This window comes from Amphiprion ocellaris, chromosome 21, assembly GCF_022539595.1.
Source record: "Amphiprion ocellaris isolate individual 3 ecotype Okinawa chromosome 21, ASM2253959v1, whole genome shotgun sequence".
NCBI lineage: Eukaryota > Metazoa > Chordata > Actinopteri > Pomacentridae > Amphiprion > Amphiprion ocellaris.
Window position 1 is genome coordinate 3047631 of NC_072786.1, and position 72089 is coordinate 3119719.

The 72089-nt window shown below is 38.7% G+C and overlaps 2 protein-coding genes across 2 annotated transcripts in view; one reads left to right on the forward strand and one right to left on the reverse strand.

The window, feature by feature from the left end:
• Positions 1 to 4614: 4614 nt before the first annotated feature.
• On the forward strand, positions 4615 to 49034 carry nrip2 (nuclear receptor interacting protein 2). The gene is made up of 6 exons (XM_023270959.3): positions 4615 to 5123; positions 26309 to 26623; positions 37090 to 37172; positions 37753 to 37850; positions 41339 to 41391; positions 43653 to 49034. Exons 1-6 carry the CDS (start codon positions 4968 to 4970, stop codon positions 43767 to 43769), a joined length of 822 nt encoding a protein of 273 aa, XP_023126727.1. The 5' UTR covers positions 4615 to 4967; the 3' UTR covers positions 43770 to 49034.
• Positions 49035 to 63040: 14006 nt separating this feature from the next.
• Positions 63041 to 72089, reverse strand: part of itfg2 (integrin alpha FG-GAP repeat containing 2) — an 11928-nt gene continuing 2879 nt past the window's right edge. The window contains exons 6-12 of the mRNA XM_023270960.3: positions 71263 to 71411; positions 71084 to 71178; positions 70586 to 70639; positions 69579 to 69670; positions 68611 to 68728; positions 65539 to 65712; positions 63041 to 64040 (exon numbers count right to left, since the gene is read on the reverse strand). Of these exons, the coding sequence (XP_023126728.1) occupies positions 63973 to 64040; positions 65539 to 65712; positions 68611 to 68728; positions 69579 to 69670; positions 70586 to 70639; positions 71084 to 71178; positions 71263 to 71411 (750 nt within the window). The 3' untranslated portion in view covers positions 63041 to 63972. The remainder of the gene's footprint in view (positions 64041 to 65538; positions 65713 to 68610; positions 68729 to 69578; positions 69671 to 70585; positions 70640 to 71083; positions 71179 to 71262; positions 71412 to 72089) is intronic.

Here is a 72089-nt window from a genome sequence, read left to right on the forward strand (position 1 = left end):
TGATCAGAAATTCTACATTAGTTGAAAGGACGTGATGTGAAATCTAAATATCCACATTAACATTATGTCTACACTGAATATATGTTATCTTCACTGGAAAAAAATGCTTTTCTTTCAAAAATAAGGACATTCCTAAGTGACCCCAACCTTTTGAACGGTAATATACATGAATTTAATATTACAAAAACGAGACAAAATGACAGCAATGAGAACAAAACGACAAAAAACGGGACAAACAGCACAAAACAAAACAGAAGAGACAAAAAAAATGTACAAATGAAAAAAAACAAGACAAAAAAATTACACAGATTACACAAACGACAAAAAGCAGCCAAAAGTGGTCCTCCAGAGGGTCCAATCCGGCCCTCAAAGAGTAAAAATTCCAGAGAAGACATTAACTGCAGATTGTAAATTAGTAAAACTATACATTTAAAATCATTTCTAGACCATGACAAGTTGTTTGGATCAGAAAGTAAAATACTAGATTGTTCTTTTGTCATTTTGTGTCTCATTTTTGTCATTTTTTCTTGTTAATGTGTTTTTTTGCTGCACGTCTGACAGACAGGAACACCAGCGTCCTCTGCTACTGCCCCACCTCTGACACCTGGACGGTCTTCCGGTCCTGCTCGGCCCACATCCGCAAGCAGCAGATGCTGTCGGTGGAGGACACCATCTACCTGGTGGGCGGCTACACCCACGAGCTGGAGATGGGCCGGCGGCAGCGGCGTCCCAGCCAGACGGAGGACGTCCTGACGGTGCAGTCCTACAACGTCACCACGGGGGAGTGGATCCAGCTGAAGGAGAACACGTCCAAGTCGGGCCTGAACCTGACGTGCACGCTGCACAACGACGGCATCTACATCATGAGCCGGGACGTCAGCCTGCCCACCAGCCTGGAGCACCGCGTCTTCCTCAAGTACAACATCTTCTCGGACGCGTGGGAGGCGTTCAGGCGCTTCCCAGCCCTGGGGCAGAACATGCTGCTGTGTTCGCTGTACCTCCCCAACGTGCTCTGATGGACAGGATGGGACAGGATGGGACAGGACGATGGACAGGACGATGGACAGGATGATGGACAGGACGATGGACAGGACGGGAAGGAGGGACCTGAGCGGCTTCAACAGGCCAGCGATTGGTGGTTTATTGTTGCATTGTTGTGGCATTAACGGGAACAGCGTGTGGTGGTTGCCAGGTCGATCGCCTCGTGACCTCTGTGCCTCAAAACAAACGCACTACATTGTACATACTGCTGTGGATGCAAACACAAAAAGCTCAGATGATGAGAATGAAAGCGATGCAGCACCGCAGGCCGTAGGTTCCCCATCTCATTTTGGTCATTCTGTGTCTCAATTTTGTCGTTTCGTGCCTCACTTTTGTCATTTTTTTTTCTCGGTTTTGTCATTTTGTGTCTCGCTTTTGTCATTTTTTGTCTCACTTTTGTCATTTTGTGTCTTGTTTTTGTCATTTTTGTTATTTTGTGCCACATTTTTGTCATTTTGTCTCTTGTTTTTGTCATTTTCTGTCTCGTTTGTCATTTCGTGTCTCAGTTTTGTCATTTTGTGTCTTGTCATTTTGTATCTCGGTTTTGTCGTTTCCTGTCTTCTTTTTTGTCATTTTGTATCTCGGTTTTGTCGTTTTATGTCTCAGTTTTGTCGTTTTGTGTCTTTTGTCATTTTGTGTCTCGTTTTTGTAGTTTTGTCTCTCGTTTTTGTCATTTTGTCTCTCGTTTTTGTCATTTTGTCTCTCGGTGTTGTCATTTTGCGTCTCGGTGTTGTCATTTTGTGTCTCAGTCTTGTTGTTTCCTTCCCATTTCTCTAAAAGATCCCCTGAAACTATACACTGGATCTTTAAAGTAGTCTCGTACAGTTCGCTGGTGTTCTACTTTCAGAGCAGCTGTGGATGTTTTTCAGGACTTTCTGGATAAAGAGGAACATGAGAGGCACTAACGAGGGCGACATAACGGCATGCTTTCCAATCTATGGGCCACAATATTCCTGAAGTTTACACTCCAAATATGGCATCGGCGTACATGTTTATCCATAATTCACTACTAACCTTAAAATATCTCAGACACTAAACACATTTGCTGTCTTTCTGTACTGTACATAGCAGATAATCATAAAAATGGCTTTGGTTTTACACTGCCAGGTTTATGGGGACTGAAGCGGCTCAGAGGGTGCTTCATGTGTCGTACGTACACTCGCACACTTGTCTTATTTCATCGGAGAAACACTAAGCAAAGCTTAAAGCGCAATTCCATGAACTGAACGATGCACATGTGCCTTCTGCAACCTCAGATAATAGGAGAAAAAAAGCACAAAATGCAAGACTTTGTTACTTTGCCAGCAACTGACCAAAACTGCTGTGTTTGATTTTATTGTTTTTCTTTCTGCTAAAGCAGAGTTTGTTTTGATGAAGGTACTTTTGGGTTCCTTGAGAAATGAGCCGATGATGATAAAATTAATTCCTTGAAGTGCTGGGTAAACACGGTACTTGTGGTGTTTGATTTGGTGGATTTCAGCTTCTCTCTGCATTACTTGTTTGTTTGACGGTTTGGAAATTTAAATCATGACAATAAAGATGATGTTCAGGGGTCCAAAGATGTCCTGTCTGTTGAATTTACTTGTTTATGCAGCGTTATCGCTCCATTCTGTGCTTGTTTAGCCTAATTTTTGATCAGAAATTCTACATTAGTTGAAAGGACGTGATGTGAAATCTAAATATCCACATTAACATTATGTCTACACTGAATATATGTTATCTTCACTGGAAAAAAATGCTTTTCTTTCAAAAATAAGGACATTCCTAAGTGACCCCAACCTTTTGAACGGTAATATACATGAATTTAAGTTGCTCTATATTAACAAAAGTTGCTCTATATTAGTTAAAGTTGCTCTAAAATAAGTTAAAGTTGCCCTAAAATGAGTCAAAGTGGCTCTATATTAGTTAAAGTTGCACTATATTAATCAAAGTTGCACTATATTAATCAAAGTTGCTCTAAAATGAGTTAAAGTTGCTCTATATTAGTTAAAGTTGCTCTAAAATTAGTTAAAGTTGCTCTATATTAGCTAAAGTTGCTCTGAAATGAGTTAAAGTTGCTCTATATTGGTTAACGTTGCTCTAAAATGAGTCAAAGTTGCTCTAAAATGAGTCAAAGTTGCTCTAAAATGAGTTGAAGTTGCTTTAAAATGAGTTAAAGTTGCTCTAGAATGAGTCAAAGTTGCTCTATATTAGTTAAAGTTGCTCTAAAAGGAGTTGAAGTTGCTCTAAAATGAGTTAAAGTTGCTCTAGAATGAGTCAAAGTTGCTCTATATTAGTTAAAGTTGCTCTAAAGGAGTTAAAGTTGACCTACTCTACCGTTGAAACGTTTGAGGTCAATGTGACAACTCCATGTTTTCTATGAAAACTCCCACTTTCAGTCATGTGCTAACATAACTGCAGAAGAGTTTTCTTTCTTTATGGGAAGAAAATGAGATCCGAATTCACCGTACAGCGTGTTGGACAGAGTTGGAATACAGATGCAGAGAACACCCAGAGGAGGAGGAGGCAGCCAGCAGGGGGCAGCACCAGCATTTCAAACAGCAAACACCTCATCAGGCTCTCAGTTTTTTCCACCTCACCTTCACAAGGTCTCCCTGGTTCTGATAAATATTGTGTATTTTAAAAAGCGCTCCATCTTTTGGTACCAACATGCATCTTCTGCAAGAACCCGCCCACTGAGCAGCGTGATGGATGGGAACAGTTTACGGAATCTCATGACACCTTCCACACCTGTGGGTCGAATCATCGCTGCTGTAAAAACGTGTCACCGTCTAGAGGTCACGAACACAGATGGATGGGGTATTTATAGCTGTAGATGGGAGAGATTGGATTCTTTGATTCACAGCAGCCGACATGGGGGAGGAGAGGAATCGATGGGTACCATCAGTGGTCCAGATTGATCCCCTGTGTGGGGTCAGATCACCCTGATCTCTCCCACACCTCCACAGGCTGATCGCTGCTCAAGGGGCTAACATTGGAAACAGTGTGGGGTTTAGTGTGTCACTTTTAGTGTGTCACTTTAAGGGCTATAGAACAGAGAATGAAAGCAATGCAGCACCACGGGCTGGAGGTTCCCTGTCTCATTCTGGTCATTTTGTGTCTTGTTTTTGTCATTTTGTCTCGTGATTTTGTCGTTTTCTTTTCGTTTTTGTCATTTTGTGTCTCGGTTTTGTCGTTTCCTGTCTTGTTTTTGTCATTTGTCACTTATTGCTCCATTCTGTGCTTGTTTAGCCTAATTTCCAACCAGAAATTCCACATTAGTTGAAAGGATGTGATGTGAAATCTAAATATCTGCTCTCGTGACCTTTTTCTCTGTTGGTCTCTGTTTCCTTTAACAATGTCTAGACTGGATTTATGATTCATTTAATGTTATTTTCATGGGTAAAAAATGCTTTTCTTCCAAAAATAAGAACATTTCTAACTGACCCTACATGAATTAAAGGTTTGATACGCAGCATAAATAGAGTCCTTTTCTCATTCTTCATTCAGGGTGAGCATGCGTTTGTGTCGTGTGTGTGACGAACGAGAGAAGAGAGAGAGAAAACACAACTGAAAGCAGAGATGTAACAGAGAGAGAGAGAGAGAGAAGGACAGACGGCACTGAGGGGAGGGGAGGAAACACTGGGCTCAGTCACACCTTCCACTGCCTCTCCGACACGCTGAGCAGATCTAGTCATCGCGAGGAAGATGCACGTCTACACCAGACCCCGGACAGGACAATAGCTGCTAAAGCCGCCGAGACAAATACATGCCAAGGACTAGAGGGGGAGAGAGAGAGCAGAGGGAAGGACAGCAGCAGCCTTTCAGAGAGGGCAGGAAGAGGCTACGTTTGCGGGGTTTATTCTGAGGATTTCTGCTCTTCGTCCACTCTGCCTCCCAGTGCTGCTGCTGCCGAGAGGCTACAGTCAGTTTTGCAGTCCGAGACCATGAGCGAGGCGAAGAAAGGTGAACTAGCCATCCGGGATAAAGCCATCCTGCACCAGCAGAGGCGTCTGAAGCAGGCGACCCAGTTCACGCACAAGGACTCGGCTGACCTCCTGCCCCTGGACGGGCTGAAGAGGCTGGGCACGTCCAAAGACCTGGTGAGTGGACTGGATCCGAACGAGTGTTTGAATGGTTGTATGGGATGTCAGGCGCTCGGCAGCTGCTAAACACCCCCTCGAGGGAAAATCGTTAAATTAATCAACACCTTTGGGCAGTTATGTTAGCACATGGATAAAAGTGGGAGTTTCCATGGAAAACATGAAACTGTCTGGGTGACCTCTAACTTTTCAATGGTAGCGTACGTACGCACAGAAAAAAAAGACAAATATGGGATGATCAAGCATGAACTTTTTAAAAAATTTGTTGAAGTGAGGTGGAATGACATGACATTCCAGGGTTATCTTCTGCTGCGTCAGTCTCATTTAAATTATGTCTTTTCTTACTGTTTTGATTCAGAGTGGGAGAAATTACACACTTGAATCCCCTCAATCACATAAAATTGATGCATTGGCCTTATGAATTAGAATCGCTTCGGAAAGAAAACATTTTTTTATATAATTAATTGAGCCTGGAACTGTAATTTCTAACATTAACTGAGTCACATTTTAGTTGAAAAACATCTTGGAAAGTGCAGCTAGAATAACTGAGTGTCATCTGCAAAGAAACAAACCGATATGCAAACAACTAACAGACATTTAATGTTTTACAAGGCAAAGTTGATGCATCTACCAAGACAAACTGCAGTGTGTGTGGTAAATGACTATTCTAGCTGGAAACAGCTGATTTTTAATGGAATATCTCCATAGGGGTACAGAAGAACATTTCCAGCAACCATCACTCCTGTGTTCTAATGCTACATTGTGTTAGCTAATGGTGCTGAAAGGCTCATTTATGATTAGAAAATCCTCTCCCTGACAGAGTGTGGACCACCATTTTCTTTAAACACTGAGTCGACTGTATCACCATAAAGTGCAACTTAAAACAGAAATTCATCATCAGAGTCATGAAAGATGCAGAGTCTTGCATACAGGGAAGGTCTTGTCAAATCCGGTTACAGTTCTCTGTGCAGTGGCGCTCCAACACACACCGATGCATGTACACACTCAGAAACACACACGTCTTCAGGTTGACATACAGGATGGAGGATGTAAAGTGGGATGTGTCCAACCTCATCCCCCAGAAGCCTCTAAACCACAGCTGTTCTGTGCACTCTGGAGGAACTCCCTGTAATAATCTTAACAATTTATTACTCCAGCTCTCCTCTGACACAGTTCTGGTTTGATGGCGGCTTCCCAGATTCCCCAGAGCTCTCCAGGAACCTCGACACAATCACTCTGGCAGTGGGAAGCAGCACTAGCAGTGCTCTGTGCTCTGCAAATATCACACTGTGCTGCATTTATGTCTGCCAGATTTTAATACCAACACTTGCTGCTAGAAGAACATTCCACCCGCCGTCTCCTCTGTCAGTGACTGAGCTGCATTTATTGGGATCTAATGATAGACATGCTTTCACTCTGTTCCCTCCCATCTTAGCCCTGTTTTTCTGAGGTAACAAGTGGTGCAATAATAAGTAAAAGAAATTTAAGTTGCGAAGACATTTTACTGTTAGTATATCTTAACAACTATTGTATATAGAGGTACATCTGTGGTCCCCAAAGAATGAACCCTGCTCATATTATTATTATTATTATTATTATTATTATTATTATTATTATTATTATTATTATTATTATTATTATTATTATTATTATTATTATTATTATCTCACTTTTCCTCTAGCATCCTCATCAAGTTAGGACAGAAATTTTTATTTGTGCAGCGTTTTGATTTATGACCAAATACCTGCAAAATGCTAACAAGAAAAGCACTCAGAGGGCGCAGTACCTCGCCAAGGCTGCTCAGTCATATCATTTCTGACAGATGAAATCTTGAAAAAAATTCGTGGCAGAAATCACGGCAACATAGAATGTGGTCATTTAATATTAAACATAGATGTACCCATAAACAAATGACCTGAGGACAGGCGTGTGTTATGCATGTGTACATTATGTACAGATACCGAATTGCGTGACCTAAATATGTAGCCTGTTTATGATGCATAAGCTGCTAGGGTTAGGTACCTTGGGTTGCTGGGGGACTTTGGGTTGCTGTGGTACCTTTGTATCCTTGGGTTCGGGGCACCTTGGGTTGGTGGGGGACCTTGAGCACCTTGGGTTGCTGGGGAATCTTGGGTTGCTGTGGTACCTTTGTATCCTTGGGTTGGGGGCACCTTGGCTTGTTGAGGGACCTTGGGCACCTTGGGTTGCTGTGGTACCTTTGTATCCTTGGGTTCGGGGCACCTTGGGTTGGTGGGAGACCTTGAGCACCTTGGGTTGCTGTGAATCTTGGGCTGCTGTGGTACCTTTGGATCCTTGGGTTGCTGGGTTAGGGTTTTGTAGCGGGTGGTGGGAATTGATGGGACTCAGAAACACCCCCACAACTTAATCGATTGTTCCTTGTATCATTTCCGACACATAAGTCCTGATAAGTCCACAGAGGTCGATTTGTAGAAGGATCACAATCATGTGATCATCAGCAGGCAGCTGACGGAGCGTTCACTTGTTGTCATGGTTACAGTGCCGCTATCTATTGATACAGAAATCTTTAACAAATCCGTGGATCCAGACTACAAGCCCCATCACTGCCAAAATCTAACCACTTGGTCCTTAAAGTTACGTTCGGTGTGTCAGGTTTAAATTAGCTCTAAGTGTCTCTCTTACCAGTTCTTTTCCTGATGAAATTCATTAGAAGTGATACAGATGCTCAGCTGAGGTTATATCTCCAGTTAGTGATAAAGGAAAGGCAAAAAATATGCTTTTATATTTGATCCTGAGTCCATCATTTAATCTCGAGGCTCTCTGATATAACAACATCGATGAGGAGGCGCAGCTCGGTTTTGTTAAGCCAGCTAACATAAAGAAAGTCAGGCTTGATTCTGCAGTCAAAGCTGGTAGATTCCACACTAAAATGGAAACAGAAAAGCTAAAAGGGTCGATAATGGAGCCATTTCTGTAAACATTCACCACACCTTGTGCCTGCAATGGAAAGCTGCCTCCTAAGGTTTACAACTGCTCCTATTATGACGTTCTGGAAGCTTCTTGTTGGCAGCACAATAAACAATAAATCCACTAAAGTTCTTAGTGTAGACCACATAGAAAAACCTTCACACTCACCAGTGTTTCTTCAACTCACAACTGAACGAGTGATCAAAACATCGTGTGACATGTCGGTGTTGTAACTGCACTTTAACTGGTTGGAAAGAGACAGAAAAAGAGGTTTTATCTTCTCAGAGCATTCCTGAGCCTCTCAGAGCTGCGAGCATAGCTGCAGGCTCCTGTTGTGTTATTCCAGAGTTTCTCAGGCAACACAGACAACTACAATACAACAACACATCGGAAACACGACAAAAGATTGAACAAAACAAAGAAAAAAAATCCAAGTTCAGTTAAGATTGCCCCAGAACTCTATTAGGTTCAAAGAGCTAAATGCACAAGTCTTCCCTGTGATTCAACATCACCTGCAGCGGCCTGAAAACCCTCTTATCATAACACCAATTATCTGCTCCTTAATAACAGAATGGAGCTCATCTCAGGAGTTATCAGAGACCCAGTCTGTGCTGCAGCAATGGCAGCCCAGCACCGTTTACACAGCGACTAAATCAAGTGATTTTTGATGTAAGAAAAGCTCTGGCAGATCGAGGAAGGAGCTGAAACCCTCGCAGCAGATAATCGACTCATTCAGACGTTGGATATGTGGACTATAAATGAAGAGAAAGCCTGGTGTGTTTCTGAGGTGGCTCGCATCCCAAACCTTCACAGACAAAAGATGACATCATCAGCTGTCAGATCCAACTGTTTGACTGCAGACTATCGACAATTCTTCCCGTCTTTCCCATTTTCCTGCATATATCCACATATTTTATAGACTCTTTTGAGCTGTATCCTTCAAAAACAAATCATATCTTTGACAGTAAAGGGTTTAGAGCCAGGGTGTCCAACATGCGGCCCATGGGCCAAAACCAGTCCTCCAGAGGGTCCAATCCGGTCCTCAAAGTGTAAAAATTACAGAGAAGACATTAACTGCAGATTGTAAATTAGTAAAACTATAAATTTAAAATAATTTCTAGACCATGACAAGTTGTTTTGATCATAAAGTAAAATACTAGATTGCTCTTTTGTCATTTTGTGTCTCATTTTTATAATATTTTGTTTTGTTTTTGGTGTTTTGTCTCTCTTTTGTTGTTTTGATTATAAAGTAAATACTACATCATTCAGTTCCAGATACCTGTGACTAAATGTTGTTTCTTTGTAGACACTCTGTGATCTGGAAGTTGTAATGTGGAAATGATAAACTGAGGCTGAATGTTGTTGAAATTGAATTCATTTTTCTTCAGAAGTTTCAGGTTTTCATAATGTTTTGTAAAAAGATAACTCCTTAAATGTGTAGCTTTTTGCACTAAATTAATGGAAAAATTTGGAGTTGTGGTTATTTGTAGGTTATTATGCTGTGATTTTACTGGTCCGGATCACTTGCGATGAAATTGGGCTGAATGAGGAACCTGAACTAAATGTGTTCCAGTATGGGCAACACTTGTGGGAAATGCTGGACATGTTGACCTCAGAATTTTAGGGGATTTTTGCATAAAAAACAATCAAAGAAATCCAACTTTTCTTTGTAGTGATTCATTGTAATATAACTGCGTCATGCTGCACAGAAGACAGTGCAGAGCTCTTTGCTTTTAACCATGGCTGTGAAAGACTTATGGTGCAAGACAGCGACTATTTATTCTTTAAATACAGCAACAAAAAACACCCAGAAACAGCCTGGGGTTTAGATGATTAATCAGTCTAAAAACCAAAGTGTAAGAGCACTTTTATCTTCTCATCATTGCCAGACTGTTCCTTTATATTATACTCCATTATACTTCTGCTCTGCCGCTACACATTATTCTTACTAAAAATCAAAGAAATGGTTCCATAATCTTGTTTTTTTTGCTGTACCCTCGTGCATCTTTAATTTCTGCTGGCTGGCCTGTCCTGTCCTGTCTGCTGTGTAATTCAGCAGCAGAGCCGGTTATGTAAGAGTGAATTTGTTTTGCTGCTCTGTAGCCTGAGGTCCTCTCAGCAGCAGCAGCAGCAGCAGCAGCAGCAGCAGCAGCAGCAGCAGCAGCAGCAGCAGCAGCAGCAGCAGCAGCAGCAGCAGCAGCAGCAGCAGCAGCAGCAGCAGCAGCAGCAGCAGCTGCAGCAGCTGCAGCAGCTGCAGCAGCTGCAGCAGCTGCAGCAGCTGCAGCAGCAGCAGCAGCACTCCAGCCATGTTGTGCTGCAGAGTCAGGGAAGCAGCAAGCATGAAAAGGGCAAAATCCACCTCTAACACAAGAGCGACATTAGAGACGAGGTCGGGGAGGACACACGCTTTAGCAGGGCCATTTTATATAAGGCTTCGAGTAGATATATGAATATGACGTGAGGAGAGTCAACAAGAGAGCGTGTGACTGGGTGTGTGTGTGTTGGGTTGGAAACAGTCGAGTGTAGTTATATTAACACCTGAGCTGAGTTATTGTGTAACCACTGTGTAACCTTCATGTTTTCTACTGTATGCACACAACATGTGCTCCTCACAGCATGCTACCAGGCTTCCAGCAACCTCTTTAAGCTAGTTTAAAGCAGCTATGCATTAAACCGAATTACATAAATGCTTAACTTTGTCAGTATGGACACGCTGGTTAGACTGAGAAAGATTCTGCACAATATGACACTTCAGTTCATTAACCCTCCTGCTGTACTCATTTACGGGCACCATAATATTAAAATATATAAAAAAAAATATTGTTTCCGTGTCTGAAAAAAATCCAAAAAATCAGCAAAAAAATTCCCCAAATTTCTGAAAATTTGCAAAACCTTCAGAAAGAAAATTACAATAATTCCTTAAAAATTTCCATTAAAAGCATTATTTTAAAAAAAAAAAAATCCCCAAATTTGGCAAGAAAATTCTTGTAAATATTTTCAAAAAATGAGCAAAAATCTTCCAAAAAAATTCCTAAAAATATCTAAAGTGATTCCATATATATCAGTAAAACTTCTAATATTTTCTTTAAGAACATTCACATAAAAATCAACCAAAATCCAATGAAATTCGCTGGATTTTGATTGATTTTTATGTGAATGTTCTTAAGAAACATTTTTAACATTTCCTTTTTTCCCACCAAAAAATGTTCAAAGATTTCCCAGAAATGTTGAAAATGTGGACATCAGAAGTTTCACTGTGAAAATTCATATTTTTTCCCACATTTTCAAACTTTAAAACGGATCAATTTTGATCCGCAGGACGACATGAGGGTTAAATGGAAAGTCAGCAGCTCCAACTCGGCTGTATGACGATGGAGGCAAAAATTAGATCTCAAAACTTGGGACCAACTGAGCTTGGCTAAAGTAAGAAAATATAAGTTTTTTTCTGGGATAATCAGTCCTTCAGATATGGTCAGTTTAGTAGCTCATTTTTACCATTTTGTTTTAAAAAAAAAAAAAAAAACACAGAATGCAAAGCAGATTACTTCAGAAAAATACCGATGCACTTATTCCATTTCCTAGGAATCAGTCTTTGTGGCAGACGGCTGTCTTCAGGATTGACGCTATAATCCAGCACCTCCTTATTTTAAAATCAGCTCATTTGTATGGAGAGGTGTACATGTCACAGTTTGGAAAAGGCTTTTCTCTCATAAACAAACAAAAAACATTTGGTTTTGTCCACATATCTGCCTCGAAAATGCAGTTAAGCTGAAAATCCTTTAAAATCTCATATTGGTGATTTTAGTGCACAAGATCTGGCTGCTCCTGCAAAGCTTCCCTGTTCTGCTCCCTGCAGCTTAACTGTCTGTTTGCTCATGTCCTTCTTACAGATGAGCGTGTGTGTGTGTGTGTGTGTGTGTGTGTGTGTGTGTGTGTGTGTGTGTGTGTGTGTGTGTGTGTGTGTGTGTGTGTGTGTGTGTGTGTGTGTGTGTGTGTGAGTGTGTGTGAAGGCCTATCTGATGGAGAGATCGCAGTCTCCAGGTATGTGCGAGGATGATCAAAAGCTACAGAACTGGGATTGGATGTAGAACTGCTGCATAGAAGGAGCTTATACAGGGTTCCTGCAGATACCAACCAGTCACATTTAATGCTTTTTAATGCCATTTTAATGCTATACTGTAAAAATTTTAATGCCACAACCACAAATTCAATAAATTACATGGGTTTGTTTTGTTGTAAAAGATGATTTTTATATGAAAACTGTCCCTACATTTCACTATTTCTGAATCCAGAAACCACCCCTGACCACCAACGGGCTGTAGTCATTCTCTGAAATCCACGTTTTCTAGCTATTTTTGCTGGAATTAGGTAAACGAGACACAAAATGACAAAAATGAGATGCAAAGCGACAAAAACAAGACACAAAATGACAAACAAGACACAAAATGAAAGAAATGAGACACAAAATGACAAAAACAAGATGCAAAGTGACAAAAACGAGACACAAAATGAAAAAAACGAGACAAAAATGACAAAAATGAGACACAAAATGACAAAAACAAGACACAAAATGACAAAAATGAGATGCAAACTGGCAAAAATGAGACACAAAATGACAAAAACGAGACGCAAAATGACAAAAATGAGACACGAAATGACAAAAACTAGATATAAAATGACAAAAACAAGACACAAAGTGACAAAAACGAGACACAAAACGACAAAAAAACCCCACCCCTGACCAAACATGCAGATGCACATATCTGACGAATCGCAGTCTATAATTATATATTATGATTGTAAAATAGTTTTCTTGAAAACTGCAGAAAGAATTTTTAACGCCACTGAGAATCAAATGTAATTATTTTTAACGCCATTTAAGGCCTTAATTTTTGCAAAATCAACTTAATGACTATTAATGCTTTTTAATGCACTGCAGAAACCCTGTTATAGATGGAAAAACATGAGCAAGTACCTTTGGTGTGAGCATTAAATCCAGCTCAGTTTTAGCCAATGAATGGTGCCATTTAAAGACACCATCGTGGAGGCGTTACGCCGTCCTCACAGCAACATTTGTGGACTTCCTGATCTCTTGAATCATGAATTTGTACGAGCAGATGGTGCAGCCGGCATCAGGTTTTTATATTCATGCACTTCCTGATTCACTCGCCAATTCCAACTCTCAATTGTTTGTTTTCCCCAGAAGGCAAAGTAGCACTTCAGAAGTGAAGAGCAAACATGACAACGTCACTCAGAGTGATCGTGGAAGCTTTCAGGACTTTGCCTCTTTCTGCACCAAAACATACCGTGGCAAATCGGTTCACATCGAGGCTTTATTATTAGCTCTGGGACAATTAAGTGGGCTGGAGAGAGGTTAGCGTGAACCCGTCTCTCTCTCTGACATCTGGAGCTGTGGATAGGCGGCAACACTCCCTCAGCTGCTGCCTCGGAGCTGTTTAGGAAGACAGGAGGCTAAAAATACCAGACAAAAACAAAATCCACACAACAACCCCGACAACAGGGGGACAGGAGGCACTAGAAGGAGATGTTTGTTGAGGATGGCAAAGTGTGACATGTGACACCTCTGCCTCTAAGTGCAGTTTTGATATTTATAATCATATTCGTTTATAGAAAAAGTTCCTGCTTTTGTGAATATGTAATGTTTTTGTGGATATGCTTCTGTGAGACATGCATGTGAGCATACACAAATTAGCTGAACGGGGTGTTGAAAGTAAAATGTATAAAGAGGGCAGCAATCAATTTTTAAAAATGTCTTTTTCAGGACTGACTGATCATTCACGGTTGTAAAAAAAAAAAAAAAAAAAAAAAAATATATATATATATATATATATATATATATATATATAAAAATAAATAAATATATATATATATATATATATATATATATATATATATATATATATATATATATATATATATATATATATATAAAAAAAAATATATATATATATATATATATATATATATATATATATATATATATCCATCCATCCATCCATTATCTATACACCGCTTAATCCTCACTGCAATTTGCAATTTTTCAGAAATTTGTGGGATTTTTCTGCTGAATTTTTGGATTTTTTTCACTCAAAGAAACAATATTTTTTGGTGCCTGCAAACGAGGACAACAGGAGAGTTAAAGCAAAAAACATGTTTCCAAATTGGCATCCAATGGCTTTTTCATCATCTGCCGAAACTATAACACACATTTACCTCACCTATAAATATGTATAAAAGCTCTAATTTAAAAAAGATAGACTAATCAATTGATCAGGTTAGTTGGTAAGTGGACAAATAGACTGATGAGCCTATTCAGCCCTTTAACAAATGTGTTTCCAAATGAGATCAAATCATCCAGCAGACCCTCAGCAGCACTACTGAGACCACATCTGAGCTCGAGCGTTGGCTGTAAATAGTTTTGCATGAAGAATTTCAGAACCTTATGAAGAGCAGAAGAGAAGAGACGTAAAGGAGTATGAAGAGGAGGGTCATGGAGGCAGCAGATGTGAAGCTGCTGGAGCCTCCTTACAGTGTAACAGGAAGCTAGCCGCCGGGGACGTCCATCAGAATGAGAAACAGGACATTAGGAAGCTCACGTGACCGAGAGACGAGCCTGTTGCTCTCAGATAATTAGTCCACATGGCAATCAGCCTCGAATCTGACTCACAGAGAGAGAAATGCAGAGGAAAAGAAAGTGAGGAAGAGGAGGAAGAAGAGGTGGAGGAGCAGCTCTGGTGTCATTTATTAACAGTGGTGTTGGTGGCTAGGAGGCCGGTTTGGACTGGTTCGTGTTCAGGGGTCACCACAGGACTCACATCAGCAAAATCAGCAGCAGGCCACGTATGAATGGACACAAAGGAACACTGTGTCTGGGAGACGGTCGACCACTTTTAGTCTGTACTGTGCCCTTTATACCCGACCACACACCGAATACATGTGTATCCTGCACTGTAAAACATCACAGAGGAACTCAGTCAAATCAACTCATCTTTCCTTATTCACTTAATGGAAATATACGGATTTTGATCATTTGTTGCTAATTGAATCTAAGGGTCAATATGTAATTGCAGGACTTTTTGTATCATAGTTGACATTTTTGCTGTTTTCAGGTCTAAAATCAACATGGCCGCCTATAACCAAACACCACATGGCATTTTTACAGAAACATTCTTCTAAATATTATATATATAAAATTGAGGAGAACTGAAATTGAAAGCTATTTCTAAACATATTGTAGTAAACCTGTTGACATGCCATAAATCCACACTTGACTCACACACTACTTTATATTAAATAACTCAGAAAGCCTTGGAGCCTGGCCAGTCTTTTCTTCATTTTTGTAATGGGTAACTTAGTTGAAAGTGATTTCTGAGACACAAAACAACAAAAATGAAACAGGAAACAACTAAATCAAGACAGAAAATGAGAAAGGGGGGCAGTAGGCAGTAATGGTGACGACAAGGTGTTTCAGATTGGAAAGATGAGATATGTCAATGTCAGAGACTTCAAGAATAAATCAAGATGGGGAGATGAAGCCGAAGGAAAGGGCATCTCCTCGAGTCCTGAGCAATGGAACCAAGCGAAGGACCAGATTTCAGAAATTGACGATGCCATTAAGAGAGCATAAGCATTCCTGCCAGCGTTATCTGTTGAACTAATTGAACATATTGTCTCATTAGCTTTATCCAGAAGGTTTTGCTTGTAGTTTTTAGTCTACGATAGTCTTGATGGAGCAATCCAAGACATTTTACAAACCGATGGCTCAACTACAAAGCCTAGGAGCCCCTTTTACCAAACTGTGTGTAGAAATATAGCTCTAAATCTGTGCAGTGCAAACAAGATTACTGGTATTTTTGCAAATGAAATCCACTGATCGATGACTCATCGCTCTCTGCAAGAAGATCTTTTACATTATTCACATTCACGCACAAGCTAATGCTGATAAATCCAGTTCTGTGCATTGAAACCTGCAAAGTGTGGCCTATAAAGCTGCGTAGTAAGCGCAGTCATACTGTAAAAAACATGAAGGAAGCTTGGGGGTAAAGGTAAAGGTATTGGTATGTTATGGATAGCTGCATTTTTTAGTTACAGACTCCAACTTGGGGAGATGAAAATGGTGCATTTGTTGGGGACTATTTTCAGCTGCGGATTTATACACAGTCGCTGCTCTGTGAGTTAAAAAAAAATGTGTTAATCGATTTGTTTCTGGTCTTTTTGTTAGATTTATTCAATATAAGACGACTACAAAATATCACCCGACTGATCTTTTAAGCTCAATTGTTCATGTATTTTTCAGAATTGCATAAAATCAACCAATTGGAAGGTCATTTCTAAACCAGATGAAAGAAGAGTGATGGGTTTGGTGTTAAATGGATGCCATTAAGTCTCTGTTAACCCCAACAAACACCATAAAACTATTCTTCATCTGCCACAATATCTGTGACACATCTTACGATCAGGAACAACGAATGTCCAGAATCCAAAATCTCAGACCCTGCTGTGGCAAAAGAACAAACAGATCACACCTCAGCCTTGCCAATTCTCCTTCAGCTGCTTCGACAATGAGAAGAAAAAAAACGCTGTCCAACGAAGCTGAACAGCAGGCTGCATAGTGTGTAACAGATAAACTCTTTATGGGATACCGCTGCCTGTTGACTTCATTAAATTTCATGACATTAAATCCACAAGGAGGCCGTATGATTGATGCCGACGCACATATTCTCAGCCTGTTAGCAAGCAGCCAGAGATGTGTCACATGACAGTTTATGAAGAGATGGAACCCACACAGCTAGAAACAAGAATATGGGGTCCAGAATCTGACACTGGGAGCTCCTCACACAGCAAAATCAAAAACATATTGATCGTACAGCACTTCAGTTAGGAGACTAATGATCCTTTTCATGATGCTCGGGGAAATGCAAAGAGAGAGAGAATAATGTTGCCACCAGTGAGCTGTCTTCTTCCCTACAACTATTGATTCCTGTAGATTTCACCCAATTATCACCATTAAAAGTTTTCTGAATGAGCTATTAGAAGTACATGTTTGCATCTTATCCATCGATAGGCAGACAGCTCTCAATGGGTGACTGTAATACTGAAGAAACATTGAAAATCTAACGTTTCTCAGTGGATTTAGAGAAAGCATAATTCACACTAAATCTAAACACATCTGTAGCTTTGGTTCCATCTAAATGTAACACAAATTTTTGGCAAATTTTGACAAAACCAGTAGAAGAAAATCAACGTATTTCCATCCACGACCGTTTTGCTCATTTTAGCCGTTTGATCTTCTAGATAAACAGCTAGCTGGCGATGCTAATTGTATTCACAAGCAGACCAAGTCCTCCACCTCTCCTCTTACTCCAGATGTTTTCACTCAAAACGTGCATAAAAACAGGTGGACTGAAACACATCTTGAGTCAGTACATATGTCAAGATGCTCCACTTTATCTCCCTCTGCAGCAGAAGTCCTGTGGATGTTTTCCTGCTGCAGGTCTCAGGTTTAGGACCAAACCATGCACAGAATCATCTCTGACTGCTGCATGAGGAACTGTTGTGTTCTGACGCTTTAGGGAGAATGGAAGCTTGGAAATGAAGGGAAACAGCTTAAGCTCTTTGTAGACATGATGAGGAAGAGCCTTGAGGAAAAAGAAGAGCAGCTGTTTGTTTTCTCTTCATCAGGGTCTGTTCAAGTTGACTGAATTATGGGTTGAGTGCAGTTTTCCAGATCAGTTTGGGTCGGGTCTGACTGTAACCCTGTAAAACTCACTCTATCTATCTATCTATCTATCTATCTATCTATAGTCTCTATCTATAGTCTATCTATCTATCTATCTATCTATCTATCTATCTATCTATCTATCTATCTATCTATCTATAGTCTCTATCTATAGTCTATCTATCTATCTATCTATCTATCTATCTATAGTCTCTATCTATCTATCTATCTATCTATCTATCTATCTATCTATCTATCTATCTATCTATAGTCTCTATCTATAGTCTATCTATCTATCTATCTATCTATAGTCTCTATCTATAGTCTATCTATCTATCTATCTATCTATCTATCTATCTATCTATCTATAGTCTCTATCTATAGTCTATCTATCTATCTATCTATCTATAGTCTCTATCTATCTATCTATCTATCTATAGTCTCTATCTATCTATCTATCTATCTATCTATCTATAGTCTATCTATCTATCTATCTATCTATCCATCTATCCATCTATCCATCTATCCATCTATCTATCTATCTGCAGGGTTAAATTGAGTCTCTTCTTTCCACTTTAATTCATCGTACAGTTTTAATACAACTTTGCCTTACTGCTGAACTGTAAAACACATCCGGCACATACGCAACAACAAACGCTGGCTGCTGGCAGCGAGCTGTTATTAACATGATTTGCTCATGATCTGACCCCAGAGCGGTCAGGCTCAACAGAAACAGATGCCAACCATCAAAGGACATGTAGAGAAGCTAATAGCTGGAATCACATTATGTTCTTTGTCTATCAGAGTCAGCCTTTGCTTCCCTGCAGTCTGATGATAATCTCAAACAACCAACACTTGGTCAAACTCTCTCTTTGGACCTTGACATGATTTTTTCCATTTAATTCTTTCCCCACAGACGTAAAAATACTCTCTTGCCTCCAGACTCAGTAAGGAATTACTTTAAAATAATATTTTCTGTGCTTTAGCTGGTTCACACATTCCTTTAAGCAGCTGTGCGTTGTGTGATTGTAAAGGAGGATAATTGCTTTTAATAAGTGTGTGATTTATCGGTGAGTGTTGAGGTGGAGAAAAGGTAAATTGAATTGTAGATCATTAAAGAACAAACGCACAGAGAGCAGGCCAGCAGGCCAGAAGAAGAAGAGGACAATGTCAAGAGCACATCAACAGAGAGAAAAAACCGTGAATCTGATTCATTTGGAGGAGTTTAATGTGAAGGATGCTATTTGAGTGGAGCCTCCACAGAGAGGAGAGGATTAGGACTCAGGGTTTGGGCCGGTTTAGATAATTAATACAATCAATAGAGGGCAGATGTTGTCTTGATTTCTATTGATTGCAATGACAGACGGAAGGTTGAGAAAGAAGGAAAAGATGAGAGGGTGAAGGAAGGAAGAAAAGAGGAGGGAAAGAAAGGCGAAGGAAGTAAACAAGGAGAAATAAAATGAGGAAAGGAAGTGGAGGGTAATGAGAGTAGGAGAGGAATGTGAACATTATATTGTAAATCATATCGTAATCTTAAAAAAAATAAAACTAAAAAAATAGCCCCACTATAAACTCAACAATCTGCTTAATGGTTGACAAAAGTGGGAAGAAAAAAAATGTTTTTAACAGGATTTAAACTGGCATGTGAAGAAAGGAAAAGAAACAAGAAGACAAAAAGTTCAGCTCTTTTCACACAGCCGCTCTTTCAGCTTTTGGCTCCTAATTTATTATTATTTGTAGCCTCATATTTCAGCCTAACCTGGCAAATATGAATGATTTGTGCTTTGACAAACCCTTTTGCATTCAGTGTTTTTATGTGAAGCCTCATGATTGCCTCATTTTGTGCATTTGTTCTGTTACAAAAGCATCCATTCTTACTTTTGTCTAATATTTAAATGAAACTTTTTTTGCACAAAAACAAATGAAAAAAACACCGCATACAAACCCAGAACAGAACCAGAACCAAACCGGGTTTTCAAACAGTATAAATGTCAGTGAGACTGTCCCCAACATAGAGACAGGATACTTCAGAATCTATCAGTGAGTCATGATGTGAACTTTTCCTGACATCAGACAGCAGAACATTAAATGAAGCTGTGAGGAATATCAACAGAAAAGTGTCAAATATTGTCTTAATGTCAGAATGCTGTACTTTAGCTTTAACTTTTGCACACCAAATGTAAGAAAAATGGTCCCTCATTGAATGCAAAACCTGATCTCCTGGGTAAAAGTCCTGCTGCTGATTTATCCATTTGTTCCATAAAGCACATGTAGGAGTCTTTCTATATGGAAATGAGAACACAGTTTCCATCCATAATAAAAGGAACGAGACATTTAACTGTATGAGGAGGAGAGCTGCTGAGGTAAGAAGGGAAGAAGAGGGTAGAGATCATCAGCACCTGCTCAGCTGGAGCTCAGAGAGAACGACCAGGCTGAGCTGAACTCAGTGACATGCTGCTGATTACCAGACTGAAGTGGACCGATGGAGGCCGATCAGTGAATACACTGCAAAAACTCTAAATCTTACCAAGTCTGTTTGTCTTATTTTTAGTCAAAATGTCTCATCCCACTTGATTTAAGATAAATTCACTTAACAAGAGACATTTCAGCAGATGGAGGGACTTGTTTTAAGACAATGCATCTTAAATATCTTGTTAAGTCAAACAATCTTGAAATTATCTTGTTTTGAGTTGAATTTTACAAGAAAACTCAAAATAAGTTTAACCCTCGTGTCTCCTGTGGGTCAAAATTGACCCGTTTTAAAGGTTGAAAATGTGGAAAAAAATCTATTTTCACAGTTAAACTTCTGATGTACACATTTTCAACATTTTTGGGAACTCTTTGAACATTTTTTGGTGGAAAAAAAGAAATGTTAAAAATGTTTCTTAAGAACATTCACACACAAAAAAAAAAATCAACCAAAATCCAGCGAAATTCACTGCATTTTGGTTGATTTTTATGTAAATGTTCTTAAGAGAAAATATTAGAAGTTTTACTGATATATATGGAATCACTAGATATTTTTAGGATTTTTTTGGAACATTTTTACTCATTTTTTGAAAATATTTACAAGAATTTTCTTGTCAAATTTGTGGGATTTTTTAAAAATAAAACTTTTAAGGAATTACTGGAATTTTCTTCCTGAAGGTTTTGCAAATTTTCTGAAATTTGGGGAATTTTTTTGCTGAACTTTTGGATTTTTTTCAGACAAAGAAACAATATTTTTTGGTGTGCATACATGAAGACAACAGGAGGGTTAAAGATGACCACAGCCTTTGTGATATCACACAATGCTCTCACATCCAGTCTTATTCACAGTCCTCTGAAAAATATCCAAAAAATGAGGAATCTCCCACAAGCTGTGATGGGAGTCGGAGGTTAAGAGTAACTGAAGGAAATCATCACTTACAATAAGAGCAGCAACAACAAAGACACTTAAATGGCTGTTTTCTCTAATAGGAACACCGTGAAGTGGACAAACATCACTTTCTTTATTCGCGTAGCGACTGCAGGCTTGTTAGCTGCGATAAGAACGAGGTGAAAGATGCCCAGAGGGAAGAGGACAACAAGTTGTACAGATCCAAGGCTGTTTGACAGAGTAATATAGTGCGTTTGACAACAACAGCCAGACAGCTGGCGATGTGCTTTATAAGCCTGGCACTCGCCCAAGATCCTCAAACTGTGACTTTACGGCTCTACAGATGCCACTGTCTGCCAGCGAGGCGGTTATTTAGTCAGTTGGTCCAACACACTTTGGCAATCTCATGACTTTTCACAGATAAAGACGTCCATTCTGAATGCTTCAGGATGTCTCTGGAAGTAAATACAGAATCCCAAAGTCCACTCATTCAATATTTAGTCTGTTTTAGCTGCTGTCATCTCCACTAATTTGTAAAGAAAATACTGTATATGGTTCTTTATTTTCTTGCCAAATTTGGGGGATTTTTTTAAAATAATACTTTTCAGGGAAACCTTTTTTTTGATGATGATATATTTTCACAGTGAAAACTTCCACATTTTTGGGAAATTTTTGAACATTTTTTGGTGTAAAAAAACATCTTTAAAAAAATGTTTCTTTAAGAACATTGAGAAAAAAATCAACCAAAATCCAGCGGAAAATATTAGAAGTTTTACTGATATATATGAAATCACTTTAGATATTTTTAGGATTTGTTTGGGAAGATTTTTATTAATTTTTAAAAAATATTTACAAGAATTTTCTTGTCAAATTTGTGGGATTTTTTTTTTTTTTTTAAATAAAACTTTTAAGGGAAACTTTGAAGGAATTATTGGAATTTTCTTCCTGAAGGTTTTGCAAATTTTCAGACATTTTTCGGGGGATCTTTTTCAGACAAGGGAACAATATTTTTTGGTGCCCATAAATGAAGACAACAGGAGGATTAATATGTAAATGTTCAACAAACAGATCTGGACACAACAAGCTGTTTGACTGTGAACTTGATTCTTCTTTGTTGCACAAAAACCCTATTTTTTTTTATCCTGGTCTACAACGTTTGCAGACAGAACTGAGGATAGTACATTTAAATATCTGACTTTCGTTTGGCATTTTAGTGACATTTAGTCTTTAAAATCTGTTCTGGATAGTCGTTCATTATGAGTAATACTGTAGAGTTCAGTTTCTGTAACTTGCTCTGTTGAATTTGGCACATTTTTTGTCCATTAATGCATGTTTCTACAGATAAAAACACTATTTTTAAAATTTTGACTGTATTCTACAGAGGATAACGTGGTGTATAGAGAATGGATGGAGGGACATTTTAACTGTGACATATTTAATATTATTTGGGTTTATAGTTTACAAGGTTTGGCCCATTTTACACTTGGAATAATGACTAATTAAATATTTTATTTCGTGATACATGTTCGTTTTTTTTTAACATATCCTGGTGATTTCAGTGTTCAGAAAACCTTGAGGAGAGAAAAGGCCTTTGTGTTTTATTAATGCAGCGCTTCTGTTGCTCTTTTCAAAGTCTGAACCCAGACTCTGTGCTGGAAGAACAGCAATGTGATTACAGAGGAACAGACAGCTGAAATACAATTTACTTTTTATATAATCCACAAAGAATAGCCAGTGGCCGGCAACATGCTGGTTGGAAACAGCAGAAACCTGATCCAGATCAAAAAAGCATCGATTATTTACAGTAAAACTCTTTCTGTAGACATAAAAAAAGCACTTTTATTCCACTTTTAGTGCTTTGTGCTGTGGGTGTACGGCTCCTTTTGTCTGTTAAAGGCCACAAAAATCTAAATGTGGTAATGTACCAGATGTGTGCAGAAAGAAAAGCCCCTCCAGAAAGCCTTTTATGTCTGCCGACAGTGATGACCTGAAAGCGTTAACCTTGAATTGGCTTTCATGACATGATAATGTGACCTTCCTTTCAGCTGGCTGGGATAGATTCTCACTTTTTCACTGAAGCTAAAGTTAGAAATTTAAATAAATCTGCCTGTCTGATTTCATGTTGGGGGGAAAAATGCCACAGCTCTGGATTCTACAGTTAAATGGCTTCCACTCGTGGCAAATATTTACCCCATAAGCCTCATTTATGTTCTTCCAAAACATTACATCGGGGGTGTCCAACATGCGGCCTGTGGGCCAAAAGCGGCCCTCATGAGGGTCCAATCCGGCCCTCAAAGTATAAAAATTCCAGAGAAGACATTAACTGCAGATTGTAAATTAGTAAAACTATAAATTTAAACTCATTTCTAGACCATGACAAGTTGTTTTGATCATCAAGTAAAATACTAGATTACTAGTTGTTCTTTTGGGTTTTTTGGTCTGGCTTTTGTTGTTTTGTTTCTCGTTTTTGTCATTTTGTGTTTCCTTTTGTAATTTTTTGCCTCCTTTCTGTTATTTGTGTAGTTTCTTGTCTTGTTTTTGTCCATTTTTGGGGGAAATTTTTTGTCTCATTTTGTTTGGTGTCGTTTGTCTCATTTTTTGTTGTTTTGTTTCCCACGTTTGTCGTTTTGCATATCATTTTTGTAATATTTTGTCTTTTTTTGTCAAACTTTTGTCAATTTCTTTTGTCATTTTGTTTCTCATTTTTGTCATTTTGTGTAATTTCTTGTCTCGTTTTTGTCGTTTGTCCATTTTTTTGTTGATTTGTAATTTTTTTGTTAATTTTTTTGGCTCTTGTTTCTTGCTTTTGTCATAAGATAAGATAGTCCTTTATTTATCCCCATGCCAGGGGAAATTCACAATGTTACAGCAGCTTATGTAGCAATAAACATAGTAATAGTAATAAAATAATAATAAAATAGTAGTAATAATATTTACAATATGTACAGGGATGAGAAATGAGATGAAATAGTGCAGTACTGACACACTGTAAACAACACAATATAAAGTGGCTTGAAAAAATAAGTTTAAAAAGTGCAAAGATGCAGCAGTGCAAGAATTGCTGTGCATTTTTTTTATGGTTTGGGGTGATATGAGTCCAGTTATTTTATGTCTCATGTAATATTTTGTCTTGTTTTTGTCTTTTTTGTCTGACTTTTGTTGTTTTGATCATAAAGTAAAATACTACATCATTCAGTTCCAGATAGCTGTGACTAAATGTTGTGTTCCTTTGTAGACACTCTGATCTGGAAGTTGTAATGTGGAAATGATAAACTGAGGCTGAATGTTGCTCATGAATCAAATTTGTTTTTCTTATCAATTTTCAGGTTGTTCATAATGTTTCATAAAAAGATAATTCCTTAAACATGAACATTTTCAGAATGTCCCTTTTTGCACTAAAACAAAGGAAAATGTGAAGTTGTTGTTATTTACAGGTTATTATGCTGTGATTTTACTGGTTACTGGAGATCAGATTGGTCTGAATGTGGAACTGAACTAAAATGAGTTTGACAATCCTGCATTAGATTGTTGTTCATAGTTACAGCATCTCTCTAGTTGCTGACTAAACCCCTAAAAACTCATCTGTTTGTGTGTCAATCTTGCATGTTTACATTTTTTCCACCATTAAAATAATCCTTTCCTGCCCTGATTTAACTCCGTTGCTTCAGAACGTGCATCTATCTTATAGTAAACACTTCCAAACTTCGCTTGTATCTACTTGTACATGCTAAAACATACTGTGATCCACCAAAAATGACACTATCTTTGCAATCTGTATTTCTAATTGAGAAGAACTACACCGTATATTGCAGGTTGTAATCTTAAAGTCCCACATTCTGTATGCTGTTTTAATAATAAAGGTGCCAAACTGTATACCAGCAGGCTATAAAACATGGATATTTCAGCATATATGGGAACAAACTGTGCAGAAAAGTGATTTATTTCACAGTGTGAATGGCTAATGAGCAAAATAGTGGCCCTTTTCATATGAATAAATTATTTCCCTCCGGAGGCATGAGGAGAAATCTGAGATTTCTAGCTGAACAACACTTCACAGATCAGCAGCGGCACATTTCTGCCTCCTCTCGTGGCTTGTCAGAGCAGGAAACAGGCCTGTTATTGCCAAACACTGACATTACAACCTCCATCATACTGTATGTACCAACATTCAGCACAGAGCAGCAAAGAATGAGCTGAACAGAATCTCATGTGATACCGCTGAGCGCTGACCCAGTTTAGGAACGACTGCAGAGCTGATCTGGAAGTAAGATTTAAGAAAGTCAATCTTTTCCTTGAAATTAAAACTCAGTGAAATTAAAACTCACCCTCATACAGTATGCAGCTAAATAGTTTCATTGCTTTTTTAGAACTTAAATTTCTTTTAATAAAACATATTTATTAGAATCTACCTGCAGAAAAATGCTTTGTTATCGTGGTAAAACAAGGATTTACATTTTCACCATGAAAAGGAGGGTTGAAAAGCAGACCACATATCAAAATATTCCAGTATTTCTTCCATTAAAATGATCCCTTTCTGCCCTGAAACGGCTGAGCCGGATGGTGATGATTATCACGCTGCTGTCCGGAGCAACGGACACTGTTGCCAAGCAACGCTAAAGATCCTAGCCCTCGAGGCTAATGTAGTTACAGAGATTAAAACTGATAGTTGAAGTCTCACCTCCAGTTCTCACAATTTACCACATCTCCCCAACGGTTTTTCACATTCAGGCTCATCTTTGCACCTTCTGCTTTTGGGTTTTTCTCCCTGCAAAGTGTGATTCATTTTACAGTACGGTGTTGCACGGCCGTCTCCATTTTATTTACATCTGCTTCCCCGTGTCATGATGTGCTACTCTGTTCTCTCTGGCATGATCATCTTAATATCCTGCTGAGTGTGATGTTCTTTTATACTCTAATCTGAAAGGTTGTATATGTGGAAGATCAGAGAAGAGAATATGTGTAAAGTTTCCACTTAATCAGTTTTTTTTGGTCAGATGTACACTGATAATGAGGGTTTCTATACATACATTGGTTATATATCACACGTTAACATGTACTGATCCTATTTTTTGTTCTTGGTGTAAATTCCCACATCTCATCTGAGGAAACCTGTCATTTAAGATCTTCCATCTCGCCTTCTAGCAACCCCACAGCATCGTCCAGCGCCGCCTGCTGGAGGGAAACATCCCACGGCTGAGAGGCGAGGCCCGGGACCTCAGCACCAGGGTTCGATCCCCGCTGGCGGACACCAAGGACGGACCCACGGACGCCGAGGAGAGGAGCGAGAGCACGGCCGACGACTCCACGGAGGAGCGGGAGTCTCTGGAGGAGAGCGAGAGGAGCCTCCGGTCGGACGAGGAGGACGACAACAGCGAAGCCGGAGCCAGGCAGACGGCGGAGAAACCCGAGGGCACGGAGAGCTCGACCGCCCTCACAGCTCTGGTCATTCAATGCAAGGTAAGACACTATTAAGACTACTAGTTTCCATCCATCCATTATCTATACACCGCTTAATCCTCACTAGGGTCATGGGGGGGGGTGGAGTCTATCCCAGCTGACTCAGGTGAAGGCAGGGGACACCCTAGACAGGTCACCAGTCTGTCACAGGGCTACATACAGAGACAAACAATCACTCTCACATTCACACCTACGGGCAATTTAGAATGATCAATTAACCTCAGCATATTTTTGGACTGTGGGAGGAAGCCGGAGTACCCGGAGAAAACCCACGCATGCACAGGGAGAACATGCAAACTCCATGCAGAAAGATCCCGGGAAAGTCGGGACGCGAACCAGGGATCTTCTAGCTGCAAGGCGACAGTGCTAACCACTACACCACTGTGCAGCCCTCAAAACTACTACTACTACTACTACTACAACACTTTTGGGAAATCTGAACATTTTTTGGTGGAAAAAAAGAAATGTTCAAAATATTTAAGAACATTCACATAAAAATCAACCAAAATCCAGCGAATTTCGCTGGATTTTGGTTGATTTTTATGTGAATGTTCTTCAAGAAAATATTAGAAGTTTTACTGATATATATGTAATCACTTTAGATATTTTTAGGATTTTTTGGAAATATTTACAAGAATTTTCTTTCCAAATTTGGGGGATTTTTTAAAAAAATAAAACTTTAAAGGAATAATTGGAATTTTCTTCCTGAAGGTTTTGCAAATTTTCAGAAATTTGGTGAATTTTTTTGCTGAATTTTTGGATTTTTTTCATACAGGGAAACAATATTTTTTGCTGCCCGTAAATGAGGCAACAGGAGGGTTAAATGCAACGCTGGGTGCTGTGCCACTTTCTACTACAGCATACAAACTGGAGACAAGAGAAGATACAAAGACAGCAGCGCTGGGCTCTGATAACTCATCATTTAGAGCCGGCTCTTCATTTACTTTCTCTTTACAACACATCAGAAGCTTGGCAGGACACAGCAGCTGTCTCACAGCATCTGAACTACAGATAACTGAGTCACAGTCCAACCTGGTTAATGTGTCCACATGGACCCAAGATCAATACATCGTAGTTACCTCAGAACAAGGATGCTGAGGCTTGTAATGGGCAAACTGTGTGGGTTTCAGGACAAAAGGAAAGACAAAAACAAGAAGAAACCAAAACTAAAATTTAAGCAGTAGACTTTTAAAACTTATATTTAACCCATGTGGTGACCAAGAGATAATGTGGATCAGGTTTACCCAACATGTACCAAACACCGGCCCTTATAACCTCCCTAAGGATCAGCTGTGACCTTTCCTTTTTTGCACTCTTATATAAGCCCTATTCACACAGGATTAGTACCTGAGGACCAAAGGTGATCTGTAATAATTGCAGAGGATGTCTGTGATCTTAATGCCGTGAGAATGCGCTATGTCGGTAATTTGTAAAGTAATAACTCCCCTGCAAATTACCTACTATATTTCGCCAAACACCGACTTCCTGTGATAATACTAGCCCCGTGCCAATCTACACCTCAGTGATTGAGGGGTATTTTAGTTTTTTTATTGCGTGTCTTTTTCTACATCTTTCCTGGTTGAATTATGGAGGCTGCGGTGGAAATTATTGACAGCATTTTCGGTGCAATGCAGGAGTAGACCGATACACAACAGGCCTATGGGGCATTCACAGAAACGACAAAATCAGATCAACAAGAAGAGGGAAATCTGGGAGGATACGGAGATGGATGACATGCGTAGGTCAGTCCAGGCCAATCCATCACAGGGCTACATATAGAGACAAACAATTCACAACTACAGACAATTTAGAATCACCAATTAACCTCAGCATGTTTTTGGACTTTAGGAGGAAACCGGAGAACCTGGAGAACATGCAAACTCCATTCAGAAAGATCCCAGGAATGAATTTGGTCCTAAATGACTTGAAAAGTATCCCAAAGACACAAAAATGATCCAAAATGACAAGAAACGATCCAAGCTGACAAAACTTGTTGAAAATGACAAGAAAACTGTCCAGAATTATTCAAAACTTGTCCAAAATGGCTTAAAATTGTTCAGAATGATTTAAAAATTATCTATAATTACAGAAAATTAGTCCAGAATGACATGAAATTGGTCCTAAATGACTTGAAAATTATCCCAAAGACACAAAAATTATCCAAAATGATGAGAAACAATCCAAGCTGACATAAAACTTGCTGAAAATGAGAAGAAAAATTGTCCAAAATGACTCAAAGATTGTCCAGGTCAATATATAATTATTGCTCTGGTGACCTTTGGGCATCTATGAGCCTCTATTCTTTCCTGGTCTACATGCTCTGTTGGGCCAAACTCTGTTAATGTGACTTGGCTGCAGACTGGAGTCACCAGGATGCTGGTATTACTGACCAGCTCCTGGTCACACAGTGGAATATTGATGACATAAAGTGGGTGAAACAGGTGCCAGTTTGGGGTTTCATTAAATAAATAAAATATATCACACAAACACAGTGATATCTGCCGGTCAGATTGTAGTAATATCTTTGTTCTTCCAGCATCGCGGCGTTAATGATGCGTGGGAGATGAAGTACGCCTTTACATTAGAAAGACATGTCAGGAAATGACTGGAGGTAGAGATGGTCCCTGGTTAATGTGAATCACAGACTTATGGTTCACAGCTGTGTTCTTCATTCCAGCCCTCTGGTGTGGAGACTCCACGGTTAGTTTATATATGAAACAAGTTCCTCTTTGATAAGTTAAACACAAGACACTCGTGCTCCAAACAAAAAGGATGTACACCCAATGAAGCACTGAGGATCCCTGACCCATCACTATACACACCAGTGATTCCTAACACATCTCTGGGGGTCATCAGGTGGAAACCTCCCTTCAACGGTGTTTAGTCTATTTAGTCCCACAACACTTCCAGGAGGCTAGGATGAACTCTGGCATCCCAGATTCACCCCCCTAGTGCCAGTTCACACTGCTCCTACACAATCCAAACAGCACTGCTACATTCAGCTGACCCAGCACTGCAAAAACTCTAAATCTTACCATGTCTATTTCTCTTATTTTTAACCAAAATGTCTCATCCCACTTGATTTAAGATAAATTCACTTAACAAGAGGCATTTCAGCAGATGGAGGGACTTGTTTTAAGACAGTGCATCTTAAATATCCTGTTTTGAGTTGAATTTTACAAGAAAACTCAAAATGAGTTCAATACATCTCAAATTAGGAGGTTACATGAAAGCAAAAACCTATTTTTGAGTGAAAAACTGCTATTTTTAAGCATGTCTGGCCTATTTTAAGTCACCTAAGCTTGACAATCCTGGTAAAATATAGTTTAACCCTTGTGTCGAAAATGTGGAGAAAAAAATCTATTTTCACAGTGAAACTTCTGATGTCCACATTTTCAACATTTTTGGGAAATCTTTGAACATTTTTTTGGTGGAAAAAAAAATGTTAAAAATGTTTCTTAAGAACATTCACAAAAAAATCAACCAAAATCCAGCAAATTTCGCTGGATTTTGGTTGATTTTTATGTAAATGTTCTTAAAGAAAATATTAGACATTTGACTTATATATATGGAATCACTTTAGATATACTTAGGATTTCTTTGGAAGATTTTTACTCATTTTTCTGAAAATATTTACAAGATTTTTTTGCCAAATTTGGGGAATTTTTTTTTTTTAAATAAAACTTTTAAGAGAAATTTTTAAGGAATTAGTGGAATTTTTTTACTGAAGTTTTTGCAAATTTTCAGTAATCTGGAGATTTTTTTTGCAGAATTTTTGGACTTTTTTCAGACAAGGAAACAATTTTTTTTGGTGCCTGTAAATGACGACGACAGGAGGGTTAAAATAAATTTTCCCAGCTAATTTTAAGATCTCAATATTCTAAATATCATATCTTATTTCAAGGAATCTTACCAAGCCATTTTTCACTTGTTCTATTGGCAGATTTTTCCATTTATTTCAAGGTAAAAGTTCCTTGAAATAAGTTTTTTTTTCTTGTTTTGAGAGGGGCATTTTTTCCAGTGAGGAGATGCTCCAAGTGGTGACCAGTACCAATGCTACCAGTTGGCTAGTGCAAGATGCTGAATACCTAGTGCCAAGTGCTAAAAAGTCACAAAGAAACTATACTTGTAGACTCTCCAAACCCCTCTAAATGCTAATGCTAGCTGCAAGACTACAACCATGTCTGAAGCAAACTGACCACTGACAAGGAAACAACACAATCCAGCTCACCAAACTTGTTAGTGCTACATGCTAATTGCTAACATGCTTCACTACTTCAGCCAAGATCACCACAGACAGAGATTAGACAAGCAGACTTCATCTAAGATGCAAGTACCAACTGCTAACTGCTCATGCTATCTAAAAAGCAGAAACAAAAAAAAGACAAAGACACAGCGACTACCTGTACGTCACAGCCTTACCTGAGATGGCCACATGGTCCCAGAGAGACTCCAACAGGCCACTCCCCCACCTTATCTACACTTCCTCTTCCTGGATCTCTGTCTATTGGGAGAGGGAAAAGAAGGCGGGAAAGCAGAGTGAAGGAGAGGGCTTGTCCTCTGCCTCACTCTAAAAAACTAAGATCTGTATCATGCACAAGCAACTCATGCATTTGTAAATGATATACGCTACAAAAGTGTGGAAATGAGAATAATATAGGTGTATCTGGAACCAGTAAACATATCCTTCAGAATCACTAACCCTGATATATTTTATTATGACAGAGTGCACTAAGTGAACAATAAATACCATATAGAGCAATTAAAAACTCTGAATATTTTCTTTAACTACCAACAATTGTACATTAAAATGACAAGTTTTTATCATGAATATGTGTTAGTAAAATGTTTACGGGTAATTTAAGTGTATTCGATGTCTTACATTTTATAAAGACAGTAAGAAAGTAATTTGTGCTTATACACTTAATCATGCACATTTTCAACAAATTTCTTAACTGATAATCATCAGCATTATCAACCAATAATCAATTAATTGATAGCACAAAACAAGAAAAGCACTCAGAGCAGTACTCTTCTAAGGCTACTCAGTCATTGTATCATTTCAGAGGGATGAAACCTTGAATAAAAAAAATTACCTTATGGTGAGCACAGGTGTACTCTCTGTTTGAAAGCATGAAACTACTGGTGGCCCAAGTGCCTCCTCTGGTCATTACAGGGTCAAACAGTAAGAAGTTTCACCTGGTGGTGCAACCAGGTACTACAGCTAATACAGAAAGAGTGTGTCAGAAAATACATTTTCTGACACACGTCCTTTATCCCCTGCCTTGTCGGTTAATATATCTTTAATTGGTTCAATTATTAGCAGAAATTAATCAATTAACTGGTAATCATTAACACCTTTGTCTGTACTACAGTGACCAGTTTTACTGCTGTAGAACTGGAGTAAAGTATAGAAAAGATGACACTGAGTTCTTATTTTCTATCAGTTATCTGATCAAAACATTCTTTCAAATATTCATTCAGCATTGAGGAGCGGTTTAATAAATAACCATAAATCCAACATGCACTGTCACAAGTCCCCAGTTGAGTATGGGCCACTGAGCTTGCTGCATCTTAAAAATCCTTTACTGAGCACTAGCTATGAAAACTGGAGTTGAACTGATGTTCATTCTTCTTATTAAGCGTCTCTTCTGATGCACATTAGGCATTAATGGTGTGGATTCACATGGAGAAGCTCCCTGCAGTCGCCCATCAACACTCCAGTGACTAATGTATGCAGAAAGGTCACACAAAATACTCACTACGACTGATTCAGAGCCTCACCAACAACTTTATGATATCTAACCACCTGAAAATGTCAGACTTGTTCTGTGATAATATTATGTTAGATGTAAAATATCTGCTCAGTCCAGTCCTGTTGAATAACTGATATTACAGAAAGGTTAGAGAGAGGAAGTTTTTTTTCTTAAGTATCTACATTTTAGTTTTGTGAATAAAATAATTTTCTTCACCTACACTGACACAGTATAATACTGCTGTTAGTGCTGAAAGAAGTTGATTTGGTTCATTTTTTTTCAGGTATTTGTCACTGCAAATTAATAGTTTTGGGGTTTTCCGTTGAGAATATTTCACTTTGGCATTCTCAGCACGCTCTGATATTTTACACACTAAGTGACTAATTTGTTTAACTGGTTGGATTTCCATTAGCTTCCATCATAGCCGCTGCTCCAGGGGTCCATTAATTGAATAATCACAAAAATATATGACTCTTTATTTTAAGGCATTCCTCTGGGTATTGTTCTATTTTATTAGAATTATGACTGTATGTATAGCTACAGAGATTATATTTTGACCTTTTGAATTTGGATTAGAGACTTGCAGCCAAGCATGACACTGAAGACAGAGTCATTTTTTATCCTTTCACAGAAATCAGTGAAGAGATCAAACAACTTCTGTTTCCTGTAGTCTCCATATGTAGCATCACTTCTGTGAATTCTGCATGTGTGAGTAAATTTAAAACTATCGTGTACTTTTCCAGTGGATTCAGCATTTTCCCCTATTATTCAGTGTGCTTTGCCAGGTTTTATCATCAACTTATTAAATGCAAAGTGTTCCTCAGTTACTCATTCGCCGGCTATTTTTAAACTTCAGGGATAGAGAGGGATTTTTTGCACCGGCAGGACTGAGACAAAAGAGCAGGTTTGTGGGTCTGCTGATAAGCTGGTGAGGCCGTGAGGACAAAGGAGGCTCGCTCAGCTAACTCAGGCTGTACCGAGATCAAAACAAGGTACATGGAAACTGAACGTGTTTATTTCCAAGGGGGGAAATATCCTCGAGTCAAGTGGATAAGGTATTGATTTATGAAGGAGATGACGTGGAGAGAAGGATACACAGACGTGGTCTATGGAGGCTGGATGGGTGCTGGGCAGTCAAAAACACAGAATATATTAGAAAATGTCCTAATAGGAGGCAACAAATAGGCCTCCAGAATATAAAAATGCAATTTTTGGTCCACTTTTAAGCCATCAGATTGGAATAAATATGGAAATGTCTACTGAATCAGTTAAAGCTAGCTGATTAGAACAGTCAAGTTTCAGCATTTTGACTGCTGTGCCTGACTATAATCCATTAAAACAGCATCTAATGCATATGAAATGCAACCCTGAAATGCTGATTATCTCTCTATGTACAGTGTTAGCAAACTGTGAAAAACTGTTCATGGTGTTAATGTTTCAAATGTCTTGTTTTGTTCAAATAATCGCCCAAACTATTTAACCATCTTCCATTAGTACAAAAAAACCCAGAAATATTTATACTGACAAGATGAAAACAAAGCGCTTTTTAAAATTTAATTTTCTTTTACAAAAAAAAGATCCTTCATTAACCCTCCTGTTGTCCTCATTTATGGGCACCAAAAAATTATGGTTTCCTTGTCTGAAAAAAAATCAAAAAATTCAGCAAAAAAAATCCCTAAATTTCTGAAAACTTGCAAAACCTTCAGGAAGAAAATTTCAATAATTCCTTAAAAATTTCCCTTAAAAAAATCCACCAAATTTAGCAAAAAAAAATCTTGTAAATACTTTTTAAAAATAAGTAAAAATCTTCCAAAATAAATCCTAAAAATATCTAAAGTGATTCCATATATATCAGTGAAACTTCTAATATTTTCTTTAAGAATATTTCCAAAAAAATCAACCAAAATCCAGCGAAATTCGCTGAACTTTGGTAGATTTTTGTGAATGTTCTGAAAGAAACATTTTAACATTTTTTTTCCACCAAAAAATGTTAAAAGATTTCCCAAAAATGTTGAAAATGTGGACATCAGAAGTTTCACTGTGAAAATATATTTTTTTCTCCACATTTTCAAACTTTAAAACGGGTCAGTTCTGACCCGCAGGACGACACGAGGGTTAAATAACTGTTTACCAAACTGCTTCAGATTTAATCACCGAGTCGATGAATTTGCTCATTTTGCAGCTGCACAGTCTGTAATTCCTCAAATATGACTGAGAACATGTTGCTGCAGTTTATCTGAAAGCAAAAATGAAAACAGCGATCATAAAGGAAGGATTATTGTGGAAAAATATCTAAATCATACATAGTGTGATGCTCGTTTAGCAGCGTGGGGGTGGTTGCAGCATACTGCTTATCTCACATGCATGCAGAGCTGCCATATGTTCCCTTCACTGTCCTTATTATTTCATTGCATTATCTCTTTTCCACATACAACATGTTTCTCCTTGTGTACGGGTTGTATGACGTGAACTTTGGGGATGCTGAATATGGTCTTCAGAGACAACAGTTGCCATAAACCCTGGCAATCTGCTGCACTGTGGGTGAAACACGTCTTTGTGACACGAAGAGGCCTGCAGGCAGCGGAGCCACCGTGAGATAAAGAAGACAAATGTCAGTGGAAATTAGCGCTAAGCTGCCTGCTAGCATCACTGCAGTTAAATTCAGTGAAAGATGAAGTGAGGAGATGTTTTGGAAATAGGCTTATTTGCTTTTGTTGCTGGGTGTAACATGAGATACAAGTGTTGACATGAATGCAAAGCTAATGCTAGAAGACAGTTAGCTCAGGTTAGCATGGATTTTACACAAAAGTTTATGGACAGATAATACAAATTATTACAAAATTAGTCAACTTTGAAGGAGTTAGTAAGAGTATTTTTGACCTTTGGAAAGACAAGGCAGTGTTTTTTTCCTGTTTACGGTCTTTCCATTAAATTAGGCTAAGCTAAGCTAGCTATCGTCTGGCTTTAGCTGCTTAACTATTGTTTTAAAACTGCACTAATTGATTTTTTGGCACTCTGGAGCAAAGAATTGATTTGATTATTTTATAAGCTAACATAAATAACATGCTAGCCTACAGTGGCTAACATGAAACACCCAGTAGAAACCTTCTATTTGTAGTCATCTGTTTCTTGTCTTTCATTTAAACTAAGCTAGGCTAGCTATCGCCTGGCTTTAGCTTCTTAACTATTGTTCTAAACCTGCAGTGATTGATTTTTTGGCACTCTGGAGCAAAGAATTGACATGATTTAACATCAATAACATCCTAGCCTACAGCGGCTAACATGAAACACCCAGTAGAAACCTTCTATTTGTCGTCGCCTGGCAAAAATAGCCCTAACATTTACTCTACTTTCAGCCTCCACCTCCTTGGCGAAGCATTTTGGTCTCCAACAACTCCAACATCTTTTAGTTTTAGCAAATCACCAGTGCTCAACAGCAAGACGCTAACTTTGTCTGTCTGGTTGGTGGTATGTAGCCTGAAGTGGGGGTGACATAAACTGTGTATTTAGAGTATTTTCCAGCACAAAATAGTTGCCTTCTGTCCATCACAGACTGCACCAAAACATTAATCTTGCATTGCCAGCACTGGAGCATGATCTGACTGCTCTTCATTATCATGCTGATATAGGAGGATATGCTTTATCTTGTCTGTATCTCTTTAAACCATTCACTCCTGTCCAGAGTGGTGTTAAGCCCAGGACGAAGGGATGGTGTCCCTGCAAAATAGTTTTTAGGGATCTTGTTTTGGCAGTAGTGTTGTCACTGAAACAACTAATTCACCTGCCTTATTGCATGAGTCTGCTCTTCATCAGAATTTGCAGTTTTCAGTATGTTGGTTGCTGCTTGGAGGTAGATGTTACTGTTTCCCAATGTGGAATGCATAATGGAAATGACTTATTGTCTACATCTGGTGAGTCAGACGACCAAAACAGTCACGTCGAGGGCTAAATAATGAGATAAAACTCACTAAAAAGCTCTGCAGTGCTTATTGAAATGATTATTATCTGTCAACACTGTACACATAACTTTAAGATGATAACAATAATAAAATAACAAAGCTTTGACATTGTAAAATGTCAAATTATGAATCTTTACTTCCATAAATCACTTTCCTCTACACTGCGGAGTTGTTGGACTAATGTGGTGAATGTGCACGTATGACTCACTTGCTTAATATTTCATGCTCCAGTGATGCATGAGTCCGAAAAATCAAAGTGCACTCAGCAAACTAAAGAATCAGCATCTTCTGTCAGCAATATGAGTAATATATCAGCTAATAAGCAAAAAAACAGCTCATGTGGCCTGTAATCATACACAGAATGTCTCTGCTGGTTTGTTTTTAACCTGATTAGGGAGCGTGAGGCCGCTCAACCAAACACCTGCAGCACAATCAATACAGACCAGGTTACAGACAAAATAGCATCTGACACCAAAAAAACAAGGCTCAGGTTGGAAACGCTCCACTAATGGGAGATTTGTTTGTTTGAACTAAGTTAATTAACAGTTGAAGTGGACTTTATTTTTCAGTTTGGCAGTTTTGTGAGCGCATGGCAGCCAAGGGGATTTACTGAAAAGAGGAGAGATCAGTGGCTTTGAAAGGCTGTGTGCATGTGCCACTGTGACTGGCTGTTTCCTTGTGTGCGACGGTGCCAGACCGAAGTGGAAAATCACACTGTGACACCAAAATCTCCCCTCTGTCTTCCCCACAGTGCTGCGAGGCTGAAGTCAAAGCATCCATCAACACTGGCAGCCAACATAACCACATCTCCACCTCCTGCTGCCAGAGGCTGGGGTAAGAAACTCCTCTCTGATGTGCAGATACACTGTAGGCAGTTTATGAAATGCTCTGACAAACAAATCAAAACAATACAAATAGTGAATACATAAAAAGAGAAGCCAAGGAAGAGGAGATTATATTATAGGAAAAGGAAGTGAATGAACTGGATTTTAAAAATAAGCCTTCAAGGAAGATTAAATAAGACAGCATATGAGCTCTCAAGAGTTTCTCCAGAATCTTATGACTTGACGTCACCTTCATCTTGATAAAAGACTTTAAAAAGCAAAATAAAGCTCAGCCTTTACAACACTGGCTACAGTATGAGAAAGAAATTATATGTAGTTTTTATCCTCGTTAAAAATCAGCTGTAAACAGTAAAGGATGCTAAAACTGATGTTTTCTCTATAATCCCAGTTATTAAATCTCAGCTCCACAAAATTTGATAGACAGTTTAATATAAAGTGCTGGTTATTCATCATAAGAGGAGTCCGTTTCTGAGAGACAGCCACTCCAGCTACTCAGATGAAATGTACAAGAAAGTTTCTGAACTATTAAATCTATATTTTAGAGAATGTCTGTGTGTGTGTGTTGTTAGACTGGTGCCCAGTTCACCATGTGGAGGAAGCAGCTCAGTGACGGATCTGCAGCTGCAGCTGGGCAGCCAGACACTCAGGTGTTCAGCGTATGTCAAAGGTAAGAATGTCACTTTGAACACGATGTGAAATAAAGTGAAAGTATTTGATTGCTGTAATTTTTATCATAGGTACACTTCAACTGTGACAGACAGAATCTAAACAAAAAAAATCCAGAAAATCACACTGTATGATTTTTAAATTATGAATTTACATTGTATTGCATGAAATAAGTATTTGATACAGCAGCAAAACAAACCTTTGTTTACAGTGACAGAGGTCAGATGTTTCCTGTAGTTCTGGACCAGGTCTGCATTGCAGCAGGGATGTTGGTCCACTCCTCCATACAGATCTTCTCCAGATCTTTCAGGTTTCAGGGCTGTCGCTGGGCAACACAGAGTTTCAGCTCCCTCCAAAGATTTTCTATTGGGTTCAGGTCTGGAGACTGGCTAGACCACTCCAGGACCTTGAAATGCTTCTTATGGAGCCACTTCTTAGCTGCCCTGGCTGTGTTTTGGGTCATTGCCATAATGGAAGACCCAACTACGACCCATCTTCAATGCTCTTAACTGAGGGAAGGATGCTGATACATGGTCCAAACACAGCAGTTGGAGTTTCTACCAAAAAGTTCTATTTTAGTCTCATTTGACCACATGACTTTCTCCCATGCCTCCTCTGGATCATCCAGATGGTTGCTGGCAAACTTCAGACGGACCTGGACCTGTGCTGGCTGGAGCTGGGGGACCTTTAATCCATGATGGTATAGTGTGTTACTAATGGTAACCTTTGAGAGTATTGATCAGGTCCTCCCGTGTAGTTCTGGGCTGATCCCTCACCTTCCTCATCTCTCACCCCTGTATATATTGTAAATATTATTACTACTGTTCTATTATTATTTTATTCCTATTACTATGTCTATTGCTACATAAGCTGCTGTAACAATGTGAATTTCCCCTGGCGTGGGGAGAAATAAAGGACTTATCTTATCTTATCTTATCTTATCTTATCTTATCTTATCTTATCTTATCTTATCTTATCACTGATACTCCACAAAGCAAGGTCCTACCAAGGGAGATTGACAGTCATCCTGAGTTTCTTCCGTTTTCTAATAATTGCACCAACAGTTGCCTGTTGTCCTGTAGTCCATCCAGATCTACCATTTTGTCCCTGGTGTCCTTAGACAGCTCTTTAGTCTTGCCCATGGTGGAATAGCTGGAGTCTGATTGAATGTGTGGACAGGTGTCTTCTATACAGGTAACGAGTTCAAACAGGTGCAATTAATACAGGTAATGAGTGGAGAATAGGAGGTCTTTTTAAAGACAAACTAACAGGTCTGTGAGAGCCAGAATTCCTGCTGGTTGGTCGGTGATCAAATACGTATTTCATGCAATAAAAAGCTAATTAATTATTCAAAAATCATACAATGTGATTTTCTGGATTATTTTGTTTAGATTGTGTCACAGTTGAAGTGTACTTACAATAAAAACTACAGACCTCTCTATTCTCTGTAAGTGGGAAAACTCGCAAAATTGGCGATGTATCAAATACTTATTTTCCCCACTGTAAACATCACAGACAGAGACTGTAACATTTCTGAGCAGAGAGAAGACGAACAACGGGAGCCAAACTTCTTAAAGACAAATGGACTGAAGATGTACTGAGGAATTTGGTTTGACTGATTATGTTTGTATGGACTTTTATGAGCTCATTTGGTTATGAGTGGTCAGTAGTGCAGGCACTAGTCCAGAGAGAGAAGATAAAAAAAGACCAAACTTGATCTGCATCATCTTAGTCCCTTTGCATTAGTCTCCATCTCAAATAGCAGAGTTTATTTTTATCATGAGAAAGGTCGTCTTCCTTTTAAGGATGCCTTCCTTCAGATGACTGATCTGTTTGTTTCTTTGTCCTTGGGTTGTGTGGTTCGTGTTTTCTGCATAGTGTGCAGGTGAGACTTTCACCAAAGAAAGATGTTTGCCTTCACGGATGTTACAGAAAATAGATTTTTCATGAATGTGCTTCGAAAAACAGTTCGTGTTTAGCAAGTTAGGAAATTGTTTCCTTCTCATGCTGGATTACATGAGCTGTCAACGATACAACAAAACATCTAGCTGCAGAGAGACACAGTCAGCTTGGCCTAGAATAAAAATTGCAGGAGGAAATGGATAGCCATATAGAACATAAAAGGAATTTAAACTGAGTTTTAATGCTAACCTTAGCTAACTGTCTACTGACTGCAGCTTCATAAACGTGATATTGAATCAATCCTAATATTGTTTTTACACGGCATGATGTAACGTGGTAATTAGTGGTTAGTTGGCAGTTTTGGGAGATATAATTGTTGCCACAATTAAACTGAATCTACAACCAGGAGATGATTAGCTTAGCTTAGCATAAACACTTCACTGGTTTCACTCATATCAGGCTGCTCTCAGGTCATCCAACTCAAATCCTTCTGTTCCCAACCCTCCCCTGTCTGTTCAGGTGTTCCCCAGGGCTCTGTCCTGGGGCCTCTTCTCTTCATCATCTACCTCCATCTCCTTGGCAAAATCCTGGTTCACCTCTAACCTCCTAAAACTAAACTGTGACAAAACAGAGATTCTTCTCATTGGAACAAAATCTACACAATCCAAATTTGACAGTCTTTCCGTCACTATTGACAGCTCCTCAGTTTCTTCCTCCCCTCAGATTAAGATCCTGGGTGTCATCCTCGATTTCTCAAGAGAAGACAAAATATTACAAAAACGAGACACAAAGTGACAAAAAAACGGACAGACGACACAAATGAGACAAAAAAGACACAAAATGACAAAAACAAGACAAAAAACAATGCATAAAGCGAAACAAAAAGGAAACATAAACCGACAAAAACAAGAAACAACACAACAAAAACATGAGACAAACAATAAAAGTCAGATAAAAAAACAAGGCAAAACAACCCCCACAAAACAAGACAAAATATTACCAAAATGAGACACAAAAGAACAATGGGCAATGTGCTACTTTACTTAATGATCTAAACTACTTGTCCATGACCAGAAATCATTTTAAATTTACAATTTTAAAAATTTACAATTTCCAGTTAATGTCTTCTCTGTAATTTTTACTCTTTATAAAGTTGTCCAATGGTCCTCTGTGTAAGAAACATCCCTAAAATGTCAAAGTGTTGCTTTAAGAGCCCAAAACCATACATTTATGGGGATAATAGCATGACTATGTCTTCGCTTTGGATCTTTGTCTCTCCTTTGTTATGAAGACATTTGGTTCTCACAAGGATAAAAGACCAGAAACTCTGATTTATGTTGCAGTTCATCTTTACGAGTGACTAATTCCACCACACATTTAATAATAATACTTCCACCCGTCTCCACCTCAAAGCTCACAACCACCCTCACTGTAAAGATGCTTCACGGTGCTCATTATCACACGGCAGACACTTTATGTTGGTGATTTAACCTGGATTCAAGCTAATGTATTCATATTCAGATGAAGGGAGTTCTAAAAATTCAATTTATTTCTCCCTTTATCTCTCCTCTCTCTTTTCACTCTCAGAGGATGAGGCGTTCGAGCTGTGCCTGGGTCTTCAGACTCTGTTGGAACTTAAAGTAAGTTCCTCATTTGCTTTTCTAACATTCTGTGAGCCTTATCGTTTGCCTTTTGGTGTGTGTGTGTGTGTGTGTGTGTGTGGGTTATTAAAGCTACCCTGAAATGGCTGCATGGCTTTAAATGAGCAAAAGAGACGGAAAAATACCCGCATGAAACTGAACATTTGAGGAGGGAAGTCATAAAAGGAATGAAATGTGTGTGTGCTATCTGTCGGAAAGGGAGGGTGGTGTTATTTTAATGGTGCATGTGTCTATCAGCTGCCTGCTGTGAAGATAAAAAATAGATAAGAGCAGATTCAGGACTGTGCATATTTGAAACGTGACATTTAAATCCAACCAGTAGAGCAGGTAGTGCTGCTCTTATTTCTATAATGTGTACGCTGTGTCTAGTTATCCTGTAAAAATCGAATTAGAGTGAGACTTCAGGGTGTGAAAGGAGCATGAGCTCTAATTCGGTAAATCAGCCCCTCAGGACTTTGTGAAGTAAGATGAACATTTTAGCCATGAGCTCCCTCCTATATTTAGCTTTCTCAGCAACGTTCTTCATGAGTAGCGTTAGTAATTAATTAAGACTAGTGGCGTACACAACCAGAGGTGCAGCAGAAATGTTGAAGTGTAGCATATTGTCAAGACAACACAGATAATCATCTCTCGACTGCAGTTCTCTCCAGTTCCATAGCGTTTTATAGCATATTTCAGGTTATTGTTTTGGTTCTCCAGCCTGCAACTTTACTGCTTTGGTTCAATCTTTGTCATTTTATGGCATTGTCTCCTAATAATTATGCTTGTGTAGAACTAAAGTGCATTTTCAAATGTATTGGAAAGGATGGAAGTCTATTTCCTTCCAATCACGTTTCTGATGTCTTTATTGCTGTGCTGTCCTCCTAAGCCAGGGGTCACTAACTAGTGGACTGCGGTCCGGATCCGGACCCAGACGTCGTCTTGTACGGACCGGACCTGTGATCAGTAAATTGTAACAGGATTTTAAATTTGACAGGTCACTTCTATTTTATGAGCGCAGCTTTTCCAGTGTTTACAGCATTGGTTATCAGCTCAGGAAACACACAGTCCAATAAGTACGAGTTCTGATATCCCATGTGACACTACTCAGCCAATGAAGTCTCTGCATTGCAGGCGCTAAACATCACAGCTCTGAGTTTAGAAAACAATCGAGGACAGACAAAAGGAAGAGGACAGACAAAAAAGGAAAATAAACAACTCGACACTGAGAGGAAAGTCGTCCTGCACATGTTGATTATGTTTGGCTCAACATCCAGCTGTAAGCAGCTTCTCAACTATGAACATAATCCAAATTAAATATGGTTCCAGACTAACAAATGAGCTCCAAATGTGTCTGAGAACGACCCTGACACCGTTTAGGCCACGATTTAAAATACTGGCAGCTCAGTTCTCCCATTAAGCAGCAGAGATATAAAGGCAGTGATATAAGACAAGAAAAAAATATAAAAGTGTTCAACTGTTTACATTTTTTGAGATTCAAGTATTGTTGAAGATGTATATAAGTTGGTTCAGGTTGTTCAGTCATTATTTTTCACTTTATTTTAAGATGTACAGTTATATCAAAATGTATTTATTAATAAATGTTGTCCAAATGTTTTTGAACTGTACTGAATTTATTTGATTTGATGGTCAGTTATTGATTACATGCAGACACAAATAAAACAACTAGGTTACATCAACATATATCACACAAATTCAAGTTAGACATTATGATGTTCTGGACCTTTACTTTAATGCAATTTCTCTAACTGTGCCTCTTTGAATTTTATTTGAATACCCCTGTCCTAAGCCAAGTAATCAAATCGTATCAAGGCATGGTATTTTTCGAAACCTAACCAAGTAGTTTTGGGTGTAAACATAACTGAGCAGCGAAAAATGTAACTTAATTTTAAGAATGTGTGTATCAGGTCTTTACATGTGCAGTGCTGCTGATGACATGAAATGACCTCTTATTTACTCTGGGAATAAAATGAAGCTGAAGCAGGTCAAACAGGACATAAAGTATTATGGAATCAGCTGCATTTTTGTCATGTTCATTGTATTCTTCAGGTAATATACCTTTAGTGGTACCAGGCATTAAAATGAACAAGAAGTTGAAGAAAACAAGGGTGGTCTACTCGTTTTTTCCATGACTGTACATTTAGATCCCCAGCCTTCAGAGCGTCTTGTGAACTCTGCTTCCTGACCTGTATTAAATATTTATTGTACTGATTATGTCTCACCATGTGACTCCTCTGTAGTGCTGCCTGGATCTGAGCAGTCGGGTGCTGAAGCTGCAGGGCTGTGGCGAGGAGCTGCCTTTCCTGAAGCCTTCGGCCGACAGCCAGTGCCATCACGACACCAACGAGAACCTGTGAGGCGACTCGACGGCGGCGACACTTCCTCTAGGCCTGACCGGTTGCAGCAGCGTGGCCCCGAGCCGTTCGTGTCCGGACCGTCCCATCACAGCCTCTCTCACTGCCAGAAACATGGATGAGCATTCGCCTCAGTCCCTCTTGAGTTTACATCTTTGTGTTCGTAGAGTTAAGACATTTGCCATGATTATCTCTTCTATTGAATTAGTCTAGTTTGCAGAATGAAATCCAATCTCTGTGGGTTTAGTCATTCTTTATGAGTATACTGTATGTTCAGATCAGTTCCTCTGTTGAGCTGCTTTGGGGGGAAAACCATGATAATCATTTCAAGTGAACTTTTAGTGGAATATTTTTGTGATCTGACTGTGAAAAATGACTTTAACAATCAAAGTAAATAAAAATATATATTAATTGCAAACCTAAATCATTTCAGTTAGGTGTTGTAACAGGAATGGTTTGATATTTGGGGACATAGATTTGTTCTTTTTGAAAAGATCGACACACATCTACGTCTATTAGCCAGTTAGCTTAAGTCCTGTATTTGTCTGACAGCAACTATATCTGCCTATAGCACCGCTAATATTTACGTTATAGCTTCTCTGAGAAATCTATACATACACTGGAATCCACAAACAAAACACTACGAAAACAGTCACATAAGCACATAACAGCCTGTAAAACTGCCGTCTAACTTTTTTACATTTCAGTATTTTTATGGCATAAACCTGCGAGAGGTTTCCATAAATCCCAATGCGATGAGCTCATGGACTCTTTAATCAGCCACATCTGCCATATAAAAAATGAGTTAAATTTGCATTTGTACCAACCGAATTGTCAGAAGTTGAACATGTCAACAATTCATTGCGTCTTTGAGCGAGATTTCAATTTTTAAGCCCCATTTTCCACTCCTTGTAGCTATTTTTCCATCTATTTCCCATGTTTAGCAATTACTTAATTTGACACGTTTAGCTAATATTTTTACTTTTAGCTGTTCCAACGTTTATCAATTACGTTTTGCAACCTTTTTCCACTCTCTATAGATTAACTAACTTTTAGCTAACTCTTTCAAAATTAATTCCATTCAGCAAATTTAATTGTTTAATCATTAGTTTCATTTGCTTTTCCAACAATTATGCGTTATTTTTAGCAACCAAGGTCTTGATTTTAACCATAACATTGACCTATTTAGCCTGTTTATCCATTACTTTTAAATTATTTCCACTTTTAATCCATAATCTTTAACTTTACAGCTGTTTAGACATTGCTTTAATGTTATTTTTTCAACCATTAGCCAATATTAGTTTTAGCTATTTACCTTTTTATCCAGAACTTTTCCTATTATAACAGTTTTCCATCCACCTTATCAGCAAACTATATCATTTTAGGTGTGCATGAATTAGTTTTAGCTGTTTGTCCTCTGTTATTCATTCCTTTAGCTATTGCCATTGTTTATCCAAAATCTCAAGCTATTTCAACCATTAGCTTTCGCTGTTCTACCATTTACTCCTAGCTTTTAGCGCAGTATTTCCACTTTTCAACAAAAACCTGTGCCTAAATCAACATTTTATCCATAGCTATGTCCACAATTTCCTTTTCTTTTTGCCTTTTGGCTAACTTACCAACCATTTGCTCATTAGTTTTAGCTAACAAGCTAAGCTGTTAGCTGTTTTTCCAACCATTATTCATTACCGATAGCTATTCCAGCATTTATCCACAACATTTAACAAACTATTTCTGCTCTTTAATCATAATTTGACCAATTTAGACAATTTATTCCACCATGTAATCTACTGTTTACTCACTGCTTATCCATAACCTTTAGCTAGCAGTGTCTATTCAGTACTTTCATCTGGTATTTTTCAACTATTATCATTGACTTTTACCTATTTTACTTGTTAATCCTACCATTATTTTAGCTAGCTGTTGTATTTCCATCATTCATCTTCATTTTTTTAGCTAACAAGCTCAATTCTGTCTTTATATCCTTTGTTAACTGGTTGCTCATTAGCTTTACCAAGAAGTGATTAATCATTTATCCATTCTTTTTAGTTTAAACCTGTTTATTTGTAACTTGCAGCTAGTTTTCACTGAATCTTTCCTGCTGCACATATATTCACTCAGGTTGTGGAAGCTTTCGACTAAAGGCTAGATATCCATTCTACATTAGTTAGGAATCATTGGCTTAAACACATTTTCACGACATGTTAATTAGCGAGTTTCAGGGGTATTGATAGGCTTATTTTGTTGCTTTTGGACAGAACCAGGCTACCTCTTTCAACCACCAGATTGTGACTGTAGTCTCACATTTACCAGATAGATCAGGTATGAGTGGTAACTTCTCATCATCAACCAAAAAATGTGAACAAAGTTATTCCCAAAATGTCAAACTATCCTTTAAGAATCAACATGACTCATCGAAAAAGTGTTTGTACTCAGGATGATCTTGACCAGGGGTGTCAAACTCACTTTAGTTCAGGTTCCACATTCAGCCCAATATGATCTCAAGTGACCAGTAAAATCACAGCATAATAATCTATAAATATCCACAACTGCAATTTTTTCCTTTTAGTGCAAAAAAGGCACATTTTGAAAATGTTCACATTGAAGGAATTATCTTTTTACAAAACATCATGAACAACCTGAAATTTTTTGTGAAAAATAAGTTCAAATTCAACATTATACCTCAGTTTATCATTTCCACATTACAACTTCCAGATCACAGAGTGTCGACAAAGGAACACAACATTTAGTCACAGCTATCTGGAACTGAACAATATAGTATTTTACTGTATGATCAAAATGACAAAAGTCAGACACAAAAACAACAAAAACAAGACAAAACAGGAGACACAAAACAACAAAAAATAAGACAAACAACACAAAACAAAACAAAAAAGAGCCAAACAAATTGACATAAAAGTTAAAGTGACAAAAACAAGACAAGAAATTACACAAATGACACAAGCAAGACAAAAAATCAAAACAGTGAATAAAGCAAAACACAAAATAATAAAAATAAGACAAACAACACAAGTGAGAAATGAGAAAAACAACAAAACAACAAAAACTTCAGACAAGTGACAAGTCAGTAAAAAAAAACAAGAAACTATTACAAAAACGAGACATAAAACGACAGAAGAACAATCTAGTATTTTACTTTATGATCAAAACAACTTGTCCTGAACTAGAAATTATCTTAAATTTATGGCTTTACAAATTGCACTTAATATCTTCTCTGTAATTTTTACACTTTGAGGGCCGGATTGGACCCTCTGGAGGGCCAGTTTTGGCCCACAGGCCGCATGTTTGACACCCCTGATCTTGACAATGTGTTCAGAGAAAGAAGTTTTTTGAAGTCCTGTGTAATTCTTTCTGGGTCAGACTACCTCCTTAAGAGACAAGGCTAGAATTTTAAGGAAACTACCACCATGTCTGAGGGACTTATTTATATTCAGCTCTGTAAAGCCCCTTCACTCTTTCTTTCCTCATCAAAAGACTGACATGGTTGCATTTTTCCAGCGTGTCACGATGGCCCCGAGGCTGAATTACGGTAGTTCCCTATAAATGCCCTCAAAAAAAAATAGACTTCAGGCCAGCCAGCCGAATATACTTGAGTCAGACTCAGCTACAGAAATATCAAAACATTCCATCTGCATGACTTTGTAAAGTTCTGCCTTTGTATAAGTCTGCATGTTTGTGTACTAGTCTGATTGTGTCATGTTGCATTGAGTCAAAGCGGGGTTTTTCTGCCTTGGAACGGCTCCTGTTTCACATGGGGAAAAAAAAGTGGAACGGGTCCCATCGTCCCTGAGAGCTCCGGTCACGACAAGCTGCCAAATCCGACCCCAGCTGCCTTCCCTCTCTCCGGCTCTTTCAGGAGATTTAATCACTCAGCCATGGTCTTCAAGCTCACGTTCCTCTCCATCCAGAGGACCCGGCCCTCTTTGTGTATTTACTACCTTTTCGGCTGATGTTGTTCACTCTGACACCTCATGTTTGCTAATTTGCCCGTCACAAGAGAATGAAAAAGAAAAAAAAAGAGACTCAACCACACCAGTGCCACCTGCCTCTCTTGTCTCCGTGTCTTCATGGTGTGGAGAATCAGGAACTCTGTCTCAGATGTGCTCACTGAAGGCCATCACGCTCTGCTTTAACCCTCCTGTTGTCCTCATTTACTGGCACTGTTTCCTGGTCTGAAAAAAATCCCAAAAAAATCTGTAAAAAAAGACCCAAATTTCTGAAAATTTGCAAAAACCTTCAGGAAGAAAATTCCAATAATTCCTTAAAAGTTTCCCTTAGAAGTCTCCAAATTTGGCAAGAAAATTCTTGTAAATATTTTCTAAAAATGACACAAACCTAAACAAAAAAGGGACAAAAAATTAGACAAAAAAGTTACAAAGTGACAAAAAATGGACACAAACGAGACGAAAAAATGACAAAAAAGAAACAAAGTGACAAAAAATAGACAAACGACCCAAGCAAGACAAAAATGAAACACAACAAAAAAAACGACAAAAACATGAGGCAAGTGACAAAAGTCTGACAGAAAAACAACAAAAACAAGAAAATATTACAAAAGTGAGAAACAAAATGACAAAAAATGAGACAAGCAACACGAAACTAAACAAAAAAAGAGACAAAAAATTAGACAAAAAAGTTACAAAGCGACAAAAAAATGGACAAAAACGAGACAAGAAATTAAAAAAAGAGAAAGAAAATCCCCTAAAAAAACCACTTCTCTGGATTTTGGTTGATTTTTTTGTGAATGATCTTAAGAAACATTTTTTTAAACATTTCTTTTCCACCAAAAAATGTTCAAAAATTTCCCAAAAATTGTGACATCAGAAGTTTCACTGTGAAAAGATCTCTTTTCTCCACATCTTTTTTTGCACTACTTTAAGATTTCCTTGCACTGTAAAGGAGAAGCTCTGCAATCTCATTATACATTGTATAATGACAATAAAGAATATTCTATTCTATTCTATTCTATTCTATCTTCAAACTTTAAAACAGGTCATTTTGACCCGCAGGACGACAGGAGGGTGAACAGCACCTGAGCCTCGCCGGGCTTTTGGCCGTGATTTCATCCATCTAACCTCCCGCTGGTCATCCACGTGTAGATTGGAGATGTTTTTGTTTCTCTTTGACGCACTAGTGACCTTCCTATGCCGTGTGAGAGGAATCGATGTGTGACAGAAATTTATTTTTGGTGTTTTTTCTTCTTCTGAACAGTATTTTCTCTGCCTAATAAAATACGTATTCTGGCTAGCTCGGCTTGGGCTCATAATTTCAATAGTAAGTGATGGAAATAAAGCAACGTTACGTGAAGGGGTAGCCTGTTAGCATCTCCAAACACTCTCTGTCTGCATGAGATGAATCAGCAGACTGGTTGTGGGAGGAACACATTAATTCCCATGATGTGTACTAGAAGAACACCCCTGTATGTGCCCCTCGCTGGTACATGCAGCTAAATAAAGAACTGTCATATCAGAACAGAGAAAGCAGATGTTCCCACAGCACCAGGGGCTTCCACAGTTGATCCCTCTGACTATTGAAGGTCCCCATCCTTCTCTTTCTTTACATAACGAAGACTGAAGACGTCGGCATCAAGTCTGTTAGTCTGAAATGAAGTTTAAAGTCCTCCAGGGCAGGTCTAAGGAAAGTGTTCTTAGGCAAACTACAAGTAAAGATGACAGTCTCTGAAGTCTCCAGGTGCGACCAAAACTGAAATTTTTCTGTTACTTTATACTGTGTTCATTGTGATTTTTACAGAACCAATTTTTTTAATATATTCTTTCAATGCATACAGTTGCTCTTAAGTCCATTCCCCTCCTGTTTTGGAGTAAACATAATTTATTATTTTTTTAAAAAGAAGCTGCATGAATGAGGTCCTGTCAGAAAGAAAATCCCCTCAAGTTTCTTGTGAGGGTGTCAGAAGACTTAGAGGAGATCCCAAGACAGAACAGTGGGCCTTTGTTCGTGATCTTTGCCAACCTAAAACATAACAAAATATGTATTAAAAATATGTAGACCATTTGTAATTCTGTAACTTTCACTGTCAAGATGTAGCAAGGACCTAACTAAGTGACAGCTTGTGTTGCAGCCTCCCGCTCTGCTGTACCTTAAACAGGCCCTAAACAAGAACCAGAACAGGAAAAGAACACCACATAGCAAAACTAATAAGATCAGAAGGGAAACCTGGAAGTCTACAGCTGAGGAAACGTCTCACAAAATCAGTCACAACTCCTTTTTGCACAGGGACACATCTGCATTCTATAATTTGTGCTTTGCCACAGCTGTTTCCTCACAGAACAACAGGCTGCACTCGTCCTGTCAGAGCTGTCAGGCGACGCTTTGTTTCTGTCTCGCTTCATGTGACAGTCACCCTCACCAGTAAGGCAGGGAACACGGGGAAAGAGCGGAATTTACAGCAGACCTTGTTAGAGATGATCCCCCTCCCTCATTTCGAGTCGCTTTGCATACCACATCCTGTTAGCACTGTAGCTGTAACACCTCTGGCTGGAAAGTACCATTAGTCAAGCGTTCTGACAGAAAACACCATGTGGTCTTTAGACAAACGTACAGCAGACGCTTTGTCTCAAAACCACACACTGATGACACGCAGGAGCTTCAGACAGACAAGAAAAGGTGACCTTTAAGTGAAGTTTAAAGCAGCAGATAACTGCTAAATGAGACACAAATGAGACACAAAATGGAAAAAATTTGACACAAAATGACAAAAGACACAAAATCACGAAAATGAGACACGAAATGACAAAACCAGACACAAAACACGAAATGACAAAAATGAGATACAAAAAGAAGAAAAATGAGACAAAATGATAAAAATGAGACACAAATGGAAAAAATGACACAAAACCACAAGCTTTGAATCCGTTGCATAAAGCAGGAAGTCTCCTCCTCACATACAGTGTGCTTGGTTCTCATTTAGAGGCCAGATCTTGACTGGAGATTGCAGCAGAAGAGGTGCACTGATCTGCAGCACAGAATGACTAATATAAATGTCCAATCTCTCAATAACATACTGTTACATAGTGATCTCCCCAGGAGGAATGACTTCTCTGAAGCTGCACAGGCATCATAATCCTACAGTACGCTGCCCGCTTGCCTAACCACCCTTGTAATTGCATTTATGGATAATTATTGGTAAGCAAGGTCGGGTGTAGGAGCAGCTAAATGTTCTGTAGTATGAATTATAGTCGTATCTCTCCGTGGCTCCACCTGCCTCCAGCAACAACTGCTGATTAAACAGACGATACAGCAGCGAAGCGCGACCTTTAGCTACCCTTTTAAGTTGGGTTTTAATGGAGGATAACACTGGAAAGGCAGTAAAATACAACAATTTGTTCGTCTGAACCGTCTTTTAAATGGCTGGGCCGGGCAGCTTTGGTTAAAATAGCTCAAATAGGAATACACCGATCAGCCACAACATTATGACCACTGACAGGTGAAGTGATTGATCATCTTGTTGCAATGCAATGCTCTGCTGGGAAACCTTGAGTCCTGACATTCATAGGGATCTTTCACATGCCACATTTTGTCTTATTTTTGTGGTTTTGTGTCTTGTTTTGTCCTTTTGTGCCTCATTTTGTGTTTCATTTTTGTCATGTCATTATATAAGGCAATATCAACACACCCAAAAAATATATACAACTGAAATATTGGAGCAAAATATACAGTGTGGAAAGGGCTTGTGGCTAGAGACCTGCTCTACACATGATTATTGCACTGACTTGTAGGTATGCAATACTGTCATCCAGGGGGAGGGAGCAGACATCTGACAGCTTGGGGATAAAAGCTGTTTTTGAGTCTGTTGGGTTTGACTCTAAGTGTCCTGCAGCTTCTGCCTCATGGGGAGGAGGGAGAACAGAGAGTGTTCTGGGTGTGAGGGGTGATTCTCCTGGCTTTCCTCTGAAGTCTGCTGGTGTAAACGTCTCTGAGGGGAGGTAGTGTGGTCCTAATCACCTGTTGTGCTGCTCTCACCACCTGTTGCAGGTCCTTGCTGTCCTCTGCAGAGCACATCCTGACTGATGTTACAGAGTCCACCTCAGTGGATGTGCTGCTGACAAACCTAAACCTAGATAGAGTTGATATTATTAGTTATAATTGCTCTATATTAGTTAAAGTTGCTCTAAAGGAGTTAAAGTTGCTCCATATTAGTTGGCCAGCATCGTGAGGAGATAACTGAGGCACAACAAAAAGTTATATCAAAAAATGACTCGGGCCTTTGTTTTAGGAAGGCGGCGACGTGAAATTCATGTGATTTTTCTGAGGCCCTTTAATTTTCGTAAATGTTTACAAAAGAAGGGTAATTAGTACATTTACTGGCGATCAGTTTTCTGTGGCCATGTTTGAGGTACCGATGAAACATGTCATCAAGGGCCTCAGGGACTTAACAGTAATAACTGAAGCGGCAACAAAGAACAAAATGACAGGCAAGTTTCTGACGAGACAAACATAACAAATCACCAGACCAATACAATGAAATGTGAAGTCAAACTAAAATAGTTGAAAGATTAAAAAGCCACAAGACAGACTTTTAGTAAGAGACACACCCAAACAGCAATAGCAGAGAGCTTATCAGTCTGTTTTTGTGCCATAAAAGGCAAAAGTAATGGCTGTAAAATGTTCATTACCCCATGAAGGAAAGCTCTCCATTAGCACAGAGCACATAATTAGCCATTAGCTGCTGCAATCTGCTCAGAGCGCTGGATTTCATCAAAGTGGTGGCTGGTTCTCCACAGGAATAAACAGCAGCTTCAAAGTGTTTCATGCACACTAATATTGCATAATAATATTATATAATATTGAACAGCAGCAGCTTCATGCTGATGGCACTTTTTTTTAAACTGGCAACACACAGACGTCTCTAAAAAGTTTTTCAAATTCAAGGATGTTCACAGCCAATGGCAACAACTTTTAGAGATTTCCAGCAAGTTGCTTGACTTCTAAATCAATTCCACTACTCATCATTCTGTGCCGGACCGTGAAAGATCCACATCTGGATTCCACCTGCTCCCGACTCACCTGGATCTCCACAAGCCTGGCTGCCACGTTTCCTCCATCCTTGCACCCTGGAAGCCTCCTGGTCAACCCCCTCCGTCTTCTGGACAACCGTTAACCTCCAAGGCTGTCGCTGCAGCCTCCAGAACAACAGCCCCTCACCCTGGGTCTCCCCCTGCCTTCTCCCTCGTCCACCACTGAACATCTGGCCATTCCAGCTAAGTCACAGCACGAGCATTTCAGACTAGCAAGTATTCCTCTAGTTCTTTGTGGACTGAGATTTCTGTACTCATAGTTGTTTATCGTATTCTTTGCATTTATTCCTGGGTTTTCCAGTTTTTTGCTCCTAGCTGTTGCCACTGTCACTCCTGATCAGGTAACAAGAAGGTTTTGCTTTGGAATATGGGATATTAGTGTTGCAAAAATGTGCATTTTTTTTACATCAAAACATGACCTGCTCCTAAACAAGTAGTTTTGGTGGCTAATAGAGGACACAATCCTCTGCCTTAGAGTCCCTCCAACATCTTGATGAGGCTCTTTCCACCTGGATAAACTCCTACATATCTATGGATGCTGAACATTGAAGTGGGTGGCTGTGATGCCAAAGAACACCTTGTATGTATCTCTGAGCCGCAGGTGGCTCTGACAGAACAGCAGAACCTGATGCCCTGAATGAGAACAGGCTGAAGCAACAGACGGACAAATGTCACTGATGCTCTTAACTAGATTAGAAAACACAAAAAATTAAATTTAAGGCTGCATACGAATGTAGGTTTTGGACTTGTACTTCATTTAATTAGAGGCTGTAGAAGGTTAGTGTGGGCAGAAGGACCTGAGATATGAGAAGACAACCCACTCCTCCATGCAGACCCTCATCTCAGCAGCTTCACTCCCACACCAGCAACACTGTCACACAGGGAACTATTTACTCTGCCTGACACTGGAAACAGCTTCCTGTCTTTTTGTCCTTCCTCTCAGTCAGTAGCATCTCCACCCTCACACCCCCCATGGTGAGGCAACACACACACACACACACACACACACACACACACACACACTAGGAACACAGTGGGAATGACCCACCAGTCTTAAGGCCACAGTGCCAGGTGGGGAAGCTGTGAGGGGAATATTGATCAGAAGCTGCATGTTACATAACATACAGCTCCAGTGAGTGGGAGATCCTCCAAAGAACATTGCAAACGAGACAAAACATCTGAGCTCTTGCCTGCAATGAATCACTGGGAAATTAACATACAAGCAGAGAAACATTTATTACTTTAGGCTGCAGGGCAGAGAAAAGGAACAAAACTAACTCCGTAATTACTGTGCAGTCTTCTGTCTGGTAAATACCATTTCTGTCTGGAAATTCAGATTTTAGATTTACGAGAACAGAAACCAAACTATCCAAGCAAAGCATGGAAAGCAGTCTGTGATCAGGGTAATTATATGTAAATCTAATGGATGCGGTTCTGCATAACAGCCATCTTCAATGTTCTGGTAAAATGAATGCTCAGAACCAAGCATCTGTGATCATGAAATTCCAAAGTCAAATTGGTTTATTTCAATTAAACTGAACATTCACAAAATCTTTTCTACAGCGATGAGCTTAACCCTCGTGTCGTCCTGCAGGTCAAAACTGACCCGTTTTAAAGTTTGAAAATGTGGGAAAAACATAAAAAAATTTCACAGTGAAACTTCTGATGTCCACATTGTCAACATTTTTGGGAAATCTTTGAATATTTTTTGGTGGAAAAAAAGAAATGCTAAAAATGTTTCTTAAGAACATTCACCAAAAAATCTACCGTTGACTTTTTTGTGAATGTTCTTAAAGAAAATATTAGAAGTTTTACTGATATATATGGAATCACTTTAGATATTTTTAGGGGTTTTTTTTGGAAGATTTTTACTAATTTTTTGAAAATATTTTCAAGAATTTTCTTGCCATGGAATTATTGGAATTTTCTTCCTGAAGGTTTTGCAAATTTTCAGAATTTTGGGGACTTTTTTGTTGCATTTTTGGATTTTTTGTAGACAAGGAAACAATATTTTTTGATGCCCATAAATGAGGACAACAGGAGGGTTAAATGAATCTTGACAAGCAAATATATGGCAAGGATATTGTCCTCCTGAGACCCACCCAATCGCTCATGTCCTCTGTACTGGACATTTGTTATTGATCTATATCTTCTGACTCATTTGATCTACCCTACTAAATCCTGACGTGGCAACCATGATGAGAGACAAAGAAGGCTACAACAACTAAGAGTATTGTGGGAAAGCCTTCAAATCTGCATCCAAGAAAAGTTTCTGACACTTCAAATAAAACAGAAACTGTATCAGATGAAGGATTACTACCTCAAAGAGAAAGTGATCAACACATCCTTAAGTTGAAGTATGATTTTCGAACTTTTGCATGCAGCAATGGAGGCAAAATAGAATAGAAACCAGATGCAGGTGGACTTTGTAAATCATCTGCAGAGCTACATCTTTACAAATGTACTTCTTTTGTATTAAAAGAACATTAACAAGTTATGTACTGCATCTTCAAAAAGGCCACGCCAAATTAAATCCAAACACAAAAAGTCATTTTCTGCCTTTTTTATTCAGACATTCATGGACCACATTAAATCTGTGTGACACTGAGTTAAAAGAAGCATTGGAGGTATATTGTTCCACTAATCAAAACACTGTTAGGTCGTCTAATTGCAGCCATAAAATGTATTACAAACATAAAAGCAAAGCACTTTCAGAATACTGTGCATAATCAAGCAGCCTGTTAGATTAGAGTCCAGTCTGCATCTGCTGAGCTGAAACCTCTGGCTATTAGAACCGCCTGTTGTGTCGTTCATCCAGCAGCTACCCAGTGAACACGAGGAGATGATGAAACGCTGCGGAATTAAGCCTCATGCTGACGAAACTGGATGCTGTTAATCAGTGGTGTCAGTCCCCTCAGAGGCTGGGAGCTGATGATGGAACGTGATGGAGCTCCGCCCACTTTCACTGGGGGTCCGGCCGTCTGTCAGTCAGGATCAGATCCACAGACCCACTCCCACCGTGGCGCCATAATAGAACATGTGTGGACACTGGACAGGATGCTCATGTAAGCCAACATTATGTAGCTTAAATACGACCACACTGAGGAGCAGATACACCAAAGACAAGATCGGGGGTGTTAATGGAAGAAGTTCTTTGTAGGTTGCTGGGGGGTTCCTAGATGGTTGCTTGAGGATTCATTCTTGAAATTTTCTGGACTGACTGACCTTCAGTTCTAAAAGTAATGGTGGACTGTTGTTTCTCTTTACTTAGCTGATTGGTTCTTGCCATAATATGGATTCTAACAGTTGTCAAACAGGGCTGTCAGCTGTGGACCAACCTGACTTCTGCACAACACAACTGATGGTCGCAAAGAGTGGCTGGTTTGAAGAATCTAAAATGATAATGATGAATAACCCACATTTACTGGTGCAATCATGACAAGGAAGGTCCCCTAAAGTTTACAAAGAAGTCACAGTAAGCCAGTGAATGACCAGAAGGAGAAATCTATTTTTCAAAAGCAGCAGGAGTAGAAAACACGAATACCTCAACCTTGCACTGAAGTACACTAAGAGCTTTACAAAGGCAGTACTTGGAATGCATTTGCTGTTCTTGTCATTTCCTCAGCTTCCTACGGCACTTCAAGGCCTGACGATGAATTTTCACCAAAAAAAAAACCCCTGATTCATGTTCTTTCGAAGCCTGCACATAATTATCCCCCAGCAAACACAGCCATCCCTGCCATTTGTGATTCATCCGCATTGTATTCAAGGTGTATGAAGTGGGTAAATGGATTTAGTCTGTCAGTGAATTAATCACGAGGCATCTTTGCCTCGTTCAGCCTGGATTGTGCAATCAAATATAATGACCACATGTGATTCTCTGAAACCATTTTCAGCACATTCAGGTAAAGGAGAGTTTGGACTGGTGAGCATCTAAACTACGCTGTTGTGTAAGCTGCACCATCATAAGTGAGTTTAAACTTTTTGAAATGATAAGAAGGTGTCTTTGAATATTTTTATTCTCCTATTTTGTCCCATATATAAATAACATGTAGTGAAATAGAAGTTGGTGAGATCCTAAGGCCAAGTTAAAGGATCTAGTGGAAAAAATAAACAGAAATTATACAGGAAAAAAAACATAGGAATTACAAATATACACAATGTAAAAATGCAGTTTTATAAGAAACCAAGAAAGAAAGAAAGGCAGCAAGAAAGAAGCAAGGAACCAAAAAGGAAAGCAAGAAAGAAAGAAAGAAAGAAAGAAGAAGGAAAGAAAGAAAGCAAGAAAGAAAGAAAGAAAGAAAGAAGGAAAAAAGAAAGCAAGACAGAAAGAAAGATCTGTAAATGTTCTTCTGTAAATCTCCAGTTAGAGATGACGTTCTTATTCACTCATTTAAATTAATTCTAGCTGATAATCACTAATGCCAAACAGAGTGCGTCAAACTTATAAAATGTGAGAATTTGCTGTATTTTTCTTGTTAAATATTAATATCAACAGTTAATGTTTTGTTCTACTGACTGCACTAAACAAACTGCCAGACATCTTTCTTTGGGTAATTTCATCCAATCAATCACAAGATGTCCTGCACGCCGTTCACAGCACCAAATATTAGGAAAATGACATTTTCCTGAGCACAAACCAGCAACTACTTCCACATATTTGCCTATAAATGACCAAAGTTTGTGGAAAACAGGCCCTATTTTTAGTCAGGAATCCTGCATTAAAGCGGACTTTGTGGGAACAGCAGAGCAGCTTCAGCCTCTCGTCCACTGATCTGTGGATTTTCTTGCTTTTTCACAGGAGCAGCTTGACAACAGGCTGAAGTGGGAGGATTCAGAGCACATTTAGGAAGGGACGGTCTGTCGGCTTGTGTCCGTCTCACGGACGAGATTTTCTTCATTTACAGCATTTATTCAGCAGATTAAGCTTTCAAGACACTGGGAAAGAAGTTTATAAAGCCCCTTTAAAGTTGAACTCTTTAGAATTCCTTCTATATTCAGTCCATCAAAGGGTTCTCATCAAGCCTGAGCTCTGAATTCATTTATATTCATGTAGGAATCGTGTTGCTTCATTTACTGGTGGCAATTTTTGAGTAATTTTAGACAATTTTCAAGTCATTAGGACAAATTTCATGTCATTCTGGACAAATTTCTGTATTTATGGATCATTTTCAGTCAAAGTTTATTTGTAAAACCCTTTACAACAGCCCAAAGGATGACCAAAGTCATTTTGGACAATTTTCTTGTCATTTTCAACAAGTTTTATGTCAGTTTGAATCATTTCTCATCATTTTGGATCATTTTTGTGTCTTGGGGATAATTTGAGTCATTTAGGACAAATTTCAAGTCATTCTGGACTAATTTTTCGTAATTATGGAACATTTTCAAGTCATTTTGGGCAAATTTTGAGTCATCTCAATCGGCAGTTTTGCTGCAGTTGGAGTAACACGAGGTCCAGCAGCAAAACTGAGATTTATTTCTGGAATTTAAGCAACACCACATGTTTAAATTGTATATCAGATACCAGGCAAGTGAAGCAGCTTCCATTCATAGGAGAATGTGTAGCGAGAAGCCCTAAGGGAGTGTGGCCACATGCTGTCAGCTTCTATAGACGGGATCCCTGTGATGGATTTATTAGTCAGTCAAATGTCTCATGGCTGTGGTCTTTTATAGACACAATGGTGGGGCTATATGTCGACACGTCAGCCTTTGTAGCTCGTCTACCAACACCTCTAACACTAAATGTCTCAATAGTCTAAAAAAATGACGAGGTTGGTTTCTAAATGTGGTACAACATTATCCTTATTTACCTTTAAAACAAAAATAAAAAATAAAAAAAAAGAGCTTGAGGTTATAGAAAGAAAGAAACACTGAAAAAAAATTTCCAAAAAAAATGAAAAATGTAAAAGGGTTAATATATAATTTTGGAACTTTTTGTATCATAGTTGACATTTTTGCTGTTTTCAGGCCTAAAATCAACATGGCTGCCTATAACCAAACACCACATGGTATTTTTACAGAAAGATTCTTCTAAATATTATATATACAACTGAGTAAAATTGAAATTGAAAGTTATTTCTAAAGATATTATAGTAAACCTGTTGACTACTTTATATTAAATAAGTCATAAAGCCTTGGAGTCTGGCCAGTCTTTTCTTCAGGAGGAAATGACATCATGTGGAGCAGGTCATGTGATCTGGAATTAATACACTTCCTTGACAGGTGTTTTTGTAATGGTGACAAAATCAAGACACAAAAAGACAAAGAAGAGACAGAAAACAACAAAACCAACACATAAAATGACAAAATCGAGACACAAAATGACAAAAACGAGACAAAACAATAAAACTGAGACACAAAATGGTAAATTCGAGACACAAAACCATAAAATCGATACACAAAATGACAAGAACGAGACAGAAAATGACAAAAACGAGACAAATTGACAAAAACAAGACAGAAAACGGACAATTTTCGAGTCATTTTGGACAATTTTTTACTGTCCCTCAATTATATATTGACCCCCAAATAAAATAAAAATATCTAAAACTAAACACCATAAAATGTAATTAAACAGAAAATGCACATAAAATTCACACAAAAATGCACAAAATTAGAGCAATATTTAAACATTTTAATAACAAAACACTTCACAAGTATAAAATGAAAAATGCAAAATAAAATAAAAGTGTTGAACAAAAACCACACAACAAACTTGGGGATTATAGTCCACTAGTCTCCACATAATACTCCAGATTCAGTCTGCAGAAACTAAACTAAATCCACCTCCTGAATGAGGCCTGCTGCTGCTGCTGACACAGATTACTGTAAGTTTGCGTCTCCAACAAGACTCTTTAAAACAGCTTCCACACCTGCAGTTTACAAAAAACGGACTTGAATATTTACTATAAATACTCCCTAAACCTTTACAGATGTGAAGACAACATGGAACCACACTGATCAACAACAAACTTCCAAAGACAACAGGATGTCGCGGCTAAAAAAAGGGCAAAATGGGCTTCGGCTCCAGTTAGTACAAGACATAATGCTGCTAAAATAGCTGCAGAAAAGATCCATGGACACACATGAGGTCGGCTGGATCACGACAACACCATTACCCCTGTGTGGTCGTGTCACAGGGTCAGAAGTCTCAGATATATTCTACGTCCAGCCGGCCTGCTTGGGGAAAATATCAGAGCAAAAGTCACGGTCACACAGGGCTCATCCTTGGAAACCAGGCTGACATTTTCTCTGGGAAATCAGACTGGAAACAGGAGGCAGAGGCTCGGTCTAAACACTGAGCTAACCAGCCTGAATCCATGAATATCTGACGGGATCCATAAGGACAACAACACAACATGTGGGCCTTGGTTCTACTTCACCATTCATGGTCATAAACAGGAACCAGAGTGAGCTTACTGCCCAGGAATGCTCTCCACTTATAAGGACAAGCTGCAGCTGCATGGAGGACATGCTGGTTTTGAGATATAAATGCAATTGTTGTGATTATATTTCCCACTGAGGTTAACTTGATGATGATTTATCACTGACAAGTATCACTAGAAACCACTAATATTTGGGATATTTGCCCTTTTCATGGCGTAAGCATTGATGGAGGGAATAAACGTCATGAGAGCTCAACTTAAATAACAATCAAAAAATGGAACTCGACCAGATTTTAAGGCTTCAAACAACTGATATGGAGATAATTACGATTATTGTTGCACATTAAAGGGAAGAAGGTTTGAAAAGGCAGCATCACGTTGGATGACCTTACTGATGGATGGATGGATGGACGGACGGATGATGGATGGATAGATAGATGATAGACAGATAGATGGATGATAGACGGATGATGGATGAATTGATGGATGGATGATAGATGGATGGATGGATGATAGATGGATGGATGGATGGATGGATGGATGGACGGACGGATGATGGATGGATAGATGATAGACAGATAGATGGATGATAGATGGATGATGGATGAATTGATGGATGGATGATAGATGGATGGATGGATGGATGGACGGACGGATGATGGAGGGATGGATAGATGATAGACAGATAGATGGATGATAGACGGATGATGGATGATAGACGGATGGATAGATGGATGAATTGATGGATGGATGATAGACGGATGGATGGATGGATGATAGACGGATGGATGGATGATATACCGATGGATGGATGGATACTTTCTTAATCCCAAGAGAAATTCAAATTGATTTAATTGATTTTCTTTAAACTTTTTTCATTTAATTCTAGTTTATATGATCAACTAATCTTTGAACACTCAATCAAACACTGGATTAAACCCCTACAAACTCATCTCTCTGTACCAAAGACACATTTTAAGAAGTGTTTTTTTCATAAAAATGATCCACTCTTACCTTAACATTGGTTGGATGTAACGCTGTGAAACCGCTCTACACTCCATCATGACAAACTGATGTACTGGACTAATTCAAACCTTACTGTTGTTGTTTGTAGCGTTCTCTGCTAGTTTGACTTCGTACAGCCTCTTTGTGTCTGGATGGCAGCTTGTGGAGACCTGATTGATCACAGCTGACTGAAGCTCCACCTGGCAGTCAGCAGGAGTGATGGTCCTGGAGCTCCAGACCTCCAGACCTGTCGGATTGGTCCACCACCACGATTCCTCCTCCCATAATAATACATTCTATTAAAAGACCGAAATCAGCACCAAATTAATCCTACATTGTCTAATGTAAGTGTATATCTTGTTCCTCTGTGCTGCTGCTGTCATCCACTGAGAAACACATCCCTTCATTATCAGGAACTCACAAACTGCAGTTTCATTTTATTCCCACATGCAACAAATCCACAGCAGAAAAAAGACGCAAACAAACACACCTTTTAATCCTGGTTTAGGGAATTGCCTTACAAGGAATTAATTTATTGGTAAACTGAAAGTATGTTTTGATGACGTTGTCTGTAGGATTTAAGAGCTTCTAGTCTCCCCTCATTTTGCAACAAAAATGGCTAAAATGACACAAATGATGAGTTAAAATGGCCAATCACTCCAACTATATGCATGAACAGGTCTTGTCATAAAAAAAGTTTCAGAAATTTTGGGAATTTTTTTGGCTGATTTGTTTGATTTTTTACAGACAAGGAAACATTATTTTTTGGTGCCCATAAATGAGGACAACAGGAGGGTTAAGTTACATCCAGTGACTTTGGGATTAGCTCAAGCTAATATTTGTAGAATATAACAATCATATATTAGGGTGTCAAAGCATCTAATCCACGACTAAACCAGCTGATCTATGAGCTCAATAACTTGGTCGTCATTCAAAGCCTTCTCTCAGCTCGGCTCTAAAGGGCAGAAACACAGGAGAGATGAGAGGCTCTGTCTTTCCACGACACCTGAGCCACCATTTACCCTCCGTTACACCGACACAAACACACACACACACACACACACACACACACACACAAGCATCATTTATACTGCATGAGGTTATAGGATCCCCCCATTGGGAACAGTGGGTGATTCCCCCGATCCTGCCAAACGTCACGCCCTGCAGGCCCTCCACTGCCAAACAATACTGCCGTCTCGCTGCCATGCAGATCTCATTACGTAACTAACTCTGCATTATGTAATAATCATAGTGCTCTACATCCTTGAGATGAGACGCAGCATAAAAGAAACCTGCAACACTGCAAAAACTCCAAATCTTACCAAGTCTGTTTGTCTTATTTTTAGTCCAAATGTCTCATCCCACTTGATTTAAGATAAATTCACTTAACAAGAGACATTTCAGCAGATGGAGGGACTTGTTTTAAGACAACGCATCTTAAATATCTTGTTAAGTCAAACAATCTTGAAATTATCTTGCTTTGAGTTGAATTTTACAAGAAAACTCAAAATAAGTTTCACCCTCATGTCGTCCTGTGGGTAAAATTGACCCATTTTAAAATTTCAAAATGTGGGAAAAATATATATTTTCACAGTGAAACTTCTGATGTCCACATTTTCAACATTTTTGGGAAATCTTTGAACATTTTTTGGTGGAAAAAAAGAAATGTAAAAAAAAAATGTGTCTTAAGAACATTCACATAAAAATCAACCAAAATCCAGCAAATTTCGCTGGATTTTGGTTGATTTTTATGTGAATGTTCTTAAGAAAATATTAGAAGTTTTACTGATATATATGGAATCACTTTACATATTTTTTTTGAAAATTTTTATTTATTTTTTAAAAATATTTACAAGAATTTTCTTGCCAAATTTGGGGGATTTTTATGAAATAAAACTTTTAAGGGAAACTTGTAAGGAATTATTGGAATTTTCTTCCTGAAGGTTTTGCAAATTTTCAGAAATGAGGGCAATGTTTTTGCAGAATTTTTGGATTTTTTTTCAGACAAGGAAACAATATTGTTGATGCCAGTAAATGAGGACAACAGAAGTGTTAATACATCTCAAATTAGGAGGTTACATGAAAGCAAAAATCTATTTTTGAGTGAAAAACTGCTTTTTTTTTAAGCATGTCTGGCTTATTTTAAGACACCTAAGCTTGACAATCCTGGTAAAATATAGCTTAAAATAAGTTTTCCCAGCTCATTTTAAGATCTCAATATTCTAAATATCATATCTTACTTCAAGAAATCTTACCAAGACATTTTTCACTTGTTCTATTGGCAGATTTTTTCACTTATTTCAAGGTAAAAGTTCCTTGAAATAAGCTTTTTTTTTTTCTTGTTTTGAGAGGAGCATTTTTTCCAGTAAAGAGACTACACTACATGACAGAGAAGACACTACCATGTGGTTGCTGAGCCCCTTTCTGCGGCTCGTCAGCAACACAAAACCTCCTCGCTCACAAATTCACAGCCACAGCAGTGGAAACAGCAGGCTGAACGGTGTAGCGTTTCCCCTGTATTGTGTCTCAGCCTTCATCCTCTCTCAGGCTCGTTAAAAACAAAACCCAGGCAGACAGAATCCCAACGACAGAGGCAGATCAGAAACCTGAACCCGACACGTCTACCTGCAGGGAACACAAATAACAAGGCCAGCAGCACCGCAGTCAGTCAGTCAGTCAGTCAGTCAGTCAGTCGGTGTTTATTAACAGAGTATTTACAGTCCGGGGGAAACAGAGAAGGCGGCGTGCTGACAGGTGCTACGTCTGCACATCCTTGTAGAGAATATCTGCCACCAGCGCTCTGACTGCAGCCGAATCCTCAGCATCTGTGGAGGCAAAACACAACGTGGCAATGACCATGGCAACAGAAACATTATGAAGAGCTGACTCCAAACATGAAGGGGCTTATATATAATTGAGGGACTTTTGAAGTCCATGGGAAATTATCTGCATACATTTTTATTAAGAGTAAAAAACTAATGTTTTTATCTTCATTATGATCATGTCTTTACAAATTCCAGAATTATTTATTATGGAAACAATCACTTATTAATAAAAAATGACTGGATATCACTAAAATGTCAACTAAATAACCGTCTGAATTTAATAACAACCACCTTCTAATTAGCTGAACAATAATAAATTTAGCTGATTCAAACTATTGTTTTGATTGTATTCTTTTTATTAAGTTGTCGCTTTTGTCATTTTCTGTCTCGGTTTCCTCATCTTCCATCTCAGTTTTGTTTGTTTATTTAACAGGAAATAAACATGCACGGCGTCCGCGATGATTATAAAGTTACCAGAGGATGATGTTTCAAAAGCCTTTTGACTGCACAGACGATTTTCCAGAGACAGGAGGAGGAAAAGATAACGAGTCAGGGAGCAGCATCCTTGGACTCTGTGGTCTGTGAACTCGTGGATTACGTCTCTCTACAAATACTTCAGTCTTTTCAGCTCAGTTGACTGACAGGCCGTGGATTTGTATAGATTCATATGTGGAGAGAACAGCCTGAGATCAGAGGCTCCCTGAATTAATTTCCCTCTTGACCTCTTCCTGCAGTGTATCTGTGTGAGGAGTAATTACACCTTTAGATTATTCAGTTTCTAGAGGTGAAACTGGTGAGGAGACTGACACACTTTCTCATGTGTCTGATAAATATGAAGCTATTATCCACAGATGGTTAGCTTAGCTTAGCATAAAGATGCTGTCGTGGCATTTTAAGACTGAACAAATGATAAAATTAGACAAATAGGATGTGAATCAAATTTAAGAGCTAACGATGATAAGATTGGGAGACCTAGCGTGAAAACTGAAGTTATGAGTACACTGAATAATCCTGTGGAAAGCAGAAACCCAACGGAAGCCAATGGAGCCCAGATACGAGTGGACTAAATTGTTGGTACCCCTTGGTTAATGAAAGAAAAACCCACAATGGTCACAGAAATAATTTAAATTTTACAAAAGTAATAACAAAAAAAAAATTCATGAGTTTATTTTTTTAAATAATTCTGTTGAACCACAGTTCAAAAGCAATGTCTGATTTTCATTGGTTAATTTTCATAGAATTTTTATTTATTAGAACTTTTGTCAGATTCAAATGATTTCTGTGACCATTGTGGGTTTTTCTTTCATTAACCGAGGGGTACCAACAATGTTTTCCACATGTGTAAGATGAGTTTGACACTCCTAAACAGTCACAGTCAGTCTCTTATTCAACTAGAACCTCTAATAGAGGAGACGTCAATGTAAATTTAATGGAGGTTGCTCTAATTTTAACAGAATCCACCTCCTAATTACTGACGCTAAGTTGTTGGTCTACTCACCGACTCCGAGCTCCTTCAGGTGACTTCTGAACTCTGGTTTCTCCTCCAGCACCCGCAGCAGGTTGGTGGACTCCATCCTCTCCAGCTCCACCTTCCAGTAGATGTAGATTTTGTGGTTGAAGCTGACGTACACCAGGCAGGGGCTGTTTCTACCCTCCTTACACGTGTACTGACCTGCAGCCACGCACACAAAGAAGCATAAATCACATTCAGCAACACAGTGTTTACTAAACAGCACTATGACATAATGCAGGGGTGTCCAACATGCGGCCCGTGGGCCAAAAGCAGTCCTCCAGAGGGTCCAATCCGGCCCTCAAAGTGGAAAAATTCCAGAGAAGACATTAACTGCAGATTGTAAATTAGTAAAACTATAAATTTAAAATCATTTCTAGACCATGACAAGTTGTTTTGATCAGAAAGTAAAATACTAGATTGTTCTTTTGTCATTTTGGGTCTCATTTTTGTAATATTTTGTCTTGTTTTTGCTGTTTTTTGTCTGACTTTTGTGGTTTGTCGATTTGTGTTTCCTTTTTGTCTCACTTTTGTTTTTTGTCTTATTTTTGTCACTTTGTGTTTTGCTGTATTCGTTGTTTTGTGTGTCGGTTGTGTTGTTTGTCTATTTTTTGTCATTTTGTTTCTCATTTTTTGTCTGGTTTTTGTCCGTTGTCCATTTTTTGTCGCTCTGTAACTTTTTTGTCTAATTTTTGTCTAATCTTTGTTTTATTTTGTGTCGTTTGTCTCATTTTTTGTTGTTTTGCATCTCATTTTTGAAATGTTTTGTCTTGTTTTTTGTCTGTTTTTGTCATTTCCTTTTTGTTTCGCTTGTGTTTTTTGTTTTACTTGTCATTTTGTATTTTGTTTTATTTGTTTGTCTATTTTTTGTTGTTTTGTTTCTCACTATTGTCATTTTTTGTCTCGTTTTTGTGATTTGTTCAATTTTTTGTCGCTTTATAGCTTTTTTGTCTCTTCTTTTGTTTTGTTTTGTGTCGTTTGTCTCGTTTTTTGTCATTTTGTTTCTCGCTTTTGTCATTTCGTGTCTCATTTTTGTAATATTCTGTCATGTTTTGGTAGATTTTTTTTTTAAAGTAAAATAAGTGGAAGTTGTAATGTTCAGAATGTTTTTTCTGGTCACTGGGGATCAGATTGGGCTGAATGTGGAACTGAACTAGAATCAGTTTGACACCCCTGGTATAATGTGTTATTATCCCAATAAACACATCAGCACTGCTCTGCTGCCAGCCTCCTGTAGCAGAGCCAGCTCCCACACAAACACACAAACCAATCTAATCTGTCTTAATGATCACACGGAGAATAAAGTGGAGGGGAGGGCTCGACTTGTTTTCACACACCACGCATTCACTCAGTGGGTGCAGAGAAACAAACCTCGCTGGAATCGGGCAGATCAAACAAAGTCTCTTGTCTCTTTCTGTAATCCACTTACGACTGCACATGTCACATTAGCTCCCTCAGATAAACTGTGTCCAAACACTGCAGAGAGATCTGACAGAGGAAGGAAACACAGCCAGAGACCGAAGCTCAACGTTGCCACCTAGTGGTGTGGGATGAAAAGTAATTCCACTACAACAGGGGAGTCAAACTCATCTTAGTTCAGGTTCCACATTCAGCCCAATTTGATCTCCAGTGACCAGTAAAACCACAGCATAATAACCTGTAAATAACCACAACTCCTAATGTTTCCTCTGTTTTAGCGCAAATATATTTACATTTAAGGAATTATCCTTTTACAAAATTATTATATGAACAACCTGAAATTTGTTAAGAAAAATAAATTCAGTTTCAACAGCATTCAGCCTCAGTTTATCATTTCAACATTACAACTTCCAGATCACAGAGTGTCTACAAAGGAACACAACATTTATTCACAGCTATCTGGAACTGAATGATATAGTATTTTACTTTATGATCAAAATGACAGAAGTCAAACAAACAAAAAAAAAACAACAAAAACAAGACAAAATACTACATAAATGAGACACAAAACAACAAATAAGACAAACAACACAAAACAACAAAGAGACAAAAATTAGACAAAAAGAGTTAGGAAGCGACAAAAAAATGGACAAACGACAAAAATTAGACAAAAAATGACAAAAACGAGAAACTAAACAACAAAAAATAGACAACACAAGCGGTGTTGCTTGTCGATACATATGACAAGGCTGACAAATGACAAAAATAAGACAAAAAAACAAAAGCGAGAGAAAAAGAGAACACAAAATGACAAAAACATGAGACAAATGACACAAAACAAAAATAGACAAACAATTAGACAAAAAAGCTACAAAGCCACCAAAAAAATGAGACAAATAACAAAAATGAGATAACAAAAGACAAAAGCCAGAAAAAAATGACAAAAAAACAGACAAAAAACACAAGTGAGACAAAAAAGAAACACAAAACGACAAAAGCGAGAAACAAAACGACAAAACATGAGACAAAAGGCAGACAAAAAAACAGCAAAAACAAGACAAAATATGACAAAAATGAGACCCAAAATGACAAAAGAACAATCTAGTATTTTACTTTATGATCCAAACAACTTGTCATGGTCTAGAAATGATTTTAAATTTATAGTTTTACTAATTTACAATCTGCAGTTAATGTCTTCTCTGGAGTTTTTACACTCTGAGGGCCGGATTGGACCCTCTGGAGGACCGCTTTTGGCCCACGGACCTCATGTTGGACACTCCTGGACTACACTGTCATGAGACTTTGTTCATATTTAGCCACTTTGTGTGTCCTACTATGATCGCCATCATTTTCTACCTCCTATCGAGGCTCATCTACAGTCTCACCACCAATAACCTCGGTCCATTATCCACCAACGTAAAGCTTGTTGCCAGAAACCTTTGATTTCACCCAGACCTCAGTTTAGCTTCCCACATCCAAAAAGTTATCCAGTCATGCTTCCTTCAAATAAAACTGCAACTGAACATTAGGCTAGTGCAAGTGAGCCTGTGATGTAAATATCAATGGATTGATAAAACCTCTGTACAAAAGGGAAGCATTCAGGATCAGAAGTGTTGATAAAAACAATCTGAGGTTTCTCACCCGCACAGAAGGCGTTGACGTTCTCATCGAACTGGAAACGCACCACGGTCCGGTTGTGGTCGATGATGTAGGTTTGACCGTCCCAAGCACACGCCACCACCTCCTCTCTGCCGTCTCCCTGGAAACAAACACACACACATCGACTTTCTTCTTTCACAGATGAACGCTGACTTCATTACTCAATCAATAAATGACTTAATGACAACTACCTTTAGTCTCACCTATGTTAAAAAAAAAAAACTATTTCAGTGTAGGGGTCAATATATAACTGAGGGACTTTTGAAGTCCATGGGATATGTCTGGCTTACATTTTTATTAAAAGTAAAAAAATTATGTTTTTTATGTTCATTATGATCATGTCTTTACAAATTCCATAATTATTTATTATGGAAACAATCACTTATTAATAAAAATGACTGGATATCACTAAAATATCAACTAAATAACCGTCTGAATTTAATAACAACCACCTTCTAATTAGCTAAACAATAATAAAATGAGATGATTCAGAAATTGTTTTGATTGTGTTCTTTTTATTAAGTTGGCATTTTTGCTGTTTTGTCTCTCGTTTTTGTCATTTTCTGTCTTGTTTTTGTCGTTTTCTGTCTCATTTTTGTCATTTTGTGTCTGTTTTAATCAAAAATGACTGGATACCACTAAAATGTCAACTAAATTACCATCTTAAAGTTTCAAATCCAACAGTTTCTGTTTGTTTTTAGTTGCTGGCAGATTAATAGTGTAATTTTAGCAATTTTGCCCTCAATCCTCATAGCAAGTTTTGGGGTTCAGGACATTTACATTACAATCTACACTGTGTACATTTTCCATTACACTTATTGACCTACACCAAAACAATCTCAGACTTTTGATTGAGAAATAGAGCTTTTACTGATTGAGATTGTTAAAAGTTGATTCAAGAATGAAAACAACTCTAACTTTTAAGTGATCACAAACACACAAAGACTCACAGTGACGTCGAGCTTCTGCAGGGCAAAGAGCTGATGATCCACCTGCACCGACCACAGCAGCTGCTCTGAACTGTCCATCAGCTTCAGGGTTCCTTTAACACCAGTAAAAGAGGTGAAAATCAACGAGTATCAATTATAAAACTCAGAAAACACAAGGACTAAATCAACAATGCTTAGAAGAAGCTCTTTCTGACACAGATTTAGGCTTTTCAATGCTTTGTTCACAAACAAAATCATGTGAGTGCAAAGGTTTTGTACTCGACTTTTATTACAATAGAAAACAGAAGCAATGAAACTACTGTAAGAATTTGAAATGATTCAGACAAAAGGCTACAGCAGAATATATTTAACCCTGAGTTCAGTCTAAATAATCATCATTTTCTAGCCATTAGGGTGTGAAAATCAATGTTTAAAGCACTTAAGAGAAGTCTACACCAGTAAATCCCTGACAAATAGCTGCTGAAATGACCCTTACTGCTTCCTGGCTCAGGGTGCAAACACCAGGGAGACGGTACAGTAAAGCTGGAGGCTGGAAGCTGATGATAATCCTACTGGATCCTCCCTTCCTTAAATATTGATGCACTCTGCAGCTGCTGGGTTTGTCAGTTATCTGCTGCTGCCAGGAGGATCCTCAGCTTCAACCTAAATATATATACACTGTAGGATTTACCTCCAGCGCTCATCCTCAATATTTAATCACTACACAACAGAAAATAAGGCTTTATTTTTACTGGAAATGTGAAAAATCTGAAGATGCTGTCTGTAAAGAAGTCTCAATATTCAGTCCCTCCATGATTTTGCGATGTTGCAAATTCAACCAGCCTCCGTGACCTTCCAATTTTGTCCAATCAACGCAACTGTTCCACAATTCTGTCCCGCCTCCCGTGAGTTCCATAAAACTAACAGTTTAAGGAAATTTACTCATGATTTGATCTCACACAAACAAAACCTCCTGAAATTTGCTGCCAGAAAAGGATAAAAAAAGGTGTGTAAAATTCATGACTTACCGTCTAAAGTACAGAGAGCAAACAGTCCACATTTAGAAGATTCCTCTTTAGAACCTGAGGAAAAAGTGCAGCGTATTGAGGAACAGAACATTCCAGAGCAACACACAAAGATCCTTTCAAACAGCTGTACATTTGATAAGAAACCATCTCAGGAGACTCAGATCCAAATGGAACATCTGCTGATGGGATGTTTCCTACTAAAGTAGCACTAACGGCTCTCTGGGAGACAACAGGAAGCCTCCTACCTCCATTAGAATCTGATAAGGGTTATAGAGTGTCAACACTGAGGAAGACCACACCTCTCTGACCAGTACGGAAGAAGAACACATCAAATCTGAAGTGTTTGTTGATGATGCAATTGTAATTATATTGATCAAATGGCGTTACCTTTGCAGAAATTGATTAACCAAGAAAAAAACAAAGCAGTTCAGCAGCAGAATCCAACAGCCTAAAACATCAAACACAATTAATATGTAAAAGGTAAACAATGTTTCCTACCTTTGCTGATGCTTCCAATGAGATGAGTGGAGACGTTCTTGTTGTGTATCCGCCCGGTGGTCAGATGGAGAACTACGTCTCTGGAAGGTCCCTCACTGTGAGCACAGAAAACAAAGCTCTAAGTTAAGTAATCCATCAATCAACAGTGTAGTTAATGCTTTTATTTTGACAGGACTTTCCTCCCAGGTGTGGCAGGAGCTTCGTCTCCGGAGCCGCTGGAGTCCTGTTGTGTCCAGGAGCAGAGCAGGATGGCGTATCCACAGCCCGGCTGGGACACCATCAGCTCTGGTAGACCTTCTGGACCTGGATTCACTGACAGACTGTCCACCTGCAGCAAACGCACCATCATTATTATTCAGCTGTTTGACTTTTAAACACTTAGACTTCAGTACATGGGTCAACCGTGTGGTTTATATAATGTCTTTCTGTCAAGTTTCACTGAGAAACCTTCAGTCAAGATGCACAAAGTGAGAAGAAAACAGCCCCTCTTACACACCGAAGTCAGCGACGCCTGTAATTCACGATCCCTGAATTAACTACTGGTAGTCAAGTCTGTGTTGTTCTGGACAACAGTCATATTATAGGACTGTGATGAATCACACAAAAGGCCCAGTAAGGAAGCAACGTGGCTTCCTGCAAGTCAACACTAGCACACGGTCCTGGGGTTTTCTAGCTTAGCTGGGGTCAGCAGTGTTTCCAAAAGTCTCCATTTCCATTGTTGTTAAGCATCATCGTGGTGTGGATGTGTGACATAAATGTAGAAGAAGTTATGTGTTTAAAAATATCTCTCAGGCTGAGCCCAGCCACCATATGGAGGAAGCTCATTTCAGCCGCTTGTATCCCTGATCTTGTTCTTTCAGTCACTACCCAGAGTTCATGACCATAAATGAGGGTTGGAACGTAGATGGATGGTAAATTAAGAGTTTCCTCTTCACCACAACGGTTCGATACAACGCCCACATTACTGCTGCCGCCGCACCAGTCCTCCTGTCCATCTCATGCTCCA

Excerpts from the sequence above, each read along its gene's own strand:
- nrip2 (XM_023270959.3), top strand. The coding sequence starts at position 4,968 with ATGAGCGAGGCGAAGAAAGGTGAACTAGCCATCCGGGATAAAGCCATC. Across the intron at positions 37,173-37,752 it reads TCCTGCTGCCAGAGGCTGGG|ACTGGTGCCCAGTTCACCAT; the intron begins GTAAGAAACTCC and ends GTGTGTTGTTAG. Across the intron at positions 41,392-43,652 it reads AGACTCTGTTGGAACTTAAA|TGCTGCCTGGATCTGAGCAG; the intron begins GTAAGTTCCTCA and ends ACTCCTCTGTAG.